This window comes from Salvia hispanica, chromosome 2 (assembly GCF_029641045.1).
Source record: "Salvia hispanica isolate PSC_SH4W2 chromosome 2, Shi_PSC_v1, whole genome shotgun sequence".
In the NCBI taxonomy this organism is placed as follows: Eukaryota; Viridiplantae; Streptophyta; class Magnoliopsida; order Lamiales; family Lamiaceae; genus Salvia; species Salvia hispanica.
In genome coordinates this window covers 23,495,476-23,558,104 of record NC_142693.1, presented here as the reverse complement: position 1 = coordinate 23,558,104, position 62,629 = coordinate 23,495,476, and the positions used below count along the sequence as shown (strand labels likewise).

The window sequence follows — 62,629 nt, the reverse complement described above, 5'->3', positions numbered from 1 at the left end:
CGACTTTCTTGAAGCCGAGTTGTTGCAAGATATGTATCCATTACCCTCCATTGAAGAAAAAGTTGAGCTTGAAGAACTTAGTGAATGCAAGTTGTTCAACACTCAAGGGCTTAGTGATGAGGAGATAGAAGCTGAAATAATGACTTGGTGCAAGAAGAGGAGTTACACAAACCCACCCGAGAGATATAAACTGCCTAATCTGCAGGAATTGCCCAGTCAGAATGTACTGCCCAGTCCAAGAGTGGAAGAAGAGTTGCTACCGTTGGAGATTCATCCACCTAAATTGGAGTCAAATGCATTTTATTCTAAGCTCAAATATTTGGAAGAAAATGAAACAATTACCACGATCAGTAGCTTATTAAAAAGTCAAGATGATGAGCTGATCAAAGCTTTTAAGAGGCATAAGGAGGTGACCGGTTGGACTTCGACTGACGACATCATGTGTATAAGCCCCAATGTTTGTGTATTTTACATGAGTTCAGAGAAGGGTTCTAAACTCTACAGGGATCCTAAAAGGAAGTTGAATGCGTCTACTTGGAAGGATTGAAAATCAAGATTTGATGATATTTTTTTGGAAGAACACATGTATCCTGCCCAGTTTGTTGAACAGGGCAGCCTGGATGTCACAGTGGGTAAAGTAGCTGAAGTCGAAGTAACCGTAGCACACGAGCCTGGGATCGAAATCCAAGGAGGCAGCTGCCCCAGCTCCGCCAGCACCTGCCAAGCTTACCTGTACCCCTCGCCTTGTGCGGGGGAGGTGATTTCTATCCAAACCTCTCTTTTATTTGCTGTATATATGTGTTATGTGTGTGATGTATGTGTTTGCTTTAAAGTTTTTGTAATTGTGGCCTAGCCGGCCTTGTTTTGTATATATTGTGGCCTTGTCGGTCTTGATGCATGCTTTGTGGCCTTGTCGGCCTTCGTGTTTGTTATGTGTTGTTAGTGATCTTTCTCTAAACACTTGGTCTACTTGCTCTCGAGCAAGCAATGCCCAAGTGTGAGGAGGTTGGATTCTTGTGTGCTCCCCCGGGTCCTACCCCCCAACCTAGAGTAGGTCGTTCTTAGTTTTTGAAGTTTTATGTGATTTGTTTCCTTTTCCAACATTTCAACCAAACTTGCTTGAGGGCAAGCAAGGTCTAAGTGTGAGGAGGGGGTTTGTTTTGTTGTTCGTTCGTGTTGTGTTGTGTTTTTTTTGTAAAGTGTGTGTTTTATCTTTTTCCCAAGCCTTGATGCATGATTTGGTAATGATCCCCCTATTGAATCGTAGCAAATAAAGAAAAAAAAATTGACTTGTTGAATCGTATAAAAAAAATGACTTGCTTTGTTTTGAAAAAATTTATTCAAGAACTTGTGGTTTTGATTGAATGAAGTTGAGTACGATGGAAATGTGAAGCACTATCACTTGCATAAAAACCCACAAATGGTAAGGTTCAAAGCCTCAAAGTAGAACACTTTCTACATGTGTTTCGAGCGTGGAATGACATTGCATTGCATGATTGTTGATATCGCTTGGTCACTATGGCATAGATAGAGGGCACTAGGAAAAGCCAAATTGAGCCTTATTCTTTGTGATTACATCAACCAAAAAAGAGCTACCCCTAGTTGCCACTTTGAAACCTTGAGCCTACATTTCTTTCTAAGTTAGAAAATGGTTTCCTTCTTGTGCAAAATAAATGTGCTTAGTTGCTCCTACATGATCACCACCTTTTAAGAAAGAGATAGTAGTTGTGAACATCCAAAAATCTGTTGCCCCCACCAAAAAAAAGAAAGAAAACAGTGGCTACCAAAAAAAAAAAGAAGAAGAAAAAGAAAAAAAAGGAGAAGAGAAGAAAAAGAAACAGCAAAAAAAAAAGAAGAAACAGAAAACAGAAAAAGAAGGAAAAAGAGGAAGGAAACAAAACAAAGAGAAAATGGCAAGGAGAATGTGGGAAGGTAGATGGAAGCAGAAAAAGAAAAAGAAGAGGAAGAGGAAAAAAAGAAAAATGAAAAAAGAAGAAGAAGGAAGTTAAATGCATCTCTAACTTTTGGTTTGATTGTGGGTGATTGTGTTTGGAGTTTCTAAGTATCCCTTTGGAGAATAAGCACAAGTTTTTGTTGTACTACACTCACTAGCTTAGGACCCCTAGGATCTAACCGACAATATTTAAATGGTCCCAAGCCCCATTACATCCCGTGCAAGACCCTCTTGAGCTACATGTGATAAAGTGATATCTTCTTGATTGCATTTACACCATTATTCTTGAGAGAATTGTCCTTACAGTTTGAGAGGGTAAGGGAGTGAATCTTTTGCTTGTGATATGTGCTTAACTATCTTGATGAGACCGACGGTTGAAACCACATTGTTCGATGAAGAAAAATATGTTTTTAAAATTTTGTTTTAAAAATCTGTTTTGAGCATGGTTCTTGGGGGTATCATTACGCTTTTCATACAACTTGCTTGGTATGTCTTTCGTGTATATCTTGAGTCGTTGTGTGTGTTTGTGTCTTGTAAATGTCTTTGTATTTTGTGTTTGTTTAAGTTAGCGTGTGTGTGTAAAAAGTAGAGGGGAGTGACTTAAACTAGCAATTGAGTGAAAAGTCCAACCACATACTTGGGACAAGTATGATTCAAGTGTGAGGAGGTTTGATAGGCTAGTTTTCGTCACTCGGATTAGATCACTTTTCGCACTTATTAGTTGAATATTTGCATGATAAGATGCTATTTTGGCAGGGAATTGAGCTTATGGATCGGAGGCATTGTAGAAAGGCATTTGTAGTGGAGTGATGCAAAAAGGAGGCAAAAAGTGCAAGAATTTGAAGAAAATCAGAAAAATGGCAAACTGCCCAAGCTGTCAGCTTGGCCAAGCTGGACCCGACGGGAAAACTACATGAAGCCACTTGAGCACAATTACAAGACTGCTTCCTATTGCAACACGTGTCCACCTCCGTCCAAGGCATGAGAAAAAGGAAATATCTTTTGTTAAATGAGAGATATGTAAAAAAATACTTAACTTAGCTTGGGACCAACTACCAAGACATTCCACTTTATCACTTTAGTTAGTTTAGTTTAGTTACTCTCTCTCTATAGAAAACTTTTCTCTCTTCCTTAAGAAGGGAGATTTCAACTTCAAGGCTGCCAAGATCATTGTTCACCATGGGTTGAAGTAGTAGTAATTTAGTAGTAGTGTTTGCTTTCTCTAGTTTGCTTGTTCTTAACTTTGTAGTACTTTTGAACCTTTCCTACTCTTAGTTAATGTTGTTGTTCTTGTTTTAAAAGCTCATTTCAAGTAGTAATTTCTCTAAGTGTTTGTGTATTTAATGTGCTTTGAAGTTTAGCTCTTGTTCATTTTCGGTTTTTATCTTGTTGTTGTTCTAGTGTTTGTTAAACCTTTCTTGCTTAGTAAAAATCTTTCCCAATATCTTTAGTTCAATTTTAATTGTTTTAGTTAGTTGTTAGTTTCGAAAGTTTCAAGAAGAAAAGAAGAAAAAAGTTGTGTTCTTGTTTAGAGTTTAAATCACCTAGATTAATTAGTTTTGCATGTTTTAAGTTTAACGTTTGTTGCTTAATTTCTTGTCTTGTATTTCATCCTCCATTGTTGTTGTTTTTTTAAGCTTCTTTCATCATGTTTAAGTGTTTTAATTTCAGCTTTTCATTTGGTGTTTTCAATGCATGTTTAGGTATTTTACTAGTTGATCTTGTGTTTGTCTTGCATTTTTAATTATGTAGCAGCCATCTACTCTCTTTCTCCTCTTATTTTCGTGCCTTTAGTGTAGAATTAGGAGCCATGATCAGCTTTTAGAAGTTAAGTGAAAGGACCATTAGTTGTAGGCTTTTATCCATTGGTTTTACACCTTGGGCAATAGGGTTTAGGGAGACAACAAGTACATGCTTTCTTTTCACTTGTGGCAGCCATTTAGCTTAGTTAATTTCTGCACTCAACCTTTATTTACATGTGATTTAGTTTAGCTTTTAGGATTCAATTAGTCTAGCCACTTTTAAGGGTCACAATCCTAGTTTCTAGACTTAGTTTAGTAGCTAACACTTAGTTTATTTTCCTTAGTCTTTTAACTTAGTTCCTTTTGCTTTCTGAACTTAGGATGCTCATGCAAGTTGCTGCTCTCTTTTCATTTCCGAAATGTTCTTATTTTCGCCACTGCTAAGTTGCCCAGTTTACCAACTTACCCAGTCTGCGTTTCAGTTTAATTGCTTTCGTTTACTTGCATGTTATTTTCATGTTTAGTTACAATCTTAGCTTAAGTGTTATTTATATTTTATAGTTTAGTTCCCACCCCCAATTTAGAGCGTGGCGGCATCGCCAAAATCCTTCTAAGTGTGGAAATACATAACGGATGCTACCGTTCCTCGTGGGTTCGACACCCTAACTTACCATATACAAATTAATAGTATTTTGGAAAGTGGGAACTTACAAATCTTGTTGAATAGGAAGGGACACGCGCCTACGACACGCGTGCAAAATCCCGACCTCTCAAATGGCGCCGTTGCCGGGGAACGGTGTTGTTGTCTTGTTATGTTTTTCTACACTTCTTGTATATAGCTTTTGACTTGTTTTCCTTTTGTTTGTTGTTTTTTTTTTTTTTTTTTCTTTCTTTTTTCTTTTAGTTTATGAGCAGGTCCTCTTCCCCGAGGTTGTTGTCCGATATTGGAATTAAGAAGATGATGAAGAGGCTGCGTGAGGAAGCCGGTTTGAGAAGATAAGCAGGGCAGTTCCTCAAGTTGTCCAGTTTGAAGTGTCAGAAAGTTTGGAGGAAACCAATTCAAGAGACAATGATGAGAGTGGTGCGAAATTAAAGGGCTTCATGGATCATTTCACAGACTCTTACGATCATGGCTGGGGTGATTACTCCTATTTTGAATGGACCAATCCAAACCAACAATATCAAGGTCCACCACCACAAGTATATCACCAAGCTTTCCAAGGGTCAGATGAAAATCATGTTTATTGGCCTCCGGATCAAAGTGGTTTCCCTCCGTGTTTCCAGCCACAAGAATTCGACCAATATCAACCAAATCATCCGCCAATGCCACCAAAGTGCTTAGAAGAAATGATGGAGGACCTAATCACATCGCAACAACTCATGCAAAACAATTTGCAAGCCAATTACAATGTGGTGCATGAGATGCAAGATGAACAATATGAGCAAATGATTAGTCTTGATCATCTTGCATGCCAAATGACACTGTTGGCGGCTTCCATCAATGATATGCGCGGGAATGGTGGAGGAATGCCGGCTCAAGTGCAACTACCGAGGAAGGAGAACCTTAATCAGATTCCCTTTTGGTCTAGGAAAGAGTTGAAAGCTTCATTTAACAATAACTCAAACAACGGACCGAGGGAAACATTGGAACAGGAGCCCAGATTGCCCAGTGCAGCACACTTCCCAAGTCAGAAGATTGCTTGGTTTGAAGATGAAGAGGATAGCGATGAGGAGACTGAAGATAATATCATCATTCAACCTGATGAGCCTACACCGATACCATTAAGACCAGAAGAGACCATCATGAAAGGGTGCAAAAATTTGGAGCATGCAAAGTCTGTCAGCAAGCTGCCCGGTCCAGGTGAACTGCCCAGTCTGAGGGCAGAGGAGGAATTGGTACCGTTGGAAGTTCGGTCACCTAAATTGGAGTTGAAGCCGCCGCCCACCAACGTTAAGCATGTCTGCTTTGGGGAAAATGACACTCTCCCCGTTATCATCAATATTGAGTTGGAAAATGGCCAAGGTGAAAATTTGATCAAAGAGTTGAAAGGTCCCGACTTTCTTGAAGCCGAGTTGTTGCAAGATATGTATCCATTACCCTCCATTGAAGAAAAAGTTGAGCTTGAAGAACTTAGTGAATGCAAGTTGTTCAACACTCAAGGGCTTAGTGATGAGGAGATAGAAGCTGAAATAATGACTTGGTGCAAGAAGAGGAGTTACACAAACCCACCCGAGAGATATAAACTGCCTAATCTGCAGGAATTGCCCAGTCAGAATGTACTGCCCAGTCCAAGAGTGGAAGAAGAGTTGCTACCGTTGGAGATTCATCCACCTAAATTGGAGTCAAATGCATTTTATTCTAAGCTCAAATATTTGGAAGAAAATGAAACAATTACCACGATCAGTAGCTTATTAAAAAGTCAAGATGATGAGCTGATCAAAGCTTTTAAGAGGCATAAGGAGGTGACCGGTTGGACTTCGACTGACGACATCATGTGTATAAGCCCCAATGTTTGTGTATTTTACATGAGTTCAGAGAAGGGTTCTAAACTCTACAGGGATCCTAAAAGGAAGTTGAATGCGTCTACTTGGAAGGATTGAAAATCAAGATTTGATGATATTTTTTTGGAAGAACACATGTATCCTGCCCAGTTTGTTGAACAGGGCAGCCTGGATGTCACAGTGGGTAAAGTAGCTGAAGTCGAAGTAACCGTAGCACACGAGCCTGGGATCGAAATCCAAGGAGGCAGCTGCCCCAGCTCCGCCAGCACCTGCCAAGCTTACCTGTACCCCTCGCCTTGTGCGGGGGAGGTGATTTCTATCCAAACCTCTCTTTTATTTGCTGTATATATGTGTTATGTGTGTGATGTATGTGTTTGCTTTAAAGTTTTTGTAATTGTGGCCTAGCCGGCCTTGTTTTGTATATATTGTGGCCTTGTCGGTCTTGATGCATGCTTTGTGGCCTTGTCGGCCTTCGTGTTTGTTATGTGTTGTTAGTGATCTTTCTCTAAACACTTGGTCTACTTGCTCTCGAGCAAGCAATGCCCAAGTGTGAGGAGGTTGGATTCTTGTGTGCTCCCCCGGGTCCTACCCCCCAACCTAGAGTAGGTCGTTCTTAGTTTTTGAAGTTTTATGTGATTTGTTTCCTTTTCCAACATTTCAACCAAACTTGCTTGAGGGCAAGCAAGGTCTAAGTGTGAGGAGGGGGTTTGTTTTGTTGTTCGTTCGTGTTGTGTTGTGTTTTTTTTGTAAAGTGTGTGTTTTATCTTTTTCCCAAGCCTTGATGCATGATTTGGTAATGATCCCCCTATTGAATCGTAGCAAATAAAGAAAAAAAAATTGACTTGTTGAATCGTATAAAAAAAATGACTTGCTTTGTTTTGAAAAAATTTATTCAAGAACTTGTGGTTTTGATTGAATGAAGTTGAGTACGATGGAAATGTGAAGCACTATCACTTGCATAAAAACCCACAAATGGTAAGGTTCAAAGCCTCAAAGTAGAACACTTTCTACATGTGTTTCGAGCGTGGAATGACATTGCATTGCATGATTGTTGATATCGCTTGGTCACTATGGCATAGATAGAGGGCACTAGGAAAAGCCAAATTGAGCCTTATTCTTTGTGATTACATCAACCAAAAAAGAGCTACCCCTAGTTGCCACTTTGAAACCTTGAGCCTACATTTCTTTCTAAGTTAGAAAATGGTTTCCTTCTTGTGCAAAATAAATGTGCTTAGTTGCTCCTACATGATCACCACCTTTTAAGAAAGAGATAGTAGTTGTGAACATCCAAAAATCTGTTGCCCCCACCAAAAAAAAGAAAGAAAACAGTGGCTACCAAAAAAAAAAAGAAGAAGAAAAAGAAAAAAAAGGAGAAGAGAAGAAAAAGAAACAGCAAAAAAAAAAGAAGAAACAGAAAACAGAAAAAGAAGGAAAAAGAGGAAGGAAACAAAACAAAGAGAAAATGGCAAGGAGAATGTGGGAAGGTAGATGGAAGCAGAAAAAGAAAAAGAAGAGGAAGAGGAAAAAAAGAAAAATGAAAAAAGAAGAAGAAGGAAGTTAAATGCATCTCTAACTTTTGGTTTGATTGTGGGTGATTGTGTTTGGAGTTTCTAAGTATCCCTTTGGAGAATAAGCACAAGTTTTTGTTGTACTACACTCACTAGCTTAGGACCCCTAGGATCTAACCGACAATATTTAAATGGTCCCAAGCCCCATTACATCCCGTGCAAGACCCTCTTGAGCTACATGTGATAAAGTGATATCTTCTTGATTGCATTTACACCATTATTCTTGAGAGAATTGTCCTTACAGTTTGAGAGGGTAAGGGAGTGAATCTTTTGCTTGTGATATGTGCTTAACTATCTTGATGAGACCGACGGTTGAAACCACATTGTTCGATGAAGAAAAATATGTTTTTAAAATTTTGTTTTAAAAATCTGTTTTGAGCATGGTTCTTGGGGGTATCATTACGCTTTTCATACAACTTGCTTGGTATGTCTTTCGTGTATATCTTGAGTCGTTGTGTGTGTTTGTGTCTTGTAAATGTCTTTGTATTTTGTGTTTGTTTAAGTTAGCGTGTGTGTGTAAAAAGTAGAGGGGAGTGACTTAAACTAGCAATTGAGTGAAAAGTCCAACCACATACTTGGGACAAGTATGATTCAAGTGTGAGGAGGTTTGATAGGCTAGTTTTCGTCACTCGGATTAGATCACTTTTCGCACTTATTAGTTGAATATTTGCATGATAAGATGCTATTTTGGCAGGGAATTGAGCTTATGGATCGGAGGCATTGTTGAAAGGCATTTGTAGTGGAGTGATGCAAAAAGGAGGCAAAAAGTGCAAGAATTTGAAGAAAATCAGAAAAATGGCAAACTGCCCAAGCTGTCAGCTTGGCCAAGCTGGACCCGACGGGAAAACTACATGAAGCCACTTGAGCACAATTACAAGACTGCTTCCTATTGCAACACGTGTCCACCTCCGTCCAAGGCATGAGAAAAAGGAAATATCTTTTGTTAAATGAGAGATATGTAAAAAAATACTTAACTTAGCTTGGGACCAACTACCAAGACATTCCACTTTATCACTTTAGTTAGTTTAGTTTAGTTACTCTCTCTCTATAGAAAACTTTTCTCTCTTCCTTAAGAAGGGAGATTTCAACTTCAAGGCTGCCAAGATCATTGTTCACCATGGGTTGAAGTAGTAGTAATTTAGTAGTAGTGTTTGCTTTCTCTAGTTTGCTTGTTCTTAACTTTGTAGTACTTTTGAACCTTTCCTACTCTTAGTTAATGTTGTTGTTCTTGTTTTAAAAGCTCATTTCAAGTAGTAATTTCTCTAAGTGTTTGTGTATTTAATGTGCTTTGAAGTTTAGCTCTTGTTCATTTTCGGTTTTTATCTTGTTGTTGTTCTAGTGTTTGTTAAACCTTTCTTGCTTAGTAAAAATCTTTCCCAATATCTTTAGTTCAATTTTAATTGTTTTAGTTAGTTGTTAGTTTCGAAAGTTTCAAGAAGAAAAGAAGAAAAAAGTTGTGTTCTTGTTTAGAGTTTAAATCACCTAGATTAATTAGTTTTGCATGTTTTAAGTTTAACGTTTGTTGCTTAATTTCTTGTCTTGTATTTCATCCTCCATTGTTGTTGTTTTTTTAAGCTTCTTTCATCATGTTTAAGTGTTTTAATTTCAGCTTTTCATTTGGTGTTTTCAATGCATGTTTAGGTATTTTACTAGTTGATCTTGTGTTTGTCTTGCATTTTTAATTATGTAGCAGCCATCTACTCTCTTTCTCCTCTTATTTTCGTGCCTTTAGTGTAGAATTAGGAGCCATGATCAGCTTTTAGAAGTTAAGTGAAAGGACCATTAGTTGTAGGCTTTTATCCATTGGTTTTACACCTTGGGCAATAGGGTTTAGGGAGACAACAAGTACATGCTTTCTTTTCACTTGTGGCAGCCATTTAGCTTAGTTAATTTCTGCACTCAACCTTTATTTACATGTGATTTAGTTTAGCTTTTAGGATTCAATTAGTCTAGCCACTTTTAAGGGTCACAATCCTAGTTTCTAGACTTAGTTTAGTAGCTAACACTTAGTTTATTTTCCTTAGTCTTTTAACTTAGTTCCTTTTGCTTTCTGAACTTAGGATGCTCATGCAAGTTGCTGCTCTCTTTTCATTTCCGAAATGTTCTTATTTTCGCCACTGCTAAGTTGCCCAGTTTACCAACTTACCCAGTCTGCGTTTCAGTTTAATTGCTTTCGTTTACTTGCATGTTATTTTCATGTTTAGTTACAATCTTAGCTTAAGTGTTATTTATATTTTATAGTTTAGTTCCCACCCCCAATTTAGAGCGTGGCGGCATCGCCAAAATCCTTCTAAGTGTGGAAATACATAACGGATGCTACCGTTCCTCGTGGGTTCGACACCCTAACTTACCATATACAAATTAATAGTATTTTGGAAAGTGGGAACTTACAAATCTTGTTGAATAGGAAGGGACACGCGCCTACGACACGCGTGCAAAATCCCGACCTCTCAAATGGCGCCGTTGCCGGGGAACGGTGTTGTTGTCTTGTTATGTTTTTCTACACTTCTTGTATATAGCTTTTGACTTGTTTTCCTTTTGTTTGTTGTTTTTTTTTTTTTTTTTTTTTTTTTTTTCTTTTAGTTTATGAGCAGGTCCTCTTCCCCGAGGTTGTTGTCCGATATTGGAATTAAGAAGATGATGAAGAGGCTGCGTGAGGAAGCCGGTTTGAGAAGATAAGCAGGGCAGTTCCTCAAGTTGTCCAGTTTGAAGTGTCAGAAAGTTTGGAGGAAACCAATTCAAGAGACAATGATGAGAGTGGTGCGAAATTAAAGGGCTTCATGGATCATTTCACAGACTCTTACGATCATGGCTGGGGTGATTACTCCTATTTTGAATGGACCAATCCAAACCAACAATATCAAGGTCCACCACCACAAGTATATCACCAAGCTTTCCAAGGGTCAGATGAAAATCATGTTTATTGGCCTCCGGATCAAAGTGGTTTCCCTCCGTGTTTCCAGCCACAAGAATTCGACCAATATCAACCAAATCATCCGCCAATGCCACCAAAGTGCTTAGAAGAAATGATGGAGGACCTAATCACATCGCAACAACTCATGCAAAACAATTTGCAAGCCAATTACAATGTGGTGCATGAGATGCAAGATGAACAATATGAGCAAATGATTAGTCTTGATCATCTTGCATGCCAAATGACACAGTTGGCGGCTTCCATCAATGATATGCGCGGGAATGGTGGAGGAATGCCGGCTCAAGTGCAACTACCGAGGAAGGAGAACCTTAATCAGATTCCCTTTTGGTCTAGGAAAGAGTTGAAAGCTTCATTTAACAATAACTCAAACAACGGACCGAGGGAAACATTGGAACAGGAGCCCAGATTGCCCAGTGCAGCACACTTCCCAAGTCAGAAGATTGCTTGGTTTGAAGATGAAGAGGATAGCGATGAGGAGACTGAAGATAATATCATCATTCAACCCGATGAGCCTACACCGATACCATTAAGACCAGAAGAGACCATCATGAAAGGGTGCAAAAATTTGGAGCATGCAAAGTCTGTCAGCAAGCTGCCCGGTCCAGGTGAACTGCCCAGTCTGAGGGCAGAGGAGGAATTGGTACCGTTGGAAGTTCGGTCACCTAAATTGGAGTTGAAGCCGCCGCCCACCAACGTTAAGCATGTCTGCTTTGGGGAAAATGACACTCTCCCCGTTATCATCAATATTGAGTTGGAAAATGGCCAAGGTGAAAATTTGATCAAAGAGTTGAAAGGTCCCGACTTTCTTGAAGCCGAGTTGTTGCAAGATATGTATCCATTACCCTCCATTGAAGAAAAAGTTGAGCTTGAAGAACTTAGTGAATGCAAGTTGTTCAACACTCAAGGGCTTAGTGATGAGGAGATAGAAGCTGAAATAATGACTTGGTGCAAGAAGAGGAGTTACACAAACCCACCCGAGAGATATAAACTGCCTAATCTGCAGGAATTGCCCAGTCATAATGTACTGCCCAGTCCAAGAGTGGAAGAAGAGTTGCTACCGTTGGAGATTCATCCACCTAAATTGGAGTCAAATGCATTTTATTCTAAGCTCAAATATTTGGAAGAAAATGAAACAATTACCACGATCAGTAGCTTATTAAAAAGTCAAGATGATGAGCTGATCAAAGCTTTTAAGAGGCATAAGGAGGTGACCGGTTGGACTTCGACTGACGACATCATGTGTATAAGCCCCAATGTTTGTGTATTTTACATGAGTTCAGAGAAGGGTTCTAAACTCTACAGGGATCCTAAAAGGAAGTTGAATGCGTCTACTTGGAAGGATTGAAAATCAAGATTTGATGATATTTTTTTGGAAGAACACATGTATCCTGCCCAGTTTGTTGAACAGGGCAGCCTGGATGTCACAGTGGGTAAAGTAGCTGAAGTCGAAGTAACCGTAGCACACGAGCCTGGGATCGAAATCCAAGGAGGCAGCTGCCCCAGCTCCGCCAGCACCTGCCAAGCTTACCTGTACCCCTCGCCTTGTGCGGGGGAGGTGATTTCTATCCAAACCTCTCTTTTATTTGCTGTATATATGTGTTATGTGTGTGATGTATGTGTTTGCTTTAAAGTTTTTGTAATTGTGGCCTAGCCGGCCTTGTTTTGTATATATTGTGGCCTTGTCGGTCTTGATGCATGCTTTGTGGCCTTGTCGGCCTTCGTGTTTGTTATGTGTTGTTAGTGATCTTTCTCTAAACACTTGGTCTACTTGCTCTCGAGCAAGCAATGCCCAAGTGTGAGGAGGTTGGATTCTTGTGTGCTCCCCCGGGTCCTACCCCCCAACCTAGAGTAGGTCGTTCTTAGTTTTTGAAGTTTTATGTGATTTGTTTCCTTTTCCAACATTTCAACCAAACTTGCTTGAGGGCAAGCAAGGTCTAAGTGTGAGGAGGGGGTTTGTTTTGTTGTTCGTTCGTGTTGTGTTGTGTTTTTTTTGTAAAGTGTGTGTTTTATCTTTTTCCCAAGCCTTGATGCATGATTTGGTAATGATCCCCCTATTGAATCGTAGCAAATAAAGAAAAAAAAATTGACTTGTTGAATCGTATAAAAAAAATGACTTGCTTTGTTTTGAAAAAATTTATTCAAGAACTTGTGGTTTTGATTGAATGAAGTTGAGTACGATGGAAATGTGAAGCACTATCACTTGCATAAAAACCCACAAATGGTAAGGTTCAAAGCCTCAAAGTAGAACACTTTCTACATGTGTTTCGAGCGTGGAATGACATTGCATTGCATGATTGTTGATATCGCTTGGTCACTATGGCATAGATAGAGGGCACTAGGAAAAGCCAAATTGAGCCTTATTCTTTGTGATTACATCAACCAAAAAAGAGCTACCCCTAGTTGCCACTTTGAAACCTTGAGCCTACATTTCTTTCTAAGTTAGAAAATGGTTTCCTTCTTGTGCAAAATAAATGTGCTTAGTTGCTCCTACATGATCACCACCTTTTAAGAAAGAGATAGTAGTTGTGAACATCCAAAAATCTGTTGCCCCCACCAAAAAAAAGAAAGAAAACAGTGGCTACCAAAAAAAAAAAGAAGAAGAAAAAGAAAAAAAAGGAGAAGAGAAGAAAAAGAAACAGCAAAAAAAAAAGAAGAAACAGAAAACAGAAAAAGAAGGAAAAAGAGGAAGGAAACAAAACAAAGAGAAAATGGCAAGGAGAATGTGGGAAGGTAGATGGAAGCAGAAAAAGAAAAAGAAGAGGAAGAGGAAAAAAAGAAAAATGAAAAAAGAAGAAGAAGGAAGTTAAATGCATCTCTAACTTTTGGTTTGATTGTGGGTGATTGTGTTTGGAGTTTCTAAGTATCCCTTTGGAGAATAAGCACAAGTTTTTGTTGTACTACACTCACTAGCTTAGGACCCCTAGGATCTAACCGACAATATTTAAATGGTCCCAAGCCCCATTACATCCCGTGCAAGACCCTCTTGAGCTACATGTGATAAAGTGATATCTTCTTGATTGCATTTACACCATTATTCTTGAGAGAATTGTCCTTACAGTTTGAGAGGGTAAGGGAGTGAATCTTTTGCTTGTGATATGTGCTTAACTATCTTGATGAGACCGACGGTTGAAACCACATTGTTCGATGAAGAAAAATATGTTTTTAAAATTTTGTTTTAAAAATCTGTTTTGAGCATGGTTCTTGGGGGTATCATTACGCTTTTCATACAACTTGCTTGGTATGTCTTTCGTGTATATCTTGAGTCGTTGTGTGTGTTTGTGTCTTGTAAATGTCTTTGTATTTTGTGTTTGTTTAAGTTAGCGTGTGTGTGTAAAAAGTAGAGGGGAGTGACTTAAACTAGCAATTGAGTGAAAAGTCCAACCACATACTTGGGACAAGTATGATTCAAGTGTGAGGAGGTTTGATAGGCTAGTTTTCGTCACTCGGATTAGATCACTTTTCGCACTTATTAGTTGAATATTTGCATGATAAGATGCTATTTTGGCAGGGAATTGAGCTTATGGATCGGAGGCATTGTAGAAAGGCATTTGTAGTGGAGTGATGCAAAAAGGAGGCAAAAAGTGCAAGAATTTGAAGAAAATCAGAAAAATGGCAAACTGCCCAAGCTGTCAGCTTGGCCAAGCTGGACCCGACGGGAAAACTACATGAAGCCACTTGAGCACAATTACAAGACTGCTTCCTATTGCAACACGTGTCCACCTCCGTCCAAGGCATGAGAAAAAGGAAATATCTTTTGTTAAATGAGAGATATGTAAAAAAATACTTAACTTAGCTTGGGACCAACTACCAAGACATTCCACTTTATCACTTTAGTTAGTTTAGTTTAGTTACTCTCTCTCTATAGAAAACTTTTCTCTCTTCCTTAAGAAGGGAGATTTCAACTTCAAGGCTGCCAAGATCATTGTTCACCATGGGTTGAAGTAGTAGTAATTTAGTAGTAGTGTTTGCTTTCTCTAGTTTGCTTGTTCTTAACTTTGTAGTACTTTTGAACCTTTCCTACTCTTAGTTAATGTTGTTGTTCTTGTTTTAAAAGCTCATTTCAAGTAGTAATTTCTCTAAGTGTTTGTGTATTTAATGTGCTTTGAAGTTTAGCTCTTGTTCATTTTCGGTTTTTATCTTGTTGTTGTTCTAGTGTTTGTTAAACCTTTCTTGCTTAGTAAAAATCTTTCCCAATATCTTTAGTTCAATTTTAATTGTTTTAGTTAGTTGTTAGTTTCGAAAGTTTCAAGAAGAAAAGAAGAAAAAAGTTGTGTTCTTGTTTAGAGTTTAAATCACCTAGATTAATTAGTTTTGCATGTTTTAAGTTTAACGTTTGTTGCTTAATTTCTTGTCTTGTATTTCATCCTCCATTGTTGTTGTTTTTTTAAGCTTCTTTCATCATGTTTAAGTGTTTTAATTTCAGCTTTTCATTTGGTGTTTTCAATGCATGTTTAGGTATTTTACTAGTTGATCTTGTGTTTGTCTTGCATTTTTAATTATGTAGCAGCCATCTACTCTCTTTCTCCTCTTATTTTCGTGCCTTTAGTGTAGAATTAGGAGCCATGATCAGCTTTTAGAAGTTAAGTGAAAGGACCATTAGTTGTAGGCTTTTATCCATTGGTTTTACACCTTGGGCAATAGGGTTTAGGGAGACAACAAGTACATGCTTTCTTTTCACTTGTGGCAGCCATTTAGCTTAGTTAATTTCTGCACTCAACCTTTATTTACATGTGATTTAGTTTAGCTTTTAGGATTCAATTAGTCTAGCCACTTTTAAGGGTCACAATCCTAGTTTCTAGACTTAGTTTAGTAGCTAACACTTAGTTTATTTTCCTTAGTCTTTTAACTTAGTTCCTTTTGCTTTCTGAACTTAGGATGCTCATGCAAGTTGCTGCTCTCTTTTCATTTCCGAAATGTTCTTATTTTCGCCACTGCTAAGTTGCCCAGTTTACCAACTTACCCAGTCTGCGTTTCAGTTTAATTGCTTTCGTTTACTTGCATGTTATTTTCATGTTTAGTTACAATCTTAGCTTAAGTGTTATTTATATTTTATAGTTTAGTTCCCACCCCCAATTTAGAGCGTGGCGGCATCGCCAAAATCCTTCTAAGTGTGGAAATACATAACGGATGCTACCGTTCCTCGTGGGTTCGACACCCTAACTTACCATATACAAATTAATAGTATTTTGGAAAGTGGGAACTTACAAATCTTGTTGAATAGGAAGGGACACGCGCCTACGACACGCGTGCAAAATCCCGACCTCTCAAATGGCGCCGTTGCCGGGGAACGGTGTTGTTGTCTTGTTATGTTTTTCTACACTTCTTGTATATAGCTTTTGACTTGTTTTCCTTTTGTTTGTTGTTTTTTTTTTTTTTTTTTTCTTTCTTTTTTCTTTTAGTTTATGAGCAGGTCCTCTTCCCCGAGGTTGTTGTCCGATATTGGAATTAAGAAGATGATGAAGAGGCTGCGTGAGGAAGCCGGTTTGAGAAGATAAGCAGGGCAGTTCCTCAAGTTGTCCAGTTTGAAGTGTCAGAAAGTTTGGAGGAAACCAATTCAAGAGACAATGATGAGAGTGGTGCGAAATTAAAGGGCTTCATGGATCATTTCACAGACTCTTACGATCATGGCTGGGGTGATTACTCCTATTTTGAATGGACCAATCCAAACCAACAATATCAAGGTCCACCACCACAAGTATATCACCAAGCTTTCCAAGGGTCAGATGAAAATCATGTTTATTGGCCTCCGGATCAAAGTGGTTTCCCTCCGTGTTTCCAGCCACAAGAATTCGACCAATATCAACCAAATCATCCGCCAATGCCACCAAAGTGCTTAGAAGAAATGATGGAGGACCTAATCACATCGCAACAACTCATGCAAAACAATTTGCAAGCCAATTACAATGTGGTGCATGAGATGCAAGATGAACAATATGAGCAAATGATTAGTCTTGATCATCTTGCATGCCAAATGACACAGTTGGCGGCTTCCATCAATGATATGCGCGGGAATGGTGGAGGAATGCCGGCTCAAGTGCAACTACCGAGGAAGGAGAACCTTAATCAGATTCCCTTTTGGTCTAGGAAAGAGTTGAAAGCTTCATTTAACAATAACTCAAACAACGGACCGAGGGAAACATTGGAACAGGAGCCCAGATTGCCCAGTGCAGCACACTTCCCAAGTCAGAAGATTGCTTGGTTTGAAGATGAAGAGGATAGCGATGAGGAGACTGAAGATAATATCATCATTCAACCCGATGAGCCTACACCGATACCATTAAGACCAGAAGAGACCATCATGAAAGGGTGCAAAAATTTGGAGCATGCAAAGTCTGTCAGCAAGCTGCCCGGTCCAGGTGAACTGCCCAGTCTGAGGGCAGAGGAGGAATTGGTACCGTTGGAAGTTCGGTCACCTAAATTGGAGTTGAAGCCGCCGCCCACCAACGTTAAGCATGTCTGCTTTGGGGAAAATGACACTCTCCCCGTTATCATCAATATTGAGTTGGAAAATGGCCAAGGTGAAAATTTGATCAAAGAGTTGAAAGGTCCCGACTTTCTTGAAGCCGAGTTGTTGCAAGATATGTATCCATTACCCTCCATTGAAGAAAAAGTTGAGCTTGAAGAACTTAGTGAATGCAAGTTGTTCAACACTCAAGGGCTTAGTGATGAGGAGATAGAAGCTGAAATAATGACTTGGTGCAAGAAGAGGAGTTACACAAACCCACCCGAGAGATGTAAACTGCCTAATCTGCAGGAACTGCCCAGTCAGAATGTACTGCCCAGTCCAAGAGTGGAAGAAGAGTTGCTACCGTTGGAGATTCATCCACCTAAATTGGAGTCAAATGCATTTTATTCTAAGCTCAAATATTTGGAAGAAAATGAAACAATTACCACGATCAGTAGCTTATTAAAAAGTCAAGATGATGAGCTGATCAAAGCTTTTAAGAGGCATAAGGAGGTGACCGGTTGGACTTCGACTGACGACATCATGTGTATAAGCCCCAATGTTTGTGTATTTTACATGAGTTCAGAGAAGGATTCTAAACTCTACAGGGATCCTAAAAGGAAGTTGAATGCGTCTACTTGGAAGGATTGAAAATCAAGATTTGATGATATTTTTTTGGAAGAACACATGTATCCTGCCCAGTTTGTTGAACAGGGCAGCCTGGATGTCACAGTGGGTAAAGTAGCTGAAGTCGAAGTAACCGTAGCACACGAGCCTGGGATCGAAATCCAAGGAGGCAGCTGCCCCAGCTCCGCCAGCACATGCCAAGCTTACCTGTACCCCTCGCCTTGTGCGGGGGAGGTGATTTCTATCCAAACCTCTCTTTTATTTGCTGTATATATGTGTTATGTGTGTGATGTATGTGTTTGCTTTAAAGTTTTTGTAATTGTGGCCTAGCCGGCCTTGTTTTGTATATATTGTGGCCTTGTCGGCCTTCGTGTTTGTTATGTGTTGTTAGTGATCTTTCTCTAAACACTTGGTCTACTTGCTCTCGAGCAAGCAATGCCCAAGTGTGAGGAGGTTGGATTCTTGTGTGTCGTTCTTAGTTTTTGAAGTTTTATGTGATTTGTTTCCTTTTCCAACATTTCAACCAAACTTGCTTGAGGGCAAGCAAGGTCTAAGTGTGAGGAGGGGGTTTGTTTTGTTGTTCGTTCGTGTTGTGTTGTGTTTTTTTTGTAAAGTGTGTGTTTTATCTTTTTCCCAAGCCTTGATGCATGATTTGGTAATGATCCCCCTATTGAATCGTAGCAAATAAAGAAAAAAAAATTGACTTGTTGAATCGTATAAAAAAAATGACTTGCTTTGTTTTGAAAAAATTTATTCAAGAACTTGTGGTTTTGATTGAATGAAGTTGAGTACGATGGAAATGTGAAGCACTATCACTTGCATAAAAACCCACAAATGGTAAGGTTCAAAGCCTCAAAGTAGAACACTTTCTACATGTGTTTCGAGCGTGGAATGACATTGCATTGCATGATTGTTGATATCGCTTGGTCACTATGGCATAGATAGAGGGCACTAGGAAAAGCCAAATTGAGCCTTATTCTTTGTGATTACATCAACCAAAAAAGAGCTACCCCTAGTTGCCACTTTGAAACCTTGAGCCTACATTTCTTTCTAAGTTAGAAAATGGTTTCCTTCTTGTGCAAAATAAATGTGCTTAGTTGCTCCTACATGATCACCACCTTTTAAGAAAGAGATAGTAGTTGTGAACATCCAAAAATCTGTTGCCCCCACCAAAAAAAAGAAAGAAAACAGTGGCTACCAAAAAAAAAAGAAGAAGAAAAAGAAAAAAAAGGAGAAGAGAAGAAAAAGAAACAGCAAAAAAAAAAGAAGAAACAGAAAACAGAAAAAGAAGGAAAAAGAGGAAGGAAACAAAACAAAGAGAAAATGGCAAGGAGAATGTGGGAAGGTAGATGGAAGCAGAAAAAGAAAAAGAAGAGGAAGAGGAAAAAAAGAAAAATGAAAAAAGAAGAAGAAGGAAGTTAAATGCATCTCTAACTTTTGGTTTGATTGTGGGTGATTGTGTTTGGAGTTTCTAAGTATCCCTTTGGAGAATAAGCACAAGTTTTTGTTGTACTACACTCACTAGCTTAGGACCCCTAGGATCTAACCGACAATATTTAAATGGTCCCAAGCCCCATTACATCCCGTGCAAGACCCTCTTGAGCTACATGTGATAAAGTGATATCTTCTTGATTGCATTTACACCATTATTCTTGAGAGAATTGTCCTTACAGTTTGAGAGGGTAAGGGAGTGAATCTTTTGCTTGTGATATGTGCTTAACTATCTTGATGAGACCGACGGTTGAAACCACATTGTTCGATGAAGAAAAATATGTTTTTAAAATTTTGTTTTAAAAATCTGTTTTGAGCATGGTTCTTGGGGGTATCATTACGCTTTTCATACAACTTGCTTGGTATGTCTTTCGTGTATATCTTGAGTCGTTGTGTGTGTTTGTGTCTTGTAAATGTCTTTGTATTTTGTGTTTGTTTAAGTTAGCGTGTGTGTGTAAAAAGTAGAGGGGAGTGACTTAAACTAGCAATTGAGTGAAAAGTCCAACCACATACTTGGGACAAGTATGATTCAAGTGTGAGGAGGTTTGATAGGCTAGTTTTCGTCACTCGGATTAGATCACTTTTCGCACTTATTAGTTGAATATTTGCATGATAAGATGTTATTTTGGCAGGGAATTGAGCTTATGGATCGGAGGCATTGTTGAAAGGCATTTGTAGTGGAGTGATGCAAAAAGGAGGCAAAAAGTGCAAGAATTTGAAGAAAATCAGAAAAATGGCAAACTGCCCAAGCTGTCAGCTTGGCCAAGCTGGACCCGACGGGAAAACTACATGAAGCCACTTGAGCACAATTACAAGACTGCTTCCTATTGCAACACGTGTCCACCTCCGTCCAAGGCATGAGAAAAAGGAAATATCTTTTGTTAAATGAGAGATATGTAAAAAAATACTTAACTTAGCTTGGGACCAACTACCAAGACATTCCACTTTATCACTTTAGTTAGTTTAGTTTAGTTACTCTCTCTCTATAGAAAACTTTTCTCTCTTCCTTAAGAAGGGAGATTTCAACTTCAAGGCTGCCAAGATCATTGTTCACCATGGGTTGAAGTAGTAGTAATTTAGTAGTAGTGTTTGCTTTCTCTAGTTTGCTTGTTCTTAACTTTGTAGTACTTTTGAACCTTTCCTACTCTTAGTTAATGTTGTTGTTCTTGTTTTAAAAGCTCATTTCAAGTAGTAATTTCTCTAAGTGTTTGTGTATTTAATGTGCTTTGAAGTTTAGCTCTTGTTCATTTTCGGTTTTTATCTTGTTGTTGTTCTAGTGTTTGTTAAACCTTTCTTGCTTAGTAAAAATCTTTCCCAATATCTTTAGTTCAATTTTAATTGTTTTAGTTAGTTGTTAGTTTCGAAAGTTTCAAGAAGAAAAGAAGAAAAAAGTTGTGTTCTTGTTTAGAGTTTAAATCACCTAGATTAATTAGTTTTGCATGTTTTAAGTTTAACGTTTGTTGCTTAATTTCTTGTCTTGTATTTCATCCTCCATTGTTGTTGTTTTTTTAAGCTTCTTTCATCATGTTTAAGTGTTTTAATTTCAGCTTTTCATTTGGTGTTTTCAATGCATGTTTAGGTATTTTACTAGTTGATCTTGTGTTTGTCTTGCATTTTTAATTATGTAGCAGCCATCTACTCTCTTTCTCCTCTTATTTTCGTGCCTTTAGTGTAGAATTAGGAGCCATGATCAGCTTTTAGAAGTTAAGTGAAAGGACCATTAGTTGTAGGCTTTTATCCATTGGTTTTACACCTTGGGCAATAGGGTTTAGGGAGACAACAAGTACATGCTTTCTTTTCACTTGTGGCAGCCATTTAGCTTAGTTAATTTCTGCACTCAACCTTTATTTACATGTGATTTAGTTTAGCTTTTAGGATTCAATTAGTCTAGCCACTTTTAAGGGTCACAATCCTAGTTTCTAGACTTAGTTTAGTAGCTAACACTTAGTTTATTTTCCTTAGTCTTTTAACTTAGTTCCTTTTGCTTTCTGAACTTAGGATGCTCATGCAAGTTGCTGCTCTCTTTTCATTTCCGAAATGTTCTTATTTTCGCCACTGCTAAGTTGCCCAGTTTACCAACTTGCCCAGTCTGCGTTTCAGTTTAATTGCTTTCGTTTACTTGCATGTTATTTTCATGTTTAGTTACAATCTTAGCTTAAGTGTTATTTATATTTTATAGTTTAGTTCCCACCCCCAATTTAGAGCGTGGCGGCATCGCCAAACCCTTCTAAGTGTGGAAATACATAACGGATGCTACCGTTCCTCGTGGGTTCGACACCCTAACTTACCATATACTAATTAATAGTATTTTGGAAAGTGGGAACTTATAAATCTTGTTGAATAGGAAGGGACACGCGCCTACGACACGCGTGCAAAATCCCGACCTCTCAATTACCCCCTTCATTCTGGGGTGACGGAGGGATCGTACCATTCGAGCCGTTTTTTTTCATGCTTTTCCCGGAGGTCTGGAAAAAGCTGCAATCAATAGGATTTCCGTAATCCTCCCTTCCCGAAAGGAAGAGCGTGAAATTATTTTTCCTTTCCGCAGGGACCAGGAGATTGGATCTAGCCGTAAGAAGAATGCTTGGTATAAATAACTCACTTCTTGGTCTTCGACCCCCTCAGTCACTATGAACGCCCCCGATCAGTGCAATGAGATGTGTCTATTTATCTATCTCTTGATTCGAAATGGGAGCAGGTTTGAAAAAGGATCTTAGAGTGTCTAGGGTTGGGCCAGGAGTGTCTCTTAACGCCTTCTTTTTTCTTCTCATCGGAGTTATTTCACAAAGACTTGCCAGGTTAAGGAAGAAGGGGGAACAAGCACACTATATATATATATATATATATATATATATATATGGAGATGATCAAAATAAGAATGCATTTAAATCCAGAAATGCAGCCCAAATCTTGGCCTTAGGATTAGATGATCTAGTAATTAACCAAAAATACGGAAGGTCATAATTAAGTAGTTTTAGGTCATATTATAAGATTTGGTTTTATGTCATGTTAAGATCATTTTAGGTCATGCTTTGTTAGCATGACCTTGAAATAAACTAACTATGACCTAAAAATGCCCTACGTATGACTCTGTTCTGCGTTTCTGTATTTAAATCTGGTCTTCATAGATCAAACCCTATATATATATATCTATATATATAGAGTCCCCTTATCCACAAATCCACTCTTAAAGACCGAACCACCGAACCCTACCAAATTAGGGTTTTTAGATCTAGTTTTTTATGGATAAGATATAGAAATTTATAAATTATTTTCGCCTTCATCACGAGCCTATTTTAATTCATCTGAAGGTAAATAAGTCATACTAATATGTTACGAAGATTTAACTTCGTCCAGAATATATTACTTCATTCTAGTAGGTTTTTACTTCATTCCAGTACGTAAATATGGTTTCGCCGTCGCGTGTCGTTCTTTCTCTCTACAATATCTATCACCACCGCCATGGCGCTAATATGGTTTAATAAACACATGGAATAATATAATAAATTATTGGAATGAAGTATGTGTAGAAGCATTTGAAGTCCTATTGGAATGAAGTAAAAATCTTATCCAATGAAGTAATAACGTTTCTGAATAAAGTAATAAACTTACTTGAAGAAATTGCATATTTAAATGTTAATCAAGCAAAAACCCACGTCAATGAATTTGAATGATGCATATGTTGAATCATTTCAAAACCTACTGGAAGCAACTAAAAACATGTTGTAGTTTCAAAGTATTACGTACAGAATGAAGTAATAAACCTATACAATGAAGTAAAATGGGCTAGTAATGAAGCAGAAAATTTTTTCACAGCAGCACATCTCATCAAAAAAACTAGATCTAATGGCCCAGATTTGGTCTTTAGTTCGGTCTTTAAAATTGGTTCGACATTGATCACAACTCTATATATATATATATATATATATGAACATATATTCTCTTTGGAGAAATATAATATGATTATTTAATTAATTGATGTGTGACAATAATTAATTGATAGTCAATTAATAATAATTAATTGATAGTCAATTAATTAGGGTAAAATGTGTTATACCAAATATTGTATTGTACTAAAATCCAAGTCTATTTAGGATTCTATCACATGTCACATATGTGAGACACAAAACTTACATTCTCCCACTTGGCGAACATGTGGGACACAAAGTTTTCGATTCTCCCACTTGTCACACTTGACACAGCCACAGTAAAATAGACATAGTAAACATAAGGCGCGCATAATATTGGACTTTATAAATACTTTCATCATTGACAAACATAAGTATTATATTAGAGAGGCTACTAATGCGGGTCCGTAATTGTCTTATTTCAAGACCTCCTGCATTAATACTAAAAACGTACATATGCATATCAAATAATAAGTATATGCAGGAAAAGTAGAAACAACTTTATTGAATTCAAAATATCTATAACTTAAGTGTCTGAACCAACATGGAAACATAAAGATTAGACGTTTCCATACCCAAGACCCATTCTGTTAACTTATTCCATAAATGTCTTAGGCGATAACGCCTTAGTCAATGGATCAACAACCATAAGCTGTGTGCTTATTTATTATATAGATATTCTTTGTTCCCAAACTCCATCTTTCACGACAAGAAATTTTAATTCCATGTGTTTAGCTCCTTGAATACTTGTCATACTTACAGAAAGATATGATTGCACTATTATCACAATACAATTTCAAGGACATGGATATTGAGGAGACAATACCAAGGCCTGAAATAACATTTTGCAATCATTAATGCTTCAAAGCAAGTCATAAATTTAGTTTTAATGGTGGGTGTTGAATTAGAACTTTCCTTTACACTTTTCCATGATATGGCTCATCCAGCCATAAGAAAAATGTAACCAAAACTTGATTTTCTAAAGTCAACACATCAAACATAATCTGAATCGAAATATCCAATCACTGCTAATTGATCAGATTTCCTAAATGTAAGCATATAATCTTTTGCCCCTTTAAGTAATTCATTAACATCCTTGCTGTTCTCCAATGTTCAATGTCAGGGTTACTTTGGCAACGACCTAACATTTCGAGCGCAAAGCTTATGTCTAGTCTAGCACAGACTTGAGCATACATCAAACTCCCCACGATAGATGCATAAAAAATATTTTCCATCTCGTTATGTTCTAATTCAGTTTTTGGACATTGATTCAAACTGAATCTGTCACCTTTATGAAATGAAACAACACTTGGAGAACATGCACTCATCCCATATCTCTCTAAAATTCGATCTATGTAGCTTTTCTGAGATAATCTAAAGTCCACGTGATTGATCACGAGATATTTCTATCCCTATGATATAGGATGTCTCACACATATCTTTTATGTTGGAATTTAGAGAGATAATTTTAGTGTCATGTAGTAATCCAATGTCACTACTAGCAAGCAATATATCATCAACATACAGAACCAAAAATATGAACTTGCTCCCACTAACCTTGAGGTATATGCACCGATCAGCGGTGTTTTCTTTAAAACCAAAAGTAGTAATATTGTCATGGAATTTAAAATACCATTGTTGAAAAGCCTGTTTCAGTCCATAAATTGATGTCTTAAGTTTGCACACTAAATTTTCATTCCCTTTCTTAATGAAGTCTTCAAGTTGTTTCATGTAGACTTCTTCTTCCAAATCATCATTTAGAAAAGCAATTTTCACATCCATTTAATGTAGTTCCAAGTTAAAATGGGCTACAAGTGCCAAAATGATTCTAAGTGAGCCCTTCTTTGATACTTGAGAGAAAGTCTGTTTACAATCAATGCTATCTTTTTTTAGTATAACCTTTGGCAACAAGTCTGACTTTAAATCGTTAGATTAAACCATTTATGTCGAATTTGGTCTTGAAGACCCAATTACACCCAATACACCTTTGTTTATCGGGTAATTCGACAAGGTCCCAGACTTTAATCCATTTATTAGAATTATTACGCTTAATGGCTAGTGAATATGAATCTGGACTGTTATGTGTTTCTATGCCACATTCAGATTCTTAGAGATATACCATGCGGTCATAAAAAATGGCCGGCCTTCGTTCTCGTTGAGAACGCCTTAATGACACTTCTGTAGATGCTTCTTCCACACCCATGTTCAATGACTTTGGCATCATCATTAAGTGGTTGGTCATTCAAATATTGTTAGGCTGTTCAACAATATTTAGTACACTTAATTCTTGAGGAAATTAGGGAAGAATGTTATACCCTTATTTCATTAATGACCGCATTACGACTGTTAGAACTCTCACTGATCTCTATATTTCCAGTTTCCACAATTCTCATGCTATCATTAGGACAATAAAATTGATACCCATTGGATTTTTCTAGTAACCCACAAAATAACTACTACTCCCTCTGTCCCATTGAAGATGACCCACTTTCCTTTTTAGTTTGTCCCAATCAAGATGACCCATTACTTAAAATGGAAACACTTTTATCTCTACTTTATTCTCTCTCTCTTACTTTACTCTCTCCTCTCAACACACAAAATAAAGTTGCATAAAATCCCGTGCCGCCCAAGGAAGGGGTCATCTTCCTTGGGACGGAGGGAGTATTTGTCTAAAATTCAATTTCTTTTCTTGCGAAGAGTATACTCTAGTTTCCGCTGGACAGCCCCAAACATGAAGGTGCTGCAAACTGAGTTTTCTACCTATCCAAAGTTCATAATAGAGTCTTTGGTACAACCTTACTAGAAACCCAGTTTAATACACAAATAGCGGTTCTAAGAGCATAAATTGACAACGATATAGGTAAGGTAGAATTAACATACTTCTAACCAACCATTTCCATGAGAATTCAGTTTCGTCTCTCAGCAACATCATTCTGTTGAGGCGTACTTGGCATAGTATATTAAGCATAAATACCATGCTTTTCTAAGTATTTGGCAAAAGGTCCATGTAATTGACTTATTTTAGTGGTACGACCATAAAATTCACCACCTCTATCAGACCGAATAATTTTCACATTTATATTTAATTGCCTTTCAACCTCCGTCATAAAATGGTCAACTGTGCCTGAGATTTTTCTTGCAATAAATAAATCCATAATGCGAAAAAATCGTCAATAAAAGTGGTAAAAAAAATTTCTCCACCAAAAGTCGAGACATCAAAAGGTCCGCAAATATTTGTATGTATAATTTTAAGGAACTCATTGCTTCTTGTGGCATTTTTAGTATTGTGTTTGGTTTGTTTACATTTAATACAATCCACACAAACGGTAATGCTTCTAAATTCGAATTAATATTATTTATAAGCCTCTTAATTCTTTCACTAGAAATATGATCTAGTTCCTTTATGCCATAAGAATGATAAATTCGAATAAATATTATCCTTTAGACGCTCCTTCGGTTGCAATGTGAGCATGAGATGCACCCATTCCATACTTTTTCATCTTATGCTCCTCCTAAACCAATACGTTTCCCAATTCTTTAAGAGTCCACTAATTTTTTATAGTGGATCAATTTGGAAAGGTCCATATTGAGGAGGTAAGGAAATTAGGGTCAATTGGACAAGGAAATCCTCATTTACCTATAATCCTAATTTCAGCTTAGAAGAGATGTTATTTATGTTATCACATGCTCGTACATAGTCCGAGAACCATTATATTGCATGCTCGTAAGATCCTTCATAAGTTTTCCTGCAATAGACTTTATATGCAGTTCTGAAGTGATCTTCAACATTCTGCAAACATTATTTTGCAATGTCAGTCGTTGAGAGACTTTATCTGCAACGAACATTCTAATGAACTGTAAACTTAGTCCTGTTAGATTTTTCCCTAGCATTATGGGTAATCAGCCAACTACTTTGATCATAAAATAATTGGCTTATCATTCAACAGTGTTAGGTCCAAGTCCATTACTTCAAGAGTGAACTTAAGTTTCTTTTTCCATTGAAAGAAGTTAGTTCCATTAAGTTGGGGAACGTTTGAGAAACATACTAGTAGCAAAAAATATATGTTTTTACATTATATGAGCAATTAAAAAATGAATGCTCACGTATAAAAGCTTTGAATAATAACACGAACATTAATTTGAAAACCCATATCATGAGGCAATCATGAAAAATCCTTTGGGTAGTCTTCATACAATAATAAAAATCATGCTTTTAATATCCATATCTTAGTTCAATAATTGAGTAATAATAAATTGGCGTTACCTTTGGATAATCGACACCAATTTAAATTATTAACTCCATTAGTGTTCATTACGTCGCAAAGACTATTTCCTTTGGGAATCTAGACCTTTTATGACAAACAAACTATTTAGATAATGAATAGCCACAACAAGCATGATGATTAATTGCATAAATGGATTTTCATATCAACTTGATTATAAACTCTTCTTATTTTACCTCACTTTGGTAATTGCAAAATAAACATAATATAATCAACGATGTATTGTTTAAGCAGATTTTCATTTAATTTGATTATAAACTTTTATTATTTTACCTCACTTTGGTGATCGCAAAATAAACATAATATAATAAAAAACTTTTAGTGATTAATTGCTCAAACAGATTTTCGTACAAATTTGATTATAAACTCCTTATTTTGCCTCACTTTGGTGATGACAAAATAAACATAATATAATCAAGGTACGTATTGAAACATGAATTGAATTATGTAATCATTTATTCCACCGTCTCGATAGATTCATAATCATGAAATATTTAATTCCAATATATATATTCAAACTCAATTTACATACAGTATGTACACAATCAAAATACCCAAATCAATTCCATATATATAAATAGAATCAATTATGGAAACGATATATTTCAAATTTAAGGCATCATTAAATTTGACATAAAACCTAGTGTATAACAATATGTCGAATTCATTAGGAGAATTTGAGAGAATTAAAAAACATACACACGCTTAATGTAAAAATTCATAACCAAGTTATGTGAATCAAATTAAATATTCATACAGAAACAATTTTCTATAAAGAATCGCCGAATTAAATCATAAAACTTCAACTAGTAATATGCATATATTGAATTCACAAATACGTAATACACAATTTACTAAATTTGGGGAAGACAAAGAGGCGGAAGCGATTGGGGAAGACGGAGAGAACTTCCTCGGACTTTCTTTGGTGTAGTAGCGCAGCTCCAACTCCAAGGATTTGTTTCTCTCTCTTTCCCTCGTTTATGTGTTCTCTTAATGTGTGTGATTTGATGAGATCACCACACTTATATATATAGGTAGAGAGAGGACAAACCCTAATTATAAAACGTTAAAAGCCCTTTCCATCAAAGAGGCCCAAAATAATTAATAAATACGTTTCTTATTGACCAATAATATAATCTTCGTCTATTAATATTACTAATTGATCACAATCATTCTAATCAAATCTTAATAATATATATATACGTTTCTTTCCTTGATGGCCAAGGGAATGAATATTCATTCCATAAAAAGATTATGTAATCAATCTTTCCCAATCATTGACAATCAATCGATATATATATACGGTCAGCCATACGGCGGTGAATTCGTTCTCGGGCCTTGTACACACCGCCCGTCACACTATAGGAGCTGGCCATGCTCGAAGTCGTTACCTTAACCGCAAGGAGGGGGATGCCGAAGGCAGGGCTAGTGATGCCACGATTTTCATATCTTTTGTCCTTTTTCCTTCTTAATCCTAGCCCCACGATTTTGTCATCTGACGGTTAGATTAATGTCACGTGTCATTTAATAATGCACATTTTCATTCTAATAATGCACAGCGGCTAATAATGCAACATTATAGACTAATAATGCACATTTTCATTCTAATAATGCACAACGGCTAATAATGCAACATTATAGACTAATAATGCATTCATCACAACCATCCAATTCAATGATCCAAGGGCTGAGATTAAGAAGGAAATAGGACACTTAGGGTGCAAAGGAGCCTAATGCACATAAAGGGGTGCATTAGGCTCTTTTGCACCCTAAGTGTCCTATTTCTATATATATATATATAGGGGAGCACTAGGGTGCCCCCTTATTTAGAGTCACAACGTACATCCAATCTGGTGCTGCCATGTGGCACAAAACATGCAATATTTTAAACACAAAAATGCAATCTAGTTGTATATGCATTTTCGCAGATTGCATTTTAGTTGTATGTAAATTGCATTTTATAGTGTTGAGTTTTGCATTTTCACATAAATTGCATTTTTTATTGTTAAGTTTTGCATTTTCACATATAAAAATGCAATTCGTCTATATATAAAATGCAAATTAAACAGTCAATATCAAAAATGCAAAACTCAATGATAAAAAATGCAATCTGCATATAAAAAAATGCAATCCGCCGAAATTCATTTATAACTTCTACAAATGTGTATTGCATTTTTCTGTATACAATATTGCATTTTTCATGCCACATGGCAGCACGTGGTTGGATGTACGTTGTAACTTTAAAATTAGTTGTTATACTAGTACATCCATATATATATATATATAGAGAGTCCCATTATCCACAAACCCACTCTTAAAGACCGAACCACCAAACCATACCAAATTAGGGTTTTTAGATCTAGTTTTTTATGGATGAGATTCAAAAATTTATAAATTATTTTCTCATTCATCACCAGTCTTTTATTATTCATCCGAAGGTAAATAAGTCATACTAACACGTTACGAATATTTAACTTCATTCCAAAATTTATTACTTCATTCCGGTAGGTTTTTACTTCATTATAATAGGATTATTACTTCATTCTAGTACGTAAATGCAGTTTCGCCATCGCGTGCCGTTCTTTCTCTCTACAATATCTATCACCACCGCTATGACGCTGATATGGTGTAATAAACACATGGAATAATATAATAAATTATATGAATGAAGTATGTGTAAAGCATTTGAAGTCCTACTGGAATGAAGTAAAAACCTTATCTAATGAAGTAATAACGTTTCTGAATGAATTAATAAATTCACTTGAATAAATTGCATTTTTTAATGTGAATAAAGTAAAAACTCATGTCAATGAATTCGAACGAAGCATATGTTGAATCATTTCAAAACATACTTGAAGCAAGTAAAAACATGTTGTAGTTTCAATGCATTACGTACAGAATGAAGTAATAAACCTATACAATGAAGTAAAATTGGCTTGTAATGAAGAGCGAAAAAAATTTACACAGCAACATATCTCATCAAAAAACTAGATCTTATGACCCAGATTTGTTCTCTAGTTCGGTCTTTAAGAAGGGTTCGACATTGATTACAACTATATATATATATATATATATATATATATATATATAGGGGAGCACTAGGGTACCCCCTTATTTAGAGTCACAACGTACATCCAATCTGGTGTTGCCACGTGGCACAAAACATGCAATATTTTAAACATAAAAATGCAATCTAGTTGTACATGCATTTTCGCAGATTGCATTTTTTATTGTTAAGTTTTGCATTTTCACATATAAAAATGCAATCCGTCTATATATAAAATGCAATTTAAACAGTCAATATCTAAAATGCAAAACTTAACAATAAAAAATGCAATCTGCATATAACAAAAATGCAATCTGCCGAAATTCATTTATAGCTTCTACAAATGCGTATTGCATTTTTCTGTATACAATATTGCATTTTTCGTGCCATGTGGCAGCACGTGGTTGGATGTACGTTATAACTTTAAAATTAGTTGTTATACTAGTACACCCCTATATATATATATATATGAACATATATTCTCTTTGGAGAAATATAATATGATTATTTAATTAATTGTTGTGTGACAATAATTAATTGATAGTCAATTAATTAGGGTAAAATGTGTCTTATACCAAATATTGTATTATACTAAAATCCAAGTCTATTTAGGATTCTATCACATGTCACATATGTGAGACACAAAACTTACAGTTCTTTCCCGGGCCAAGAGTCCTATACATATTTCTTGTTTCTCTCGTTATGGAATAATACAGAATAAGATTCATATTTCTTCTTCTCTCTCTCAAATTCCAAAGCCTTAGTCATCCATAACAGCCGCAACTCCAAACCTCTTGCTACTTTCTGTTCCGACCTCAACCCCCACTCACCATGCAGCCCGATCCTCATCATCTCGGTCCGTTTAGCCGAGATATTTGACATGATAACCCACCTGTCATCTGAACTCCGCACCACGAACAAGGTACTGTCATATGAAGAAGGAAGCCTAGAAAAGGTCTCGGGAGTTTCTGAATCTACTCTCATATCCTTATTTGTTGCAGGACTGAAACAGCCAGTGCAACGAGAGCTGAACATTCACCGTTTTCGCGTTCCATTCCGACACAAAATTGACGGACCTAGCTATAATAGGGTCACGTCATTCATGGGGGATGACGAGGATGATTCAATCTACCCGGAAATACCTCCTCTGCCGCCCCAGTTACCCTCCATGCTACCCCAGTCATCACCGCAGATGTATCCAGTATCCACCCTCTCGACAAATCCTCGATCTTTCTGCGTTCAAGTCGTGCGTTTTGATGATGATGATCTGTTACGCTACGGAGCTTCCTTGATTATGATCGGTCTCTGTGTATGTCGATCACAACACAATCGCCGTAATTCCCTCCAGGAATAGGCAACGAGACTCGGAGAAGTGGCTTGAAGGCCTCGTCGAAGACTTTGTACTCATGGCCCCGAAGAGCGGAAGCCATGCATTGTTCCGGAGTATACAATGTCACAAACTCAACGCCCTCTATAAGATGGCGCCATGATTGATGACTCGACTTATTTTAACACAAGTGATACCCACAAGTATACGGGGCTAGTGTAGCAATTAGCAAGCAAGAGTATCGTATCCCACATAGACAAATTCGTATCAACTTAACTACCACGAACAAATATTGACTACTATCTAGAGAATCAGGAAAGGTTTGGTTTTGTTCTAACACTACGAAAAGCATATAATGAACAAATAGATAAATAAAAGCAAATAAACACGGAGTGAAAAGATAATATGGAGAAAATTGTAGAACTCAAGGATCCGATGCACAATTCCAAGCTCTTATCCAATCAAATTGCCTTACCTTTTGGTGTCTCCAGAGTTACTAAGTTGATCACAATTATAGATTAAACCCCCTTCCGAGGTGAGAAACTTGTAGATTAGGTGCTAGGATTGAAGTCCCCTTCTAATCCTAAAACCCCTAACTCCCAAAAGTTCGATTAGGTCAAAGACCTCACTCAAAACCTCAACTCTCCCGAGTTTTATTGCATTAAGGTGTGAATTATTCCTATTTCCAGATTAATTATTTCATCTCCCGATTAATCTAATTAATCCTACACAATCAAGTGGTGATCAAGCAATTGAAAGGAATAAACCTAAGAATAATCAAATAACTACAAGAGCAAGGTAAGAGCAGAATCAATTGGATAAAAACTATGAAATTAATGCATCATCACCAAGAATTCTACAAAAAGATGTTTAGCTACTCATGTTCATGGAGAAAACTAAGTTTAACACAAAGAATCTGAACAAAAACAAGAAAGATAGAAACTAAGAACTCATGTGGAACGAATCTATGGAATGAAGCCTTCAATCTTCCGATCTGGAGTCTTCAATCTTCAATTCTCTCTCTCAAAGTGTTCTCTGGGGTGTGTGGAAAGTGATGGAGGCGGTAAGTGTTTTTTGATATGAACCCTAGGCGTTTTTTCATTAATCTCCCATCAAAAATTGCATTTTTGGCAAGAGAATACGCCAAAATAGCGTACCCGGCCGGGTGGAATTATAAAGAGGAAAATTCACCCGGCCGGGTGGTCATTTTCGAACACTTTTTGACCCTTTTCACGCAGAATCGTTGTACCCGGCCGGGTGAATTTATAGTGTAATAATTCACCCGGCCGCGTGAAAGTTTCTGGACAGTGCAGTGTTCTTGTAACGGCCATAACTTCTTCTACCAAACTTCGATTGAGGTGTGCGAGATACCCACGCGAAGCTCTTTCGAAGACGAAGAGATTGATATGCATTAGGGGCTGATTGGACTTCAAAATCTCTAGTTAATATTGTCTCAAACCAAGGATGCTGCACATCCACATATTTTGTACCTTTTTCTACACATTCTTAACAAAATGGTCAACATACCAACATAATAGAGAAGTGGATATAAACATGCCAAAAGTAGACAAAATATGATCAAATTCATACAAAACCACCCTCTAAAACCATGTCAAATCCAAGTATGTCAATTGACAAACATGCTTGCACCTTATAATGCTTCTAATCGTTAGTCTGCGTAGGATCTCCTTCATGATCTCTTGCGGTAGAATTGTACACAAATCATTCTTTATTTTAGAAAAAATTATATCAGAAAGTTTAAAGAGGCTTAAGATAATTTAAACAAAAAAATAGAACAAAATTTTTGAAAAGTAACAAATAAATGAAGAAAATCTCTGGCTGTAATAAAGCCTTGAAGCACCAATTTCCCATGCGTGATCGTCTTACTTCTTTCTCTCCTTCTACAAGTTTAAGACACACACATATAGGGACGTGATCAAATGCAAACTCTAAATATTGTACAAACTCCAAACTATGATTTGGACCGTTATAAAATATCAACAGATCATGAAATAATAGCAACAAAAAATGTCAACACAATGTCAACGGTTGATGTTGTGTTGACATTGTATTGATATTGTATTGATATCATAATCTTGAAATTTTAGACGTTGACATTATGTTGATATTGTATTGAAAAAGTTTGGAGTTTGTACAATATATGAATTTGCATTTTATCACTACCCCACACACACACATATATATATATATATGTATATAGATGATAGGGGCTCGGACATCATCGGCTCACCCTATAGAGCTTATCTTTGTAATATATTTTGTTACCTTTTTAATATCATTTCGAAATCTTTTAAGATCTTGCTTTAATTGCAAGATATTCTATTAATATAAATAGATTTATTATTTTTTAATATGGAAATTCTCCCAAAATTGCCGGGTCTTCCTTGTACAATTCATTTTTATACCGATATGCAATTGTACACTCTTAATTTTGGGATCTTATCGTACCTTAATTTTTTTTTATTATGTGTTATATATATATAAATGATCGAATAATACACGTGGCCATAACTTGAAATATTATGTACTTACAAGTTTTTTTTTTGTTTGTTTTATTTTTTTAATATTACGTATACGTACTCCAACAAGTTATCAAACCATCTCATCATTATCAATCAAATTATTATTTGTATATTCTAGCTATTCTACTATAAAGACTTACATGACTTCGATGATTTTATTTTTTTGAATATATTTTGAGTTTTTGACATGCTACCGAAAATGTATTAAAAAAGTCAAAAACTGAAATTAATTATTAAATATTAAATACTATAAAATTTAATCTAGCTAGGATCATGTTTTATTAATTATGTAGATTTTTAGTTTATATGGAGTATAATGTGTAAAGGAGGATATTATTATATACGTGTATACGAGGAAGGTTTAGAAAATCTTGGAGAAATTTCCATAATTAAAAACAATATCTCTAATTAGCTTCACAACCAATACTCTTACCATATGCACATGGAATATAAAATTTTTTAAGAAATTTTGAAAAGATGCCAATTAACTGGGTGAAAGAGGGAGCCGCTTTGATTTGATAAATCTTTGCAAAATTAACTAAACAAAATTTTCAATTTTTTTGGGAGGGCCACGTATCCTCTGTGGTCGGCTCGTGGTCGGCTCGAACATTAAATTGAACACCATAAACTATGCTATTAGGCCTCGTTTGGTAGCTAAGTTACGACTAGATAAGGGAGTAATCTGAGTTTGTCTGTGCGTTTGGTAGTTATGTTACCTATCTAAATAGCCCGTGTCTTGTATCCGGCCCGCACAAAGCCTACATGTTTCAACCATATATGTAAACCCCAAGGTCTCGTTTGGTAGCTATGTCATGTTTCGACTAGACATATATAATCTGTGATAGTTATCATAGTTTCATTGTTTGATAGCTTAAGATAATTATTAATTATTCTATATAAGTGTTTGGTACAATAAGTTACAACTAAGGATAAAATTATGAGTCAAAATTAACCTCACCAATTTAAGTTAATAATTAAAGTACCCATGAAGAATAGTAATTGCTACTCATCTCTCTTCTACGGCTCTCTCTCTCTACTGTACATAACCACATTCCACCATCTTCCTCAACTCTACTTCTCCAAATTTCCAATATAATAAAATCACCATCTTCCTCAATCTCCTCTTCACAGACCGGCGATTCTCCATGGCGCCACCACCGTCGCCTTCCCTCTCCCTTCTCCCTCGTATCCTCTCTCTGGATCGCTCTCTTTCTCAATATCCCTCTTTTCTCCGGCGATCTGCGCCGCTGCTAGAACACATCGCCGTAACACCTCAGTTCGCACCGCCTACCATCTCGCTCAGAACCCATCGCCTCTGGCCGTCGTCCATCACAGTGCGGTCCCGTCGCTTTGCCGCACGCGTCGGAAGTCCGTCTCTCTCTATTTCGGCGTCGATCTACTTCCCCCCCAATTCCAAAGTTTAGATTTTTACTCCTGCTCAGATAAATCTTAAAGAATAATTGCAAAAATTTTAACCTTTGATTCAAAAATAGAGTCGCCGGAAAAGATATATAAACGGAATCGTCGAATTTCGTCGTCCGAAGATTGGCTGATTGAGAGAATGAAAGAAGAGAGACAATAGCGATTTTGAGGAAAAATATGGAGGCACGTTATATTTTGTTTAAAGTTAAAAAAATTGATGGGTAAAAATGTATTTTGCTAAAATTAACTAGGTATCCTAATATGAACATAGTAAAACCATTACAAAATAAGCTAATCATTTGTTTAGCCAAACCAATGAAAAGGCACCTCTTTTGGTTAGATATATCATTACATTTATACTTTTGATATTTATGTGATTTTTTATGTAGAAGAAGAAATACATTAGATTATTTTCTATCGTACTCACTCCGTTCTTAAAAAAGGAGGACAAATTTGGAAATAACAAATTTTATTTATTTGAAATTGGTAAAATAAAAGAGAGATGAAAAAGTAAGAGAGAAAAAAAAAGGTAGTGTAACTAGTGTTAGTAGATTGTATGATTTATATTAATATATTGTTAAAAATATTCTATTTTTAGATTTAGTCTAATTCTAGAGAATGACTCTCAAAATGATAAAATTGATTTATTTTTTTAGGATTGATAAGAATATAAGTATAAGATATGAAATTTCATCAAATTACAAAATTTCTAGCTCTAGGTACTTCAACAATAAAACTTAAAGTACTAAAGTAAAGAACACATCTATTTATATTTAAAAATTCAAAGTCTTACTATATCAAACTATTTAACGGATCAAATGATGCCATACTATCATTTTCCCCTTCTAAAATAACAAAAAATATCAAAGTATAAGTACGTCAACCTCTCAATATCCATTAAAGATTGTTTAAAAAGACTCATGTTCTAAACCACCGTTGCTATTATGATTTACTTGCCATTACCAATAATGTGATACACATAAACCCAATTAAAATTTATATTCCATACAAAATTGCTTCAATTGAATTCTTTTCTACGAAACACTAAAGTCAAAATACCAATTTTAATCCTTAAAAATGTTCCCCAAAATAATTCCAAACGTGCGAAAAAAGAGAGATATTTTGCCTATATGTAGTTTACAAGTTAACTGAACTCCACACATACCATCTCTTCTCTTCCCACATTTTTGGAGTGAAATCCCACATTCTCTGTGTGTGTGTGTGTGAAGTTTGATGAATTGCAACCACCTGATCTTCTCCTCTCCCCATCAATCAAGAATTTGCAGAAACTTAAATCCAAAATGACAGACACATCATCAACAAGAGACAAATTTCTCTAAATTAGGATATTAAGATATTGTAATTCAATTGTTTTTTTTTTTATGTTTCAATAATTTGATATATACATTTTCTAATTTTTTTGTGTGTTTATTTCAGAGAAATTTCCTCTTTTTAGGTGTGTCTACAGCTACCCTAAGCTGGAATGCCAAAAACAACCATAGGAAATTTGCAGAGGTGAAAAACAAGAAATTTGTGATAGCTAAATTGGAAAATGGTCCTGTGAAAATTAGTAGGAAAAAAGGCAGTATTGCTGGTGCAGTTGCTCTAATTATTGGGACAAGATTTGATTAGAAATTAAACAAGATTATATGTGGAATTGAAGTGCATTATGTCATTAATTTTTCAATGATGAAATGTGGAATGTGATTAGAAATTAAACAAGATTATAATGATATAAATTCATGCACATAACAATATGGTACTGTATTAATTTGAACCCTATAATTGGCGAGTATTGATTTAAATATGATGTGAAAGTTATATTTGACGGATGTTCTCATGACATCTTGACGATACACTGATTATAGTTTACGAAACTTTATTATTCTTTTATGAACCAATTTTCTTATCCTACTAAACTTAAAAGAAAAGAAATGAAAACAGTCTATACATGCGCATTACATGTATAGGAAGTGGGATGTATTCAAATACTTTTCATATCTTTTGTCCTTTTTCCTTCTTAATTCTAGTCCCACGATTTTGTCATCTGACGAATAGATTAATGCCACGTGTCATTTAATAATGCACATTTTCATTCTAATAATGCACAACGGCTAATAATACAACATTATAGACTAATAATGCACATTTTCATTCTAATAATGCACAGCGGCTAATAATGCAACATTATAGACTAATAATGCATTGATCACAACCATCCAATTCAAGGATCCAAGGGCTGAGATTAAGAAGGAAATAGGACACTTAGGGTGCAAAGGAGCCTAACGCACCCCTATAAGAAGTAGTACAAAAGTATAAGAGCATCTCCAATGCCGGCTAGCCAACCGGCTAGCCAATTCGCGTCGCTAGCCGGTCGGCTAGCCGAAGCATTGGAGCAGACGAGCGAGAAATCGGCCAAATTTTCGGCGTGGGCTGGCCGATTGCGTGACGCTGGCCGATGCGCTGGCCGCCATTGTGGCGGCCCGTTCGGCCAGCGCCGAATTTTGTTTTTTTTTTAAAACCTATATAAACGCGATTTTAGTTTAATTTTCATTTGCACCACTTGTTTTAACGAGTTTTCTCTCTCTCTAACTTTCTGTAAAAGAGCATCATCGAGCGATGGATCACAACAACGAGTCCAGTCCAGCGACGAGTGGATCTCAGACTCCCACGGTACCCATGGGATCTGGATGAGGCCAGATGGGCGGGCAGATGGGCCCAGGGTTTAACGTCCCTTGGAATCAGCTGATGGGAATGATGGTCGGAGCGCCAGGGGGTGGGAGCATGCCGTGGGGTATGCCGGGCGGCGGACAGACAGCGGCGGGCAGGGATGGGGAGGAGGTATGCCCCAGATGCAGCAGCAGATGATACAGCAGATGATGGGTATGCATCCCGGGATGCAGGGGTCACCGGGGGGGGGGGGGGGACACGGTCTATTGTCCCTTTCTGGAATTTTTGACGGCTTCATCTCACACGTCGACCCCAAGGCGGTCGGCGAGTCGTCGCAGCCCGTTGGTGACGACACCCCCGGCCGGAGGAAGTGGACGGAGGATGAGTACGCCGGGGTGGCCAGGGGGTGGTTGGAGGTGTGCGACGATCTGCTGGTTGCGAACAACCAGCGGGTCGTCAACATGTGGGCGAAGATTAGAGCTGCCTACAGGAGGCACTGCCCGCACGGGAAGGACTTCAGCGGGGAGGAGGTCCGGAAGGGGTGAGAGCGCATCAGGGTCGAGGTCGGCCGTTTTTCGGCGTTGTACGCCAACGCCATTCGTCAGCTCACTAGTGGGCAGAATGAGGAGGACGCCCGGAGGATAGCCGAGAGTCAGTTCCCCTTGGCGGGGAAGTACAAGGATTTCCACTTCTGGGAATGCTTTGAGTTGCTAAAGGTCTCTGAGAAGTTCCGTGCGGGGTGCAACGGTGGGTGGCCGAAGAAGCAGAGGCTGGACTATACCGGCGACTACAGCGGCAGTAGCGGCGGATCCACGACCTCCCCCTGGATGCTGAGGAGTTTCCATCCCCTCCTTCATTTGATGGTCGCCCTCGCCCGGGTTGGACAGAAGCGGGCGCAACGGGCTGCGAGGGGAGGATCCCCCCTATCGCCCCATGAGGTCCAGTCCGCCGCCCTCCCACCCGCCCCACTCGAGTACACTCTCTATTCGCGTAACAAAATGCGGGAGCAAATGTACAAGGTCTTCCAAGATTGGAAGAACGCCACTGACCCCACGGAGAAGATGTTTCTTCACTCGATGCTCGAGAGCATGCGGGTTGATTTGGATACCGCGAGGGCACAGATGGGGGGTTCCGACGTGGGGTCAGATACCCCGGGTGGCGGCAGCGGCAGTGGCGAGGACGGCGGCGACGGCGACGAGGAGTAGAGAGTGGTGGGGCTAGTGTGTGGAAGCCCTTTTTTTAAAAAAAATCATGTATTTTTTTTTAAATCTTTATACTTTTTTTGAATGAAATGAATTAATTTTCCCATATCTGTGTCGTAAATTTAATCCGTAATTTAATCGTAATTTTAATTCTGTAAATATAGTATATTTTGAATTATTTTTATTGCGGCTGGCCTATGGCTGGCCTAATTCTGATGTGGCAGGTGGATTTTTAGTGCTGCTGACGTGGCAGGGAGAGAGGGTGGCTGGCCTATTTGCATTGGAGATGCTCTAAGCCAACCCAAAAAAGTACTCCCTCCGTCCCACAAATGATGTCACACTTGTGGGACGGCACAAGATTTTAGGAGGTTTTTTTTTTTTGTGTTAAATGGAGAGAGAAAATATAATTTTTATACTCATGTGAGAGAGAACTTTTTCCAAAAAGGAAAATGTGACATCTTTTGTGAGACAAACTAAAAAGGAATGTGTGACATCTTTTGTGGGACTGAGGGAGTAAAAGGCAGTAGTAACATAGTACAAAATAAAAATCAAATAGATTATTCAAACATCTTCTAGTTAGTTAAATTATCAAACCTTGTATAAAAAGATCATTGCTAGTAATAAACTTATTTCTTAAGTTTAACTCGTTAACACAAATAATTAACCATCGATCAATCTTAACCACGTATAATCCACTAATTGTTACAGTCCATAAAGTAAAATAAACAGATTCTCAATAGTGTGGACATGTCTTTAAGAAAAACTACAGTTGGAAAACTTGTACTCCCTCCGTCCCAAGAAAGATAATCCCTTCTTTGGTCGGTACGAAGTTTTTCTGCAATTTTATTTTGTGTGTTAAGGGTAGAGAGTAAAATAAAAGAGATACAATAGAGTAGAGATAAAAGGTATTGTTTCCATTTTTAGTAATGGATCATCTTAATTCAAATTAAAAAGAAAAATGGGTCATCTTCAGTGGGACGGAGAGATTATCAAGCAAATAAAATTTTGAAATGCCCAATTTTGTCATATTTAAGTAGTAGTATAAAAAATAAAATAAAAAATATGCTCGAACTATGATACCAATAGTTACTTATTTGGTGTTAATATTAAAAATAGGCAGGTGATTAATTTCTTTCTTTATTTGGTTTTGATTGTATTCCTATAGACCACAAATTAAGTCACATGTTTGACTGTTTGAATTAAAAGTTATTTGCATAATCTCCATTCCATATCTGTATATATGCGTGTCAATCAAGAAGCATCGACAGATTACTTGAGTGGGAAAGTTTTGAGAGATCAGAAGGGAAATTAATGGCTAAACTGGACAGCTTGCTTTTTTATGGGTTTTACAGGGAGCTAGGTTCTCAGACTTCTTTTCTCATGCTTGGACAAGAAATTTATTGCATATAGCAGTGACAGACTCAAAATCGGCCAAAACAAATACTAAAATCGCAATTATTTTCCTATAAAGACATGATCTTAATTAACATCACCATTTCTAATTTTGTGATACATATTATGTGGTTGAGAAGAGTGGCCTTCTGCAGTTTGCTTTCTTTGTGTCTCACCGAACATTATAGACTATGAATGAATTTTTGGGAGATTGATTAGAATATTTGAGGATTGACTTTGTAGCTACTCCCTCCGTTCCCTCGTAGTTGAGCCAAAACTCTTCGGCACGGAGTTTAAAAAATGGACGTTGAGTGTATTAAATAAATTGATAAAAAAGTAAAAACAGAATAAAGTAGAAAGTGAATAAAGTAAGAGAGATAAAATAAGAAAGAGAAAAAAGTTACTATATATGGAAATGACTCAACTATGAGGAAACTTTCCGAAATAGAAAAATGACTCAACTACGAGGGAACGGAGGGAGTAAAAGAGTGTTCACAGTCAGTGGCGGATCCAAGAATTCTGATATGGGTTACGAAAAATACTTACAACGTTGTAAAGTTTCAAAATTCAGCTAATTCTTTTTAATCACTTTATTTTGCTTTCACAATTTTTCTGTACTTTTCAAATACAGTTTCTTTTTTTCATTGAAAAACTTCATGTATTAAATAAAAAAATTAATTTATTCACTAGAAATATAAATATCGATGCTTTTGTTCGGAATATATTACATAGAGGTTAATTTATAAATTTTTACTAATGATACTTAATCAAGCATATAAACATCTATTTAAAATAAAGTAATTATTGAAAATTAAATACAAATAACAACAAAATTAAATTTGAAAAGAGCATGTTAGTTTGTATTGAATTAATACAAATTCTAGAAAAAGTTGGGAGAAATGCATGAAGAGAATATCTAATAAAAATAAAGTATTTAAGAAAACTAAATGGGAGTGCAACATATTGAGTTGAAAAAAAGCATTATATATTGAATTAATACAAATGGAAGTTAAATAATTATTATAGTAAATACGAATAAAAACAAAATTAAATTTGAAAAGATCATTAGAGATCATCGATTAAAAATAAAGTGGAGTATTTAAGAAAACTAAAATAGGAGTTCAACAAATTGAGTTGAAAAGAAGCATTATGCATTAATTACTAATAAAAATAGAATTTAAAAGGAGTTCAAGAAACTTGTTGCACATTGCCACGGCGGAGGGACGAGAACAGATCGTGGGTCTATTTTATTGATATACTATATGGATAAAACTTTTTATATGCTTACCTTAGGAAAAACAAAATAATGACATAAATTCATGCACATAACAATGTGGTATTAATTTGAACCCAATAATTAGCGAGTATTGATTTAAATAGGATGTGAAAATTATATTTGACGGATGTTCTCATGACATCTTGATGATACACTGATTACGATTTACGAAATTTTATTGTTCTTTTATTAACCAATTTTCTTGTCCTACTAAACTTAAAAGACAAGAAATAAAAACAATCTATACATAATACACGTGCAGGGTTACATTAGTGTGTTAACTAATTTACAGTAATATTATTTCAATTCTGTGTATTAAAATTATCAACACAAAGACATAATTATATCAATACAACATATAAATTTAAATATCAACACAAAGACATAAGTTTATCATCACAAAAAGATTGATAAATTTATATCTTTGATAAATTTATGTCTTTGTGTTGATATTTTTAACATACAAAATCGATATTAGTTATTGATTATTTTTTTAACTTACTTAGTATTTGATCACACACCTACCCGTGCATTACATATATAAGAAGTGGTAAAAAAACTACAAGCCCAACCAAAAAATTAAATAATATATTCAAACATCTTCTAATTAGTTCATTATCAAACCTTGTAATAAAAAGGTCATTGCTAGTAATAAACTTATTTCTTAAGTTTAACTCGTTAGGACATGTGATTAACCATAGTCAATCTTAAATACGTAATGATTAATCCACTCCATAAAGTAAAATAAACAGATTCTCAATAGCGTGGACATGTCTTTTAGAAAAATTTTACAGTTTGGAAAACTTGAACTCCCTCCGTCCCAAAGAAAATGACCCCTTCTTTGGTTGGCATAAGATTTTATGCAATTTTATTTTGTATCTTAAGGGGAGAGAGGAAAGTAAGAGAAATAGAATAAACTAGAGATAAAATGTGTTTTCATTTTTAGTAATGAATTATCTTGGTTGGGGAAAAAAAAATACATAAAGTGGGTCATCTTCAGTGGGACGGAGGGAGTATCAAAGCAAAAAATTTTTTGGAAATGCCCAATTTTGTCCTATTTTAAGTAGTCGAACTTTGATACAAATAGTTTCTTTTTTGGTGTTAATTTAAGAAATAGGCATATGGTGCATAATTGTTTTTGATTGTATTCATACAGACCACAAAGTCGCCATTCCGTATTTGTCTCATGCTTGGACAGGTATATACAGCTCAAAATCGCCAAAACAAATTAGTATTAGTATAAACAATACTCCTATTTATTTATTTTATTTTACAACAAACGTACACTTCTTGTAGTTGTTATTTTCCAGTGAATCATACTCCATTTTCACAAGTTATCAAACAACAATATGCAATTATTTTAAATTGCAATGTTTCTTTTACTTAAAAGAAAATAGGAATATTGATCCTTATTAATATCATAAAACTTTCAAAAAATTTATTTTTTCCTACAAAGATTTAATTTGCCAAATAATATCACAAACTTTATATGTGGTTGTTACTTCCCACCGCGACGGATTCCGGCTACAATTAAAATGACATGGATGTTGAGTTGGGTTCGCAATTATGGTCGCGATTCAGGATTCAAAATTTCGTTATTATAGATTATACAAACTCAGCATACATGTTAATTTATTTTAGTCTGGATTTGTTGCGGTGGGGAATTATAATAAGCACATATAAAGTTCGTAATATTATTTTTCAAAAAAATAAATTTTTTGTAAGTTCCATCGTATTAGGGGCCAATATATATATAAAAATAATCTAAAATTCAATTTTATATTTTAAAATGAATTTCGAACATGGTACGATAAATTTTTGCCATAAATTTATAAACTTTTAGAATCATTCATTTTGTTTATATTGATATTTTATGTTTTGAACTTTTTGTGTTCGCTTTATTTGGGAAAATATACATACACTACTATCACTTATTATATGTTGTAAATATTGTGGTCAAATTAGTTAAAGAAAATGAATTTAATGTTGTGTGTGTTACAAATTTACAACATCTGTTTGTATCTTGGATTTAATAATTTATTAAAATAAAATAAACAATGTATTGATTTAATCATAGAAACGAGGTAAAAAATGATAAGTAGTTGGAGTACTAGTTTTTATTTTAATTTCATTACATCTTGCATTCTCTATCACAACCTTGTCCGTACATACAAAACGCATTATATTTAAACGCATTCTCTCTCACAACCTTCTCTCTCACATCACAACACGACCTTGGTCTGCAAGAAAAGCTACACTAGAAATGGAGGTGGTGCCGGTGCCCGTGCCAGTGCAAGTAGAAGAGGAACTCTACTTTGCTGCAAAGATGGACGATGTGAGAAAGTTCGAAGCACTTTTTCAAGTTTGTTGTTGAACAAGCGGTCTATTCCGGATCAAGAAACTTGTTGCACATCGCAATGGAGGTGGGAAAAGCAGGGATCGTCGGTCTGTTGGTGGAAAATTGCCCACAACTAGCTCGAGACGTCGACAACAAACGATCGACGCCGCTTCACATTGCGGCAGCGACAGGGGACGCCGCGATTGCCGAAGGGCTATTTTCTATAGCCCCCGAGATTTGTTGGCGACTCAGACGACCACGGCATGAACCCGGTTCATGTCGCAGCCGCCAACGGGAATGTTGACGTCCTGCGCGTTTTGCTAGCGCATGACATTTCTCCCGGAATGGAGCTGTTGGAGGGTGGCCGGAGTGTGTTGTCGTTGAGCGTCAAACATCGGCATTCAGCGGCGTTGTCGTTTATGGTGGAAACGTTTCCGAATCTTCTTCATGTGAAGGACGCCGATGGTCAGACGATCATGAGCTTTGCTCGTAAGTACAAGCATCCTGAGGTAATTAGCTACCCAATTTATTTATTTATGGTTGTGTTTAGTCATACATTATGGTTGTCTTGTCTGAAGCTAGGATTAAATTGTTGGGGTTGCAAGTCATGGTGCTCAATTAGGTACCCAATTAATTTATTTTTGTGTTTAGTGATCATAGATTATGTTGTCTTGTCCAAACATAGGATTAAATTGTTGTGGTTAATGTATGATTAAAGTGCTTTTTAGTCGATGTTTATTATGCTTAATGAAATTCTTCAAATTAGGGGAAAAATTACACCAATTAATTATTGTGATTAATGTATGGCTAAAGTGCTTTTATAATCTATCTTTATGCTTAATGTATTGGCAGAACTATTGTGCATTATCATTTAACCCTATTATTTGCTTGAATTGATTGAATTAAAATATCAGATCATAGCATATCTATCAAGACATGGTGCATTCAAGCCCATCACGGCTATGATCCGACATGCATCCGGAATGTCCTCGACTGTGTTGGGTCTAATAGCTCAGACGGCCCATGCGGCGAGCCTCAGCCCCCGGGAGGCTATTGGCAAGACACCACGTCATCACACCAAGCCGGCAAAGTATTGGTTGCATCCACTCACCCCGGGCTCTACAAGCTGCACAATTATTCTAACAACATTGCCCTCACTTCATCTCTCCTGGCGATTTTTCTCATCATCATTGGTGCCCCGAAGGAGTCAATCATCTACTCGGCGGCTGTATTGTTTGCGACAATTGTCGCGTTAGTAGGTGTTTCGCTTGGCTATCGAACAACAATGATCATCAATAATCCGGATCAAGTACAACATGTTGCTCAAGTAATTTCTACTGTAGGTGCTGCGTTCTTGGTTGTCTTGGTGTTAGCTATTTGCATCGATGTTTTAAGGAATGCGTACGCTAAGTGGAAGGAGCAGAATCTGCAGATTGAAGATCGTTCGTTCATTGATCAGCTTCAACGTTAGTTCAACTTTATCTGCCACTTCCTGCTCTAGACTAAAACTTTCAGTTAGTTATCAGACATTTTATCATACATTCCATAAGTTTCAGTTATTCCCTAAAGCAGAAAGAAGTATTTTCAGACATTTTATGAGACTAATAGATTATCTATCTTTCCTTATCTTTTTGTCAAGTATTGGTGTGCTACGTTGCAATTTGAGGGTGAGAAATGATTCAAGTTAATAGTACTATAAAACCATAAAAACACTAATATAAAAATAAAATGAATGTTCAATATCCATTCATGGCTCGAGCATTTTGGTACAATGTTAAAAAAACAATCACCCAAACCATCCAAAAACCTCTTTAATGTAGTAATTAATTTTGCTCTGTCACTAATCTGGTTTATAATCAAACGATGACTGAATTTCTCGAAATCATAAGTTCGAAGTTCAAATATGTAACACAATTCAGCTTTGAGCTCTTGATCTGCAGACTATTTCTCCTACAATATGTGAATCAACACGAACAAAAAACGAGCAAAACGACGTTGCCTGAGACAGATCCACGGCCGTCGAATTGTGCAATGGATGCTCTGTTATGTTTCACCATCTATGGAGAGTATGCTGCTCTGATACTCTACAGCAGCTTTGGTTGGTGCTCTGGTTTTGAGCACCATTTCCTCGTACTTGTCGGCCGGATTCGACAGAGCCGTGATAACATAAGAAAGCATTTTGGCCAGTTTGAGAGAATGTATAGAGTTCCCACACAGAAGTGCGTCTTTCTCTGCTCATCGGACATTAGACTAATGAACATCAGCATTTATTAGTATTACTTAAGAAAGCAAAGCCAAATACTTCATAATAAACAAATATACAGAAGGGGGATTTACCTTCACACAGCAAAATCCTTGTGTATCAGCAGAGCTCTTACATCCTAACAGTGATACGTTCTTATGTCTAAGTGCGCAACGTCAACAACTGCAATAGAGGAGTATGATGTGCCACCACTGCTCAAATCTTATTCTAAGAAAAAACATTAAGCTTCATACCATCACAACAGAAATCGAATATTCACCCGGACCATAGACATGAGCAATCATCCACTATTAATGAAACTCAACAGTCAACACCAGCAATTGTACCAATTCTTTAACTTCTAGAAAAAAGAAAATTAAGGAGAGCATTGAAGTCCCAGTTCACAGAAATATAGCAGCTTGTTTTAAATGAAGGTTCATCTTCCAAAAGTGCAAACAAGAAAATCCAAGTTCTCAAGAAAACAAGGAGGTTTCAAGTTTTTAAGAGAAGCAAAAAATACAAGGAAAGCAAAAAGGGAGAAATCTTTGTACCTAAATGAATGGCAAGCTAGATGGATCAAGAAATTAGCAGAGCTCTTGCATCAATGATACATTTCGAACGATCTTCCACAAAGTTGGAAATTGTCTGCATTTACAACCCACAACCCCTGGATGTAAAAACATAAACAGACCATATCAAGGTTGGTACTGTCCAATCATGCTCCTTATTAGTGTAAATTGGTAATAAAAATAACATAGATTATGGCATTTAATGAAAACAAGTTGGGAATTTCCAAAAACTTGAAACAAACATGAAGCAGTTCCTAAATTTACAGGAATCTGAATTCTGAACTCAACCTGACCAGCCTCAATGGATAGCAAAATAAGCAATTTTCTTTTAAGTTTATTTTAGCTACTAACATACATAGCTTATTAAAAATCCTATCCCTGCCCAAAATTTCAAATCGGCACTTTGTAACCAAATTATAGCTAAAATATTACAAACTTGAGTTCTAAATTAACTTAAAGAAATATAGCATAAAGATTCAATATCTTCCACACACTTTGATTTAAACATGTAGTAAATATTCCCAAATATGTATATCTAAACTCATTTGGAACATCTTTACTCAAAATTCCTTAACATTCTCTATCCCATTCATGGGCTGTCCCAAACTTTCCCCTGCCAAAAATACATTTCTTTGCTTGTTTACAGATGGCATTACCTGCATGCAAATGGCTGTTTGTTCATGTCATTTAGATGCAGATATGAATTCGTATATGTATGTTCAACTGTCATATTTTTTGTTCTTAGTTTCTTTGAATATCCCTATAATTGAACTCCATAATTAGTATCTTTACACAAAAGGTAAAAAGTTAGTTCTTTTTGTGTCTTTCAATTTACCTTCTTCTCTTGGAGTTCATTAGTACTTTTTTAAGAAGGTATAATTACCTTTTTGAGAAGATAAATGAGAAATATACCTACTCGATTTCAATCATAACATTACGTCATTTTATTTCCCAGCCGGAATGATATACAAGTCGCATATCCAGCTGCCACATCCATGCCAGGTTGGTTTCGATTTGGGAAAATTATAAAAAAAAAACATGGAAAAATCGAAGAGCTAGTAAAGTTCTGTGTATTTTCAGAAAAAAATTGGAAGTTCGTTATTTTTATTCATTTAACCCTTACAGCGGAATCTGTGGCTGCAGAAAATGCATCCGGGAGTGCATTCGACACGAGAAGTGAAGGTGCAGCTACCATTGCTGTCGCAGTGATGCTTGTCTTGTTCTTCTCCCACCAGCCATTATTGGAATACAACGAGCTCGGCTTCTACACATAATCGCTCAGTTACTTATACATGTTACCTCGAATTGAAAAGGGATGGATAGACTATGAAGATGGAGGCTACCTCTAAAACTACAAGTTGTTTAGGAGGAAAATCCGAGGCTAGATTGTTTTACTGCTCCTTGAAGAACTCTGAGAAGCTCAGAAGGGTGCCGATTTGGGAAGTTCTGACAGCTAGAAGCGCGAACGCCTCGACCATATATGGTGCCTCACACTGTAATAGAAATTGAAACACAGAGTAAAAAAGAGAACAATTTTAAAAATAACTATGATAAGTCTATAAACCTTCTGTAATTTTTGAGGATTTAAGGAGGTCCATTGCTATATGTATCAAATTGTTTGAAACAAACTATCTCAAACTGTCAAGTTTTGATAGACTGTGAGAAAATGTGTATATCTCACAAACCACTGGGAATTTTTGAGTGAATCTTTTTGCTATGAAGTCTAGACTCTCTGAGGCATTTATAAATGTTAAGGTCAGTCTCTAAAGCCCTCTGAATGAATTCATTACCTTTAAGTTTTAGTCGATGCAATGCAGTAGGTTGTTTCGGGGACAAGATAATTTTAATAAAAGTGGTGAACAAGCGGAGGAAGATGAAACGATTAGCTACCACATAAGTATAACCTAAGAACATATTAAGCAAGGAGGCTAGAGCTCCACCCCATTCTCCTAGAGTCTCTTGAGCCATGGTTCGGATAGACATCACCTCGAGCTCATCGCTCTCTGGTTACCTCCTTCTTCCTCTGCACGACGTTGATCTCGACTAGGAAGAGTGCTTCTATCAACAGAAATACCCAACACAAAGTCATTATTATTGAACTTGTAACTATCCCCTATAAAATTAGATAGAAGCAAGCAAGCAAGATTTAGCTAGTTAGTAGAACTATGTTAAATATTTTACCAGAGGATCTATATCTAACAAAGTCTATTAATTTCATTCTCAAGAAAACTCATTTTGGTCATAACCCAAAAAAATTGTTTGTTTCAACTTTTCTTTATCTTTCTCTTTTAACACATCTTGAAGCAAAACACATCTTTTTTTCTTCATGCATTATTCTAAACTTATTATTTCATTCGACGTGTGTAAAAAGACATCATCAATGCCCACGTGATACGTATTAAAACTCGAGAAAGTAGAAGACAAAACACATTATACATTATGTATATAAAGTAGAATTGCAAGAATTATATGCACAAAATTGAATCTTTTTCACACCCCACATTTCATCATGGAAAAACAAATGGCATCATGCACTTCAGATCCATATAATCTTGTTTCATTTCTAATCAAATCTAGAGAGAGAGAGAGTTACTGCAGGAAAAGTCTTCTTTGGAAGAGTAAGAATCCCTGTGCCAATGCTTGTCCCAATAATTAGAAACAACTGCACCAGCAATACTGCCCTTTTTCCTTCTAATCTTCGCATGATCATTTCCCAATTTAGCTATCAAAAGTTTCTTGTTTTTCACCTCTGAAAAATTTCCTAATATATGGTTGTTTTTGGCATTCCAGCTTAGGGTAGCTGAAGCCACAACCAAACAGGGCACTGTTGAGAGAGGAAAATTCTCTGAGTTAAACACACACAAAAATTAAAAATCAAATTATTATACAGTGAAAAACAATTGAATCTCACTATCTTAATACCTTGGTTTAGAGTATGCGTCTCTTGTTGATAATCTCTCTCTTCCAATTTGGACTTGAGTTTCTGCAAATTCTTGATTGATGGGGAGAGGAGAAGATCAGGTGGTTGAAATTCATCAAACTTCACAGACACACACACACAGAATGTGGGATTTCACTCCAAAAATGTGAGAAGAGAAGAGATGTTATGTTGTGTGTGGACTGCAGTTAACATGTAAACAACAAAATGCAAAATATCTACTCATTTTTCGTACGTTTCGGTGTCACTTGGGGGAAGATAATAATGGCAAACACGGCATTTTGACTTTCGAGTACCATAGACGTGAGCAGAGCTCATGTTTTCAGAAAATATTTTGACCAAGTATTGATGATTGAAGCAGTAGATTTTACCATTTTGCAATTTCGAATTTTGTGTAGAATCTTAATCGTGTTCACTACCATTGCTGTCGCAGTGATGCTTGTCTTGTTCTTCTCTTACCAGCCACTGATCGACTTCTACACCGAATTGCTCAGCTACTTATACATGTTACCTAGAATTGGAAAGGGTAAGACTATGAAGATTGGATGCTACCTGTACAACTAAGAGTTGTTTTGGAGGAAAATCCGAGGCTAGATTGTTTAACTGCTCTTTGAAGAACTCTGAGAAGCTCAGAAGGGTGCTAATTAGGGAAGTTCCGACAGCTAGAAGCGCAAACACCTCGACCATAAGTGGGACTCCTTCCCACCTCACACTGTAATAGAAATTGAAAGGCAGAGTTAAAAAAAATAACCATGATAAGTCTATAAACTTCTGTAATTTCCGAGGATTTAAGGAGGTCGTTTTCTATATGTATAAATTGCCTGAAACTGTCGAGTTTTGATAGGCTGTGGGATAATGTGTGTCTCTCTCAAACCACTAGGAACTTTTGAGTGAATCTTTTTGCATTAAATTCTAGACTCTCTGAGGCATTTATAAATGTTAAGGTGAGTCTCTAAAACCCTCTGGATGAATTCAGTACATTGCAGTAGGTTGTTTCGGGGATAAGATAATTTTAATAGAAGTGGTGAACAAGCAGAGGAATATGAAACGTTTAGCTAACCTTAGAAGCAATTCAACGGGATCAGACACGTTGTCTGCCCCGATGGAGAGGCCTAGCGCGATAGCATCCCAAACAAGCAATGTCAGCAAAGGCACCACGCTATCTAGAACGATTGATGCCCGGATACGTGCAAGATCCCCTTTGAGATAAGCACATAGAACAGCAAATAAACAAAGTGAACGAGAACAGAGTTTACTCAGAAATCATCATCTTATAGTGTGCAAAAAAGATATCTGAACCCCGAGCATTACCCACCCAGAGTTAGGCCCTGGAAGACCTATTTTTCCCAATGGCAAATATCAACATCAACAAAAACAAAATCAAACATGATTAGCCTTAACATGGGGACCACGCCCAATTAGGATCAAAGAATAGTACTACTAGTTTTGAAAGAAACCTATCATGGATGCAGTGAGCCACTGGTTAACTTGATCTGTGGCTCGAGTGCCTCCCACGCAAACGAGAATGGTGAAGGAGAAAGTGAAGAGGAATCGGCAAAACAACACTGGGAAATCGGTTGGGTGATGAAGGATCTCGCCCGATTTTGAGCAATTAGCTACCACATAAGTATAGCCTTACAGCAAGGAGGCTAGAGCTCCACCCCATTCTCCTAGAGTCTCTTGAGCCATGGTTCGGATAGACATTGCCTCGAGTTCATCACTCTCTACTTTCCCCTTCTTGTTCCTCTGTGAAGCGACGTTGATCTCGACTAGCAAGAGGGCTTCTATCAACAGAAATGCCCAACACAAAGTCATTGTTATTGAACTTGGAACTATGCCCTACAAAAATTAGATCAGAAGCAGGCAAGCATAATTTAGCTAGTTAGTAGAACTATGTTCAATATTTCCCAAGAGAAACTATCTCTAACAAAGTCTTAAACTTCATTTTCAAGAAAACTCACTTTGGTCATAACCCAATAAATTGTGTGTTTTAACTTTTCTTTTTCTTTTAACACATCTTGAAGCAAAACTCATCTTTTTTTCTTCATGCATTGTTCTTAAATTATTATTTCATTCGACGTGTATAAAAAGACATCATCAATGCCAACGCGATAGAAGACTGAAACACATTTCACATTAATGATAAAAAGTAGAATTCCAAGAAATATATGCACAAAATTGAATCTTTTTCACACCCCACATTTCATCATGGACAAATTAATGACATTATGCACTTCAATTCTACATATAATCTTGTTTCATTTCTAAGAAAATCTAAAGAGAGAGAGACATAGAGTTACTGCAGGGGAAGTCTTCTTTGGAAGAGCAAGAATCCCTGTGCCAATGCTTGTCCCAATAATTAGAGCAACTCCTTTTTCCTACTAATCTTCAATTTAGCTATCACAAATTTCTTGTTTTTCACCTCTGCAAATTTCCTGATATGTGGTTGTTTTTGGCATTCCAGCTTAGGGTAGCTGAAGACACACCCAAAAAAGAGGAAATTTCTCTGAAATAAACACACACAAATATTAGAAAATGTATATATCAAATTATTGAAACATAAAAAAAAAAACAATTGAATTACAATATCTTAATATCTTAACTTAGAGAAATTTGTCTCTTGTTGATGATGTGTCTGCCATTTTGGATTTGAGTTTCTGCAAATTCTTGATTGATGGGGAGAGGAGAAGATCAGGTGGTTGAAATTCATCAAACTTCATGCAGACACACACACACAGAATGTGGGATTTCACTCCAAAAAAGTGGGAAGAGAAGAGATGGTATGTGTGGAATTCAGTTAACTTGTAAACTACATATAGGCAAAATATCTCTCTTTTTTCGCACGTTTGGAATTATTTTGGGGAACATATTTAAGGATGAAAATTGGTATTTTGACTTTATGGTATCGTAGAAAAGAATTCAATTGAAGAAATTTTGTATGGAATATAAATTTTAATTGGGTTTATGCATATCACATTATAGGTAATGGCAAGTAAATCACATAAAAGAAATTACTGTGACATCATAGCAACGGTAGATTAGAACATGGGTCTTTTTAAACAATCGTTAATGGATATTGAGAAGTTGAGGTACTTATACTTTGTTATTTTTTTGTTATTTTAGAAGGGGAAAATGATAGTATGACATCATTTGATCCGTTAAATAGTTTGATATAGTAAGACTTTGAATTTTTAAATATAAATAGATGTGTTCTTTAGTACTTGTAGTTTTATTGTTGAAGTACCTAGAGCTAGAAATTTTGTTAGAGCTAGAATTTGATGAAATTTCATATCTTATACTTATATTCTTATCAACCCTCAAAAATTAAACCAAATTTATCATTTTGAGTCATTCTCCAAAATTAGACTAAGTTTAAAAATAGAACATTTTAACAATATATTAATATAAGTCATACAATCTACTAACACTAGTTACACACCTTTTCTTTCTCTCTTACTTTTTCATATATCTCTTTTACTTTACAAATTTTAAATAAATAAAATTCGTTGTTTCCAAATTTGTCCTCCTTTTTTAAGAACGAGTGAGTACGATAGAAAACAATCTAATGTATTTCTTCTTCTATATAAAAAATCACAAAAGTATAAATGTAATGATATGTCTAACCAAAAGAGGTGCCTTTTCATTGGTTTGGTTAAACAAATGATTAGCTTATTTTGTATGGCATTATCAGGCCATTAATAGTATAGTTCATGGTGTTCAATTTAAGGTTCGAGCCGACCACGAGCCGACACGTGGCCCTCCCAATAAATTGGAGATTTTGTTTAGTTAATTTTGCAAAGATTTATCAAATCAAAGCGGCTCCCTCTTTCACCCAGTTAATTGGCATCCTTTCAAAATTTCTTAAAAATTGATAACAACAGCGTCTGATTCGATGCGCAACCGTAAGATCTCCAGTAGCCACCATCGACACCACCGTCGCGTAGCAGATCACCGTCATCAATATTTTATGTGGAAAACGTTGACCCGGATTGACTTGAGGCTTTCCTCTGTCCCAACCAATAAATATTTTGGAAACTAATTTTGCAATATTTTAGAAGCAAAACCTAAAATCTCATCAACTCACTCCTTGTAAATTGTAGCTTACGTTATTTTACAATAAATTTTTATAATCCTTAATATATCATGGATCTTGTGAATAGTACGTAGCTTTCGTCGTTTTACATTAAATTTTGAACATTATTAATATATTTTGAATTATGAAAATATATTTTTTACAGATAAATTTCAATAATGAAACCAAAATGTAAAAAGTCTAGTAGTTTAAAGATACAAATGGTAACCTAGTAGAAATAGGAAAAAATGCAAACTTTTCCTATTGGCCCATATAGTAACTTAAACTCAGTGCAGTTTACAAATAAGACTATTTACAAAAAATTTGTCATTATTTTTTATTTCTCTTATTTTACTAACTGTGCTTAACACTATACAGTTTACATCTGACTATTTTTCAGTGTATGGATGGAGCTTTAAAAAAGACCTGATAAAATGATGGCCTTTTTATTTATCGTACATTCGTACTCTTTTCTTCATACAATCATAATTCATAACAGATTATCAGAATTTTAATCATTTCAAGAATATTTGAAAAATAGCCAATAGCTATACGGATTATCGAAATTGTTACCATTTCAAGAATATTTGAAATATATATGTAAAATATTGAAAAAAAATATTTGAACAGATTATCGAAATTGTAACCATTTTAATAATATTTGAAAAATAGTTGAAAAATAGCCATGCACTCATTGAAGAAATTACTAAAAAAACATATTTAAATAATTAAGTCACAATTAAGTATTAAGTGTGATGTCTCACAAAATCTCAAGAGACAGAAAGCAATCTGGTAAAAATCGATGGCATAATATGGAGATGATTATTACCCATATCCACACAGAAAAATAAATTTACCCATTACCCGATCAGGGACGGAGGGAATATAAATTTTTCAATTACTGCCAGAGGTTTTCTTCATTTATTTTTTATTTTTAAAAAAAATTGTTCTATTTTTGTTTAAATTATCTTAAGCCTCTTTAAACTTTCTGATATAATTTGGTAAAAATGAAGGATGATTTGTTTACAACTCTACCGCAAGAGATGGTCTATTATATTTTTCCCTTGGATTCATACAATATTTTGATTATGTATAACATCGCAATTTAATTGTTATAAAATACTACTCCTATAAACTATTTTGGTGGAATACTTTTGTGAATTGGTATATTGTGAAGTGGTTTTAATGTTATTGTTTTATATTAGCCTTAGGGGTGTTTTGTTTGAAAGATTGTATTCCGGATTAAATATATAATTAATGTGTTTTGTTTTGGTTCATGAGATTTAATCTCACAATTCAATCCTATATGAATAATTATAAGATAATTAGTCATAGCTAACTCCTATGACTAAAATAATCTTACAACTCAATCATAGATTATATATTGTTATTATTTTATCTTGAAAACCGAACACTACATTAGGAAATATTTTATATAAGTATAATCTTATTAAGGACTAGTGAAACCGACTAGGTCATCATAAACTATGTTCGATATCTGTTTCTAAAAATTGTGCATACACTTATATATATCAAGATGAAATAAAAAGAAAAAATAAATTAATACACAAGCCTTGTACTCATTGAAAGAAATTTTGAATTTTGGAATAACCAACCGTATGATATTTTTTAGTTTTGTGTTAAACGAAAAATGAAGCTATGATGTCCTCTTTCTCGAAGTCATCGTTGAGTCGATGAAGGCATTTCGTAGTCTTTTTCAAACGTAGTCTTCGTTGACTCTATGAAGGATTACTGCTTACATGAATATCATCGCCGACAACCACCATTGTCATGCCGGTGATCTCGCGGAAGAGGTTGAGAAATGGCTGATGTGACAAACATAGTAAGAGAGATTCGGTTTCTGAATAGGTGGTTGTGTGTTGGGGGCTCTCTCTCAAGATGTCGAGTGGTGTTTTGCCCATGGAATTTGCTGTTAGTTTCTCTATTTTGTTGGTTTTGAGGAGGTATCCTACCATATGAGATTTTGAGATAATGATTCAAGTAACAAATGGAGTAGTTCATGGTGAAGATATATAGTGGAAGTCAAATGTTACTTGATTACAATAAATTCTACGCTCTCCTGTCCCCATTAAATGTCTCATATTTGGTCGGTGCGGGGTTTGAAAACTTGTGTGAAGTGGGTGGAAAAATAGCGTCACAGAAAATGTCAACACAACGTCAATCGGTTGACATTTTCTGTTCACGTTATTTGTCAGCTATTGACATCTAATCTTGAAATCTAACGATCCAGATACATAGTTTGAAGTTTGTACAATACACATAGTTTGCATTTGATTACATCTCTAATTAATAATACACCCTCTGTCCATAATTTAAAGAGTCATTTTGTTATTTTGTCTTGTCCATGATTTATAGAAACGTTTACTTTATTCAACTTTTAGTATGCGGACCCCACATTCTACTAACTTTTTACACTCATAATCCATTATATTATTAATAGTGGGGTCCGACATTCCACTCACTTTCTCTCATTACTTTTCTTCACAAAGCCAAATAATTTCTTAAAATTCGTGTCGAGTCAAAAGAGGTTATATATATACAAAAACTAGTACTAATATATTATACGTTTTATTTCTGAATTTTACATTTTCTTCTTATGTAATCCAAATCTTTTAAAGATATTTTGCTTCATTTCTTTCCCTAATGCCAGCCCTTCCTAATCCTCCAACCTTAAACAATTTTGTATTCATCATGAATGCATGACTAAAGATTAAGAAAAGACCAAAATAAATGACTACCTATATTGATATTTATTGATAACGACTGATTCATTAATCATCATCAAATCCACCATAAATTTATGTTGTTTTTGGTGATTTCCATATTGAAATGAGTTGCTAATTTCTTTCATTGCTCCTGATTGGTTTGTGAATCATGTGTTTAATTATCAATCTAATTTCGTGTTCTTACTTACTATATCTATCTATGGTGTTAAATTCAATTATCATTAACTACCAAGAGCGAGACATTTCGTCGAACAGTTAGAGAGCAAATGTTCTTGATAACATTTCGTCGAACAGTTAGAGAGCAAATGTTCTTGATAACATTTCGTCAAACAATTGGCAAGCATCTGTTTCTGATAACGTGTCATCGAACAGTTGGAAATTATAACTACAAGCCCTGGATATAGTATGCAATGGAGGACTTCTTATTACACGAATATAGAAAGACTAATTCAAACTCAATTAGTTACTTTCATTGCTCTTAATCTAATCCCCAAGGTTTTGAGTACATCTCCGCACTCTTTTTATACCTCTAATGACACTCTAAATAATTTTATAAAATTTTTATGAGTATAAATATGAAGTGTAATACGAAATATTCTTTTAAATTTGCATAATAATGTAGTAAAATCAGTAAATAAGACATTTTAAATTTAATAGTATGATATTTATGCTAAAATGAATTTAATATGATACATACATAAAAATGAATTCAAATTTAATATAAATCATGTTTTAATAAATTCTCGCCAATTTGACAAAAAAGACACCTGCTTTAATTTAGTACGACCGGTTCAATGTGACAATTAAGTCAAATTAGCTGCATTTATTTAGAGGCTGTTTTGGTCAAATTTTCTTAAAGTTTTCTAGAGTTTATTGGAACTAAGATGGTCCCAAGTCCAACCAATCAAGCTTATGATGCTTCAACTATTCGCAAATAAAAAACACATATAAAAAATTGTTTCACTTCGTTATAAAGTGAGAACATAAATTAATCTAATTTTCAATTATTTTAGGATGAAACCTCATAAAATACTGACTATGGAGTAAAATTTTAATTAGGCCAATAGTAAATCTAAGTAAAAAAATGAATAATCGACCTAGATTGAAACTATAGTATAAGTTTAATGGACTCCACCTCCTAATACTAATTGATTTTTAGATGGAACACAAACTTTCAGTTCATGATAATACTATAGCATATTTTCCCAATTTTTCTTCAACATGCCCTCTCATGGAAGCAATATGAACCGGGTTCATGCCTTGATCATCGACCCACCAGCAAATCTCAGGGGCTACAATCGACAATTTTCGGGCAATCTCAACGTGCCCTTGTGCAGCTGCAATGTGAAGGGGTGCCGATTTTTTGGAGTCGATGTCTCGAGCTAGATCCGAGTAATCAAGCCTCAATAACTCTTCCACTATTCCCACTTGTCCATGGATTGTTGCTATATTTAGAAGATTTCTTGATCTACAAGAAATGGATCTTGTTGTAGAATTGTTTGGAAAGTTGATAAATCTCCCTTTGTTGCTGCATCATATAGTGTCTTTACTGCTGTTTCTGCAACCATTGCTTCGCCAACTCTATTTTTTTTTCACATAAAGTTGTAAATTGTGAATCTATAAGTCATCTCAAATACTAGAGAGTTCTAATCACTTTTGCGTTAGTGATGACTAGCTTTACATTCATGATTGGGGATTCAAGATAATGAAAGAACTTTTATTTTATGTGGAAAAACATTGACCCGGCATTGACTTGAGGGAAAAACTAATTTTGAAATACTTTTTAAGAAAAACCTACAATATCTCATCCACTCACTCCTTGTAAATAGTGGCTTTCGTTGTTTTACAATAAATTTTGATTATTATTAATATATTTTGTGGACCTGACCGTGTTTAAAAGTAGGTATAAAAAGGTCAGATTAGTGGGCTTGACTTTTATTTATCACGGTTTTGAAAGTGTCCACTAAAAAACCCAACCTGTCGCTAAATACAACTAAATAATAGCCGTTAGATATTCAAATTAAAGGTGTAGATGATTCACGTGGATTTTACATGATTTTAGAGGGTAGTTTTACTTGGTTTTGATCATATATTGTGTACTTTGAGACATGGTTATAGCTACTTCTATGTTATGTTGGTATTTTGACCATTTTGCGAGGAATGTGTAGAAAAATGTACAAAATATGTCGATGTGCAGCTGGTCAATGTTCGAGACAGCTTTTCTGGAGGTTTTGAAGTCCGATTCGCATGTAATGCATATCATTCTCTTTGTCTTCGAAATAACTTCGCGTTTATATCTTAAATGTCTCAATCGGAGTTCGGTAGAAGAAGTTATGGCCATTTTACCAAGACTGCGCAGAGCAGTGACATAGCTGGCGACCCGCCAGGTTAGCATGCAAACGAACCTGGCGACCCGCCAGCAAAAGACGAGAAAAATGCCGTAAGCAGCTGGCGACTCGCCAGCTTCGACGCACACCCAACCTGGCGACCCGCCAGCTTCGTCCAACAGTTTATTTCGGGCCCAAAGTCAACCCCAGGTATATATATGCCTAGGAAACGCCTCCAAACACAACTTACACGCTTCATACCCCAAAAATACCACTTTTTCACCTAGGAAGAAGAGAAGAACGAGCAGAGGACGAGTATTCATCGCAAGATTGAAGACGAAGCCTCCAATCTGCCCAATCCAATTCTAGGAGTTTCTACTTTTAGTTTTATTCTTGTTCAAACAATGTTTTTGAATATTTCTTTGAATATTTCTTTGACTTTTGTGTTGAACATGAGTAGCTAAATCCTTCGTAGAGTTCTACGAGGGAGATACAATGATTCTTATGTTTAATTGATTTCCTTTTTCTATGCCTTGGCTCATGTGGTTATTTTGATTTCTTCTGTGCTTATACATTTATTTGATTGATCACCTTATAAATGCATGTGGATTTTACTACAAGAACTGAGAAGTGAGTAGTTTAATTTGAAAGAGAAGAAATTGACGTCTTTGCCAATATAATCGAGAGATTTGAGCCTTTGAATGAAGCAAAGTATCTTAGGAGCTATTAGGAGTTGTTGCCTTAGTTCTAGGAAAGAAACTTCGGTTCTAGGTAGCAATCTACAAATTATATGCTTTGAGAAAAGATATAGTTTTACCTTAGTGATATCTTAATAACCCTTGAGACCCTTTGTTGGCATAGTTAGGAAGTTAGTTGAGCATATGATAGTTGTTATCGATCCTGTAGGATTCTACTCTTCTCATCCTTGATCTACATCTGTTTTCTTATTTGCTTTTAGTTCTCTAGTTGTTTTTATTTGTTTTTACTTTGCTTTTAAGTAGATTTAGAAAACCCAAACTTTCCGATTCATCTAGATAGTAGTTGAGGTTGGTTCGTGGTAATTAGGTTGACACTGATTGTCTCCGTGGATACGATACTCTTTTGCTTACTATTTGCTACATTAGCCCCGTACTGAGGCAATGATGAAAATCCAACACACTTGCAAGAGTTTATTTTTCTTTGTTTTCTTTTTGTTCGAGGACAAACAAGTGTTTAAGTTTGGGGGAGTTGATAAACTCGTAGTTTAGCAAGTGTGTAGGATGTTTGAAAGTGCATAATTGAGTATTTTGTAGTACTTTACTTGAGTTTTCATCTATGATCCCTTATTTTAGTGTTTTGATGAGTTTGTCGAGTTTTTGTAGTCACAACAGGTGGAAACGGACGAAACTGGTACCAAAGCAGGAGGCCGGGCGTTTCACTACACTGATCGGGCGTTTTTATACTGCAGCCCAGGCGTTTGGCCTCTCAACCCGGGCGTTTCTCCATGGAAAAACGCCCGGGCCGGGCGTTTTTCCCAAGCCGTGTGATAAGAAGAACGCCCGGCCGGGCGATTTGCTCGTAACTGCTGAATTTCTTCTATCTTCGCCCCGGGTATAAATAGGACCTAGGGTTCGACTCCAGCACACTTTCCACACGCCCCAGAAGCAGTTTCCACGTTTTGAGAGCAGATTGAAGCGACAAAGAGTCCGATTCATCAACAAGTTTGAAGAAGAAGACGATTTGCTCATTCAATTCACCCTTGGGAGTATCTTTATTAGTTTACTATGTTCAAATCTCTTTCTATGGATTTCTCTTGTGAATTTGCTTTGGATATGAGTAGCTAAATCTTTTGTAGAGTTTTGGTGAAGACTACAATGAATGCTTTTGATTAATTCAAGGACTTTTGATTACCTTTGCTCTTGTGATTTCTTTGTTTCGTTCTTGTGCCTTTTCAATTCAATTGCTTAGCTACCAATTGGGTTTGTTGTCCTAGTTTGAGTAATCGAGAGATACCCAATTAGGATTGATAAAAGAATGAAGAACACCTAGATAATTTGCATTCGAGAGAAGGATTTCTAGAGTGAGGACTGGAGCCTTTTGTTTTAAGGAGTTATTTATGACGTATTAGAAGGAGACTTCAATATTAATAATTAATCAACTGGTTAAGTGCACTCGAGAGAGGGCTTAGCCTAGACTAGCGGCTTTCCTAGTAATCCTAGAGACTTTAAATGGGTAATCGAAGTTGTTGAGTTGTTCACATCGTGTTCGTTGTAGTTGGATCCAAGACTCTACCTCGTTCTCTTGCTTGAAGCTCGTCTTTTGTTGCGTGCTTTTGTCTTGTTTATGTTAAATTGTTTATCAAAATCAAAACCAACTCTTCCGGATTTTCTAGATAGTAGTCAAAGTCGGTTCGTGGTACTTGAGCTGCACAATTTGTCTTCGTGGATACGATACTCATACTTGTTTATTGCTACACTAGCCCCGTACACTTGCGGGTATTTCTCGTGTTTAAAATAAATCGATTCAAGTTTTTGGCGCCGTTGCCGGGGACAATTGAGTTTTTAGCTTAATATCGTGGTAAAGATAGAGATTACTACTCTAGATTTTATTGCTTTAATTTTTAATTTTATTTTCTTTAAGCTCTCAGATTTGTGTTGTGTTTTTCAGGTTGTATGCAAACACGCTCTAAGGGTTTACCTTTAGAGCCTATTGATCTTGAGATCGAAGCATCCAACAGAAGGAGAAACGCTTTGAAGAGGCTAAACCAGCGGATCAGAGTTTCTTCTCCGGTCCAGAGACGGTCACCTTCACCAGTTCAAGAACCACCGTCACCGACTCCATCACCAGTTCACTCTCCTGTTCAGTTTGAGCCACATCCTCCTTTTCTGATGGACGGAGGAAACGGGGGGAACAACAGGAATAACAATCCACCACCTCCTCTAACGAATGCTCAACTTCAAGAGCAACTCGCAGCATTGCAGAGGCAGTTAGATCAAGGGCAGAATGGGATGCCAATGCAGAATATGTTTGCCTATAATGGGGTGTCCAATCCAGCAATCGTCAGCAACAACGTGGATGCTAAAA

At 36.2% G+C, this 62,629-nt stretch overlaps 1 long non-coding RNA gene and 4 pseudogenes across 1 annotated transcript; 4 read left to right on the top strand and 1 right to left on the bottom strand.

The window, feature by feature from the left end:
• Nucleotides 1-943, top strand: part of LOC148931847 (uncharacterized) — a 1,896-nt pseudogene extending 953 nt beyond the window's left edge.
• Nucleotides 944-4,797: 3,854 nt separating this feature from the next.
• On the top strand, nt 4,798-6,693 carry LOC148931846 (uncharacterized; annotated as a pseudogene).
• Nucleotides 6,694-10,546: 3,853 nt separating this feature from the next.
• LOC148931845 (uncharacterized) lies at nt 10,547-12,442 on the top strand (annotated as a pseudogene).
• Nucleotides 12,443-16,297: 3,855 nt separating this feature from the next.
• LOC148931844 (uncharacterized) lies at nt 16,298-18,305 on the top strand (annotated as a pseudogene).
• Nucleotides 18,306-48,836: 30,531 nt separating this feature from the next.
• Nucleotides 48,837-50,294, bottom strand: LOC148931843 (uncharacterized). The gene is made up of 3 exons (XR_016135016.1): nt 50,076-50,294; nt 49,423-49,540; nt 48,837-48,975 (listed from the first exon to the last, which is right to left on the bottom strand). It is a non-coding gene; the product is annotated as an uncharacterized LOC148931843 (long non-coding RNA).
• Nucleotides 50,295-62,629: the final 12,335 nt, after the last annotated feature.